Source organism: Misgurnus anguillicaudatus, unplaced genomic scaffold, assembly GCF_027580225.2.
Source record: "Misgurnus anguillicaudatus unplaced genomic scaffold, ASM2758022v2 HiC_scaffold_27, whole genome shotgun sequence".
Taxonomy (NCBI): domain Eukaryota; kingdom Metazoa; phylum Chordata; class Actinopteri; order Cypriniformes; family Cobitidae; genus Misgurnus; species Misgurnus anguillicaudatus.
The window spans coordinates 2,518,109-2,586,203 of NW_027395277.1; the positions used below are offsets into that span (position 1 = coordinate 2,518,109).

At 35.7% G+C, this 68,095-nt stretch overlaps 1 protein-coding gene and 1 long non-coding RNA gene across 4 annotated transcripts; one reads left to right on the top strand and one right to left on the bottom strand.

Annotated features, from left to right (window-relative positions):
* The first annotated feature begins 1,410 nt into the window (after window positions 1–1,410).
* LOC129433862 (uncharacterized) lies at window positions 1,411–10,353 on the top strand. Its single transcript, XR_012368261.1, has 5 exons — window positions 1,411–1,592; window positions 4,009–4,114; window positions 6,916–7,021; window positions 7,734–7,870; window positions 9,590–10,353. It is a non-coding gene; the product is annotated as an uncharacterized lncRNA (long non-coding RNA).
* A 10,483-nt stretch (window positions 10,354–20,836) lies between these two features.
* Window positions 20,837–57,467, bottom strand: LOC129434125 (SITS-binding protein). Of its 3 annotated transcripts, XR_008640587.2 has the most exons (11): window positions 56,496–57,465; window positions 55,177–55,348; window positions 44,736–44,943; window positions 42,076–42,226; window positions 35,855–36,049; window positions 35,496–35,764; window positions 32,782–32,918; window positions 31,277–31,398; window positions 26,440–26,619; window positions 23,028–23,280; window positions 20,837–22,923 (listed from the first exon to the last, which is right to left on the bottom strand). XR_008640587.2 is itself a non-coding variant. In XM_055192989.2 (10 exons), exons 1-10 carry the CDS (start codon window positions 57,162–57,164, stop codon window positions 23,104–23,106), a joined length of 2,280 nt encoding a protein of 759 aa, XP_055048964.2. In that variant the 5' UTR covers window positions 57,165–57,466; the 3' UTR covers window positions 20,837–23,103. The 3 variants fall into 3 exon arrangements, 2 of the variants coding, with proteins under 2 accessions (XP_055048964.2, XP_055048965.2); XM_055192989.2 differs by having other exon boundaries at window positions 20,837–23,280; window positions 56,496–57,466; XM_055192990.2 differs by lacking the exons at window positions 20,837–22,923; window positions 23,028–23,280; window positions 26,440–26,619 and adding an exon at window positions 26,626–26,763 and having other exon boundaries at window positions 56,496–57,467.
* Between the last annotated feature and the right edge of the window lie 10,628 nt (window positions 57,468–68,095).

Below are 68,095 nucleotides of genomic sequence, written 5' to 3' on the forward strand. Positions count from 1 at the left end.
TCTTAGTTTTTTGGTCTTAAAACTAGACTTATTTTTTCAAGAAAATACATCTTAATTAAATATATATTTTTAAAAATACAAATCTTACTGATAAATCCAGCTAAAACCAGCATAAGCTGGTAGCTGGTTTTAGCTGGTTGTAGATGGCAGTAGCTGGTTTAAGCTGGTCCTCCCCGTCTGGCAAAGCTGGTTTAAAAAGTGATCAAAGCACAGCTAGACCAGCTTGCTACACCAGCAAAACCAGCTAAAACCAAGCTGGGAGACCAGATACAACCAGCTCACCAGCTTATGCTGGTCTTAGCTGGAATTTTCAGTAGGGTAAGAAAATATTTTTTGCAGTATAATGACTGTATGTATGTAAGTAAAACAAATCCAAACATTTAACTGACCAGTCCAACATTAAATACACTGAAAAAAATTCAATTTACTACATTTTTTTTAAACTTAAGTTGTTGCAATCAATTTATTTAAGCTACATTTAACCAATTGTAAAATACAATAAAAAAAGTTTTGTTTAAATGTAGCTTAAATAAATTGATTGCAACCACTTACCTTTTTTCAGTGTAGTCTCAAACCAAACTTTTACTATTATTGCTGCGTTCCAGGCAGGCTTTTAAACTCGTGAGTTACGACTTCAAAACCACGACTCACGACCTTATGCGTTCCAGGCAGCCTGTAACTCGTGTTTTTACAACCTTCTACCGGTGAAAGTGCACTGGAACGGCAGTCAAACCCGTGACTTCCCACCCGTGAACTCGTACTAGATCGATGTACTCCCAGTTCAGAGTCGTGACTCGTGGTTTTGAACTCGTGAGTTACGGGTTACCGGTTGCCTGGAACGCAGCATAATTTCTCTCATTATATTGTAGTCCAACATATTAGTTTCCTAGCAATAATATTATAGGTAATTGTAAGAGAAAATAAATATCCAGCTATCTCCAACCCCCATTCCCCCCTATCGTGTTACAAGTCGTTTTTGTTCATGTTGTAAGATGTATTGACTATGTGCTTATGTTGCTGAGGTGTTTTTTCCCTGTTCCCAAACTGTACTCCTTTTGGAGCACAGTCTGGGGGTTTGTTTTTTTAACCTACCCTCCCTCATGTAATGCTGTACTTCTTCTCAATGCTCTGTCGATCTGTTCTGTCTACCCTCCCTTGTTTTTTTTATGTATTGTATGTATGGACAGGTTGATGGCTGTAATTTCGTTGTACTTGTACAATGACAAATAAAGCTTCATTCATTCAGTAGTGAAAAACTTTATTGAATTAAAGTAGGCTTCACACAAGTAATGACCCTGTGATTTGCTGTTTTATAAGATGGGTAACAGCGCCACCTACTGCATATACCATGTTACTGGCGGGGAAGCGTTGCCTCTTAATTGACTAGATAACTAGTCAGTGGCTGGTAAAGAGTTAATGTTTGTAACCTCTGAAGGCATTTCTGTTGTCAAGGTCACCCTGACACGACGCTTTAATATTGTGACATCATAAAGGGCACGCTCAAATCATCGCGTGTGGAACAGCACGAGTCGTTCATGCGTCACATCTGAAGTTCGCGCCTCCTGACAGCTGCTGGATTTATCCTCCAAAAGGTATTTGTCTTTTATTAAACTTTTATGATGTTTGCTTATAGTAGTCGTTTTAAATGCAGTATTGCTTACAGAAGTAACGAAATAGAGCAAATCAATCATATAAATCAAGTTTGTTATTGAGCTGTATCTCCAGCAAAAGAAGAAATTAAGTGATTTTAACTGCAGTCCGCGCGTTTTCCCCAACACTGAAGTGAATTATTTTAACTCTTCTATTTAAAATTAATATTATGTACGATTTCATATGATAGTAAAATCGCTTTTCGCTAAGTAATAATTACAGAAAAATCATTGTTAAACAATTTTCGTGTGTCGCTAGATGGCAGCACAAACACAAAAAACGACAGCAAAATGAACAACATTCATTATAAAAGCTCAGAAGCTAATTAAACACTGAAAAATACACTAATGGTTAGGGTTTATTGTTTATTGTTTGTATTGTACCATACATCCCTACTGAAAAATACTCCTAAAATCAGCATAAGCAGGTGGGCTGGTTTTAGCTGGTTTTGCTGGTGTAGCAAGCTGGTGTAGCTGTGTTTTGGTCACTTTTTAAGCTGGTCTAGCTGGACATAACTGGCCAGGCTGAGAGGACCAACTTAAACCAGCTACTGCCACCTTAAACCAGCTAAAACCAGCTAATGCTGGTCTTAGCTGGATTATTCAGTAGGGATAATAGGTAGATAGAAATGGATTACAGTTTTTCTCAGTCTTTTTGGAGCATTTCTCAGATCAGAAATTAATTTTTCAAAACAAGTTGTTAAACCTCAACATCATCAAGTCAGTTGTGCACAACATAAAAGCAAATTCTCATTGTTTTGGACACATTGTAAATGCTTTGGTACAATCATGCACTTGATCATGTAAACTTTTCTGCTGTTTGCTACATTTTTAATTACTAATGTAATTTTTCATCAAAATACATTATACTGGTTTCTGTTGAATAGTCTTACACCTCAAAACATTGAGAAATTAGTCCATCACATAAGTCATGAGATGCAGAATGGTTGACCTTTTTGTGATAATATGTTTTTTTGTGGACTGAATTGATAAATTGCTGAAGGGGAATGATTGTGTGAAGTGTAAAATGACTGTATTATGAGGGATTATTTGGTAAGCTGCGAGGAAAGATATCTGTTGTGATTGTGGATGAGATTCTGGCTTACAGCCTGGGACATCAGGAGAAAATTTTGAGTTGAGATTAGATTTTTTTCACATTATATAGTGAAGCTTTCATGTTTTGTTATGTTGAATTTGTACTGTAAAGTATGATATTTTGAGGAATATTTGTAACCAAACTTATCTGAGGCCCCATTGATTTCTAGTAGAATAAAGGAATACTATGGAAGTCAATGGGGCCTCTGATCAGTTTGGTTACAAACATTTCTCAAAATATCTTCCTTTGTGTTAATCTGAGCAAGGAAAATATACAGGTTTGTAACAACATAAAGTAAATGATAACAGGATTTAAATTTTTCTGAAAGCCCGCCTCTCTTACATTACGTAAGCAAAGCCATATGGCCAAAAATATATATTTTAAGATATGCAAAAATGGCCAAAAAATATTTTTGCTGAAATATTTTTTGGAATATATTTACAAAAATATTTTTTCACCATTTTATATATATATATATTATAGACGGTTTCAGCAGTAACAACATAAACAAGCGGCTGTCGTTGTCCGCACGTAACTTCCAGTAAACTCCGCTAAAAATAAATAACAACAAAGTACTTTAAACGTAGTTTATTTATATAACACGCAAAAAACAACACATAGATTACATAGGAATCCAAAACATTTGTTATTTTCGACAAGACATTTGTTCAATAGATCAGTTTAGCAACTAGTCAGACCATTAAAAAAACGAAACCTAAAGTAAAGTTTGGATCCAGACGTGTATCATGTGGGTCCGATGAAACCGTCTATAGAATTTATATTCACATTGCATAGGAGACAAGTTTTGAATATGTTAAAATTAATTTTATTTTCAACTGCATAAAAATACTTATAATTTTATATTGTAAACATACTTACACATTTTTTAAAAACTTTAATATTTTGGCCAGGAAAAATATATTTTTTGCTGTATAGGTTGTAAAATTGCCCCTGACATTTGGAAATATATGTTAATATGAAAATTAAAACTAAATATATTTTCAAATAAAAAATGTATTAAATTAAGGTTTACTTTTTACAAAATGCTGCGACTGTTGATTGCATTAAGTGTCTAGCGTTGCACACTTTGAGTGCATCATCCACAAAGTTAAAGTACACTTTATTTTTGGGTATTTTTAGTGTGAACAATACTTACAGTATTTAAAAATAAAAACTTCATCCTATTGACAATGAAAGCAGTGCTATAGTGAATTATGTTGTATTTTTATATTGTATATTGATGTTGAGTGTTTCTGCATTAAGTTCTAGATGAGAGTTGAGTTGCCGTGACAACCGTGACGCATCATCAGTCAACAAAGAGCAACACCAAACTCTCATCTCTCTCAACTCTTCTCCTTTATTGTAAAAGGTTAGTAAAAATTATTACATTTCAAAGAAAAAACATTGTAATTCACACGCTTTAATATAAAAGTAAAGTTTTTATCGAATATTTGGTAACATTTTAACATTAACATTAATAAATCCATCAACTAACATGAACAAACAATCAACTATATAGTTTTTCAGCATGTATTAATTCTTTTTAATGTTAGTTAATATCAATACAGTTATTCATGTTAGTTCCTGGTGCATTAATTACAGTTTTTCTCAGTTGCTTTGAAGCTTACAATCAGAAAAATCTGTATAAACATTATGGATGTCCTGCAAAAGCCTGTAACTTGTTCAAAATCCTTTTTTCATCTCTCAAAAGTAATTTTTACGTCAGTGAAGATGTCAGTGCCATCAAAATAGCAAATCCGTGTGTCATTATTCATGAACAAGACAGTCAAAATGTTTAGTCATGTTGTCAATATACCAAGTGTACCTACACAATTATAAGTGTCAGTATTTTCTGATGTAAACTGTGATGAATTCACCTTTTTACCATTTTTAATGCTAAATTGTATATTGGACCGCTGACCTTTTTGCTGCCCTGTTTGACTCTCATTATAAAGGTAAGTGTGCAGTTTTATAGTCTTATCAGTATTTTATAAATGTTAAAAAACATCACTGCAAACACACAAAGACGACTTAGTAAGACTGAAAAACTCCATTAATAGTTCAAGTTTATTGGTTAGTTAAATAGTCACTTTTGACAGTTTAGGCTAAAAAAAGTCCAATGAAGTTCAACGACAGCAGGAGTTCAAAATGCTTCAGCGTCACGTGATTCATGTTGACTTCAGATACTTCCAGAAAGTTGATAGCAGGCCAATCAAAAACACTGAATTAGAGGCAACAAGCTTTCATTTTTGGATCAAAAAATGCATCGATGTACAATATTTATATAACACACCGATATGTGTATGTACACAGCAAAACCCGCATTGTTAAATTAACACTCTTCAGACAAGGTTTAGCTAAAGCCAGAACTTAGTTAAATTAAATTGATGTCTTAGAAAAAGATGCTACTTGTGTGGGAGACAAATCAATGGCACTGGCATATTTTAAGATCTGTTATTTTTAGTTGCGATAACTCAAATAAATGTCTTAATCTAGGACTATCCTTTAAAGGTACCCCGATTATCCAGACTTGTATGCTTTAATACTTTATATTTGCCTTCAACTACTAAAATTCATTGATAGAAACACATTAAATATATGAATTACTTTAAAAACCCCAACATGTAATACTCATTTTAATCTATTTGGACTAATTTTGAATGGCCATCAGGCTGGTTTTGTTTCACGGATCTGGCAACCCTGTTTATAATCACATAATTTTATAATCTACTGATTGAAGACTTGTTTATCATGTAGTGGAAATTATTCATAAGCTCTGTCCCAAATGACATACTATACACTATGCACTTAAACTACGCACTATGTACTCACCCATCTAGTGTATGAATTTTAGAAGAGTCATATTATTTCAAATAAAATAACACTTAATGGTTTTGTACTAACCAGAAATGTAAGCGTTTCCCTGATGACATCAAATTCATACTGTAGTACAATGCAAGTCAATGAATATCAATTTGTACACTGTTCTTGTAATATCATTGTTATTTATTTTGTTCAACATGACTTCAGTAAGCATCAGACTGTCTTCGCCCCGCCTCTCTTTCGGAATGTAAGCAAACCCATACGGCAAAAATATATGTTAAAACATATTTCAAAATATACAGAAAATGGCAACAACAAAAAACATCGCTGAAATATATTTACAAAATTATTATTTTTTTATATATTTTAAAATGTAATTTAAAAATAAATGTATTTTTAAAGCATTTATATTCACATCGCATGGTAGAAAAGTTTTGAAAATGTTAAAATTAATTATATATTTAACTGCAAAAATATACTGATAATTTTATATAATTTAAACATATTTATACATTTTATAATTTTTTTTATATTTTGGCCAGGAACAATATATTTTTTTGCTGTATAGGTTGTAAAATTGCCCCTGAAATACATTTTAAAATATATGTTAATGTATGAAGGTTAAAACGAAATGTATTTTCAAATAAAAAAAAATTTGGTTTGTCTTTTTTCAGATTTCTTTCAGATATTTTGGGGTTAGGAAGAACCAATAAATATAAAAACCAAATATTTTTCTTTGATCACGAAGCAGTGTATTTGTCCATGTTTGTGTACAGGTTCCAGTTACACAGAATTAAGTATTATGGTGCAAACAACCAAAAAATGTGTTGTCCACGTATGTGGACATCCAGATCTTAGGAGTTTAAAACATATTTTTGGCCAGAGAAATGTATTTTTTTGTCGTATGGGAAGCCGCGACTGTTGATTGAATTAAGTGTAAAGTGTTGCACACTTGAAGTGGAGTGCACTTGAAGTGCATCATCCACATACTTAAAGTACACTTTATTTTTGGTTATTTTTAGTGTAAACACTACTTACAATATTCATACTAGAAAATGGCTTAGAATAGTGCATAAGTGTGTGATTTGAGACGCCCCTTTCAAGTCCTATTGGATAATCAAAATATTGTCAGTGTATTAAAACCTTCAGGAAAAATGTTTAAAAACATTTAAAAATAAAAACTTCATCCTATTGACAATGAAAGCAGTGCTATAGTGAATTATGTTGTAAAAATGTTAAAATCTTTCAAAATAAGAGACTTTATCCTATTTACAATGAAAGCAGTGCTATAGTGAATTATGTTGTATTTTTATATTGTATATTGATGTTGAGTGTTTCTGCATGAAGTTCTAGATGAGAGTTGAGTTGCCGTGACAACCGTGACGCATCATCAGTCAACAAAGAGCAAAACCAAACTCTCATCTCTCTCAACTCTTCTCTTTTATTGTAAAAGGTTAGTAAAAATTATTACATTTCAAAGAAAAAAACATTGTAATTCACACGCTTTAATATTAAAGTTTTTATCGAATATTTGGTAACATTTTAACATTAACATTAATAAATCCATCAACTAACATGAACAAACAATCAACTATATAGTTTTTCAGCATCTATTAATTCTTGTTAATGTTAGTTATTATCAATACAGTTATTCATGTTAGTTCCTGGTGCATTCATTATAGTTTTTCTCAGTTGTTTTGAAGCTTAAAATCAAAACAATCTGTATAAACATTATGGATGTCCTGCAAAAGCCTGTAACTTGTTCAAAATCCTTTTTTCATCTCTCAAAAGTAATTTTTACATCAGTGAACATGTCAGTGCCATCAAAATAGCAAATCCGTGTGTCATTGTTCATGAACAAGACAGTCAAAATGTTTAGTCATGTTGTCAATATACCAAGTGTACCTACACAATTATAAGTGTCAGTATTTTCTGATGTAAACTGTGATGAATTCACCTTTTTATCATTTTTAATGCTAAATTGTATATTGGACAATTATTATAATAATCTGCATGATAAAACTTTTATTTCTAATCTGAGAAATGCTCCAAAGAGACTGAGAAAAACTGTAATAAGTAAAAAATTTATTATATACAGTCATGTGACGAAGACAAATGCAATTTGTCATCTCCAGTTCATCTAACCTGCATGTTTTTACCTGTAGGAGGAGACGGGAATACCTGGAGTAAACCCACGCTGACACCGGAAGAACATGCAAACCCCACACAGAAAGCCCACCTGACCTAACTGGGGCTCGAACCCCTGACCTTTTTGCTGCCCTGTTTGACTCTCATTATAAAGGTAAGTGTGCAGTTTTATAGTCTTATCAGTGTTTTATACATGTAAAAAAATTACATTACAATCACTTCAAACACACACAGAAGAAAAATCCATTAATAGTTCAAGTTTATTGGTTAGTTAAGTGGTCACATTTGACAGTTAAGGTTATAAAAATTCTCTTAAAGGAGAGAGTTACGACAGCAGGAGTTCAAAATGCTTCAGCGTCACGTGATTCATGTTGACTTCAGATACTTTCAGAAAGTTGATAGCAGGCCAATCAAAAACACTGAATTAGAGGCAACAAGCTTTCATTTTTGGATAAAAAATGCATCGATGTACAATATTTATATAACACACCGATATGTGTATGTACACAGCAAAACCCGCATTGTTAAATTAACACTCTTCAGACAAAGCTTAGCTAAAGCCAGGACTAGACTTAGTTAAATTAAGATGTTAAAACATCTTTTATAATCATGCCTTAGAAAAAGATGCTACTGGTGTATATCTTGAGACAAATCAATGGCACTGGCATGTTTTAAGATCTGTATATTTTCAGTTGAGATAACTCAAAAAATGTCTTAGTCTTGGACTATCCTTAAAAGTTACCCCGACTATGAAGACTTGTATGCTTTAATACTTTATATTTGCCTTCAACTACTAAAATTAATTGATAGAAACACAATAATATATTAATTACTTCAAAAACCCCAACATGTAATACTCATTTTAATCTATTTGGACTAATTTTGAATGGCCATCAGGCTGGTTTGTTTCGCGGATCTGGCAACCATGTTGATAATCACATAATTTTATAATCTACTTATTGAAGACTTGTTTATCACGTTTATGGCCGAAAAGTGCAAATACAAAAAATTAATCAAAGTAATCAATACAACAAATTAAAAACACAAATGCAAATGTCCGGTTAACATGACTCATTCATTGACACGAGGTAAAAAAAAAAATTCTGTGACGCAGAATGATGGCTAAATTTGAACCCACAGTAAGGGCTATACAGGCCATGTTTACTTTAAAGCATCTGTTTTAAAAAGGCATTTTAAAATGAAAATGATCCTCGTCTATACTGGCATTTCAAAAAATATCTTCGTCCACACTATACACGACCATAAACATGAAACATGACCATTAACACACACTGAGCATGCGCATAAATCATGTGTAAAATAACTTATTACTCTAGTATATCGGCAAACATTCATATCTGGATTATTTTGACGGGAACGATACCAGACAATTTTTTGAAACCTTCAGAAATGTGTTTGTGAGTCTTATATTATTCTAGCACCCCCCCCACAACATATTTGTATTTGTAATACATCAATAAGTTGCACGGGGTTTCTTTTAATGTTCTTATTTATTTATATTCACAAAACTTTTCAACGAAACATTGATTAAAATTAAGAGACAAGTAATATGAAATGAAATTCGCAAACTAAACTTAAATTAAACGAAAAGATTATGTCTGACCCTCTCTATTTCTCTCATCATACTGACCTTCGATCCATTACAACTTGTTTAAAATTACAGTCTGTATTTCGTAATAGACTAATTGAATTGAAATAAAACATAAACAACATTACAACAACATTCAAACTCAACAATACTCAAACATAAATATAAAACAAACATTCTGTATTAGGATACATTTTAAAAACTGATAAAGCTTTTATTATAGTTGGGGGCACTAAGTTTATAAAAATCACTTTCAGACCGCAGACAAAATCAACGCATTTCAGAGAAGCATGACTTAAGGAGCAACAAGGTATGTGGAATATCTCTATCTATCTATCTATCTATCTATCTATCTATCTATCTATCTATCTATCTATCTATCTATCTATCTATCTATCTATCTATCTATCTATCTATCTATCTATCTATCTATCTATCTTTCTATCTATCTATCTATCTATCTATCTGGTGCAGTGTCGATAAGCCCCTGTGTCTCTCTGTAACCTAACACTTGTTAGATGAATCAAAGGCTTCGCTATGGTGAGTTCTCCACTAGGCTTGTACCGCTGAACTGACTCGAGTCTGTTCAGTCGGGGTGCTGTGGTAGTCCACTCTTTCTGCACCTTAGGCAGCAATATACAGTGTGGCCTCTGCCATCGGGCACTCCAATCGCTAACCATGCCAACTGACATAAGACCCTAGTGGCTGTGCCAGTTGGTGGGTGACACTTTTGAGTGCTGCCCGGTGTGTTAGAGGCGTGACTGTTGAGCAGTCGAGGTGGGGAGGGCAGACGGCCCAGCGCTCTTGGCTGCGTGCTCAGGGAAGCGCCTTTTCTATGGGTTCCACCTGGGTAGCCTTAAATAGTCAACAAGTGTAGTGAAAGAGATTCACTTTTCTCCCCTCTGTAGCCACTAGAGGCACCAGATGTAAGGTAGCATTCCCTATCCTTCAAAGGTCTATCTATCTATCTATCTATCTATCTATCTATCTATCTATCTATCTATCTATCTATCTATCTATCTATCTATCTATCTATCTATCTATCTATCTATCTCTTGCACAACTAACATGCACATTAAAGCAATACACAAAAAAGATGCTAGAGGCTCGGCCGCGGTGGTCCGGTTTGGCGCCGATGGTGATACAAGAGTCTCTAGCACAAAAAAAGATGCTAGAGGCTTGACCGCGGCTCTGCCGCGGTTAGTCGCTAGCACGACTAGCATGCAGATTAGAGTAATGCACAAAAAAGATGCTAGAGGCTAATATGCAGAATAAAGCAATACACAAAAAAGATGCTAGAGGCTCGGCCGCGGTGGTCCGGTTTGGCGCCGATGGTGATACAAGAGTCTCTAGCACAAAAAAAGATGCTAGAGGCTTGACCGCGGCTCTGCCGCAGTTAGTCGCTAGCACGACTAACATGCAGATTAGAGTAATGCACAAAAAAGATGCTAGAGGCTAACATGCAGAATAAAGCAATACACAAAAAAGATGCTAGAGGCTCGGCCGCGGTGGTCCGGTTTGGCGCCGATGGTGATACAAGAGTCTCTAGCACAAAAAAAGATGCTAGAGGCTTGACCGCGGCTCTGCCGCGGTTAGTCGCTAGCACGACTAGCATGCAGATTAGAGTAATGCACAAAAAAGATGCTAGAGGCTAATATGCAGAATAAAGCAATACACAAAAAAGATGCTAGAGGCTCGGCCGCGGTGGTCCGGTTTGGCGCCGATGGTGATACAAGAGTCTCTAGCACAAAAAAAGATGCTAGAGGCTTGACCGCGGCTCTGCAGCGGTTAGTCGCTAGCACGACTAACATGCAGATTAGAGTAATGCACAAAAAAGATGCTAGAGGCTAACATGCAGAATAAAGCAATACACAAAAAAGATGCTAGAGGCTCGGCCGCGGTGGTCCGGTTTGGCGCCGATGGTGATACAAGAGTCTCTAGCACAAAAAAAGATGCTAGAGGCTTGACCGCGGCTTTGCAGCGGTTAGTTGCTAGCACGACTAGCATGCAGATTAGAGTAATGCACAAAAAAGATGCTAGAGGCTAATATGCAGAATAAAGCAATACACAAAAAAGATGCTAGAGGCTCGGCCGCGGTGGTCCGGTTTGGCGCCGATGGTGATACAAGAGTCTCTAGCACAAAAAAAGATGCTAGAGGCTTGACCGCGGCTCTGCCGCGGTTAGTCGCTAGCACGACTAGCATGCAGATTAGAGTAATGCACAAAAAAGATGCTAGAGGCTAACATGCAGAATAAAGCAATACACAAAAAAGATGCTAGAGGCTCGGCCGCGGTGGTCCGGTTTGGCGCCGATGGTGATACAAGAGTCTCTAGCACAAAAAAAGATGCTAGAGGCTTGACCGCGGCTCTGCCGCGGTTAGTCGCTAGCACGACTAGCATGCAGATTAGAGTAATGCACAAAAAAGATGCTAGAGGCTAATATGCAGAATAAAGCAATACACAAAAAAGATGCTAGAGGCTCGGCCGCGGTGGTCCGGTTTGGCGCCGATGGTGATACAAGAGTCTCTAGCACAAAAAAGATGCTAGAGGCTTGACCGCGGCTCTGCCGCGGTTAGTCGCTAGCACGACTAGCATGCAGATTAGAGTAATGCACAAAAAAGATGCTAGAGGCTAACATGCAGAATAAAGCAATACACAAAAAAGATGCTAGAGGCTCGGCCGCGGTGGTCTGGTTTGGCGCCAACGGTGATACAAGAGTCTCCAGCACAAAAAAAGATGCTAGAGGCTTGGCCGCGGCTCTGCCTCGGTTAGTCGCTAGCATGAGTAACATGCAGATTAAAGCAATACACAAAAAAGATGCTAGAGGCTCGGCCATGGTACTCCAAGACGGCGGCCATGATGGCGGCCACTGTGGCAAGAGTCTCTAGCACAGCTGAAATACAGACTAAACAAATCTGCAAAGAAGACGCTACAGACTCGGCCGTGGTACTCCATGACGGTGACCACGGTGACTTGAGTCTCTAGCATGACTGACATACTGACTAAAAAGATCTGCAAAGAAGACGCTACAGACTCGGCCGTGGTACTCCATGACGGTGACCACGGTGACTTGAGTCTCTAGCATGACTGACATACTGACTAAAAAGATCTGCCAAGAAGACGCTACAGGCTCGGCCGTGGTACCCCATGACGGTGACCACGGTGACTTGAGTCTCTAGCATGACTGACATACTGACTAAAAAGATCTGCCAAGAAGAAGCTACAGGCTCGGCCGTGGTACCCCATGACGGTGACCACGGTGACTTGAGTCTCTAGCATGACTGACATACTGACTAAAAAGATCTGCCAAGAAGACGCTACAGGCTCGGCCGTGGTACCCCATGACGGTGACCACGGTGACTTGAGTCTCTAGCATGACTGACATACTGACTAAAAAGATCTGCCAAGAAGACGTTACAGGCTCGGCCGTGGTACCCCATGACGGTGACCACGGTGACTTGAGTCTCTAGCATGACTGACATACTGACTAAAAAGATCTGCCAAGAAGACGCTACAGGCTCGGCCGTGGTACCCCATGACGGTGACCACGGTGACTTGAGTCTCTAGCATGACTGACATACTGACTAAAAAGATCTGCCAAGAAGACGCTTCAGGCTCAGCCGTGGTAGTCCATCACGGCGAACACGGTGACTTGAGTCTCTAGCATGACTGACATACTGACTAAAAAGATCTGCCAAGAAGACGCTACAGGCTCGGCCGTGGTACTCCATGACGGTGACCACGGTGACTTGAGTCTCTAGCATGACTGACATACTGACTAAAAAGATCTGCCAAGAAGACGCTACAGGCTCGGCCGTGGTACCCCATGACGGTGACCACGGTGACTTGAGTCTCTAGCACGACTGACATACTGACTAAAAAGATCTGCCAAGAAGACGCTACAGGCTCGGCCGTGGTACTCCATGACGGTGACCACGGTGACTTGAGTCTCTAGCATGACTGACATACTGACTAAAAAGATCTGCCAAGAAGACGCTACAGACTCGGCCGTGGTACTCCATGACGGTGACCACGGTGACTTGAGTCTCTAGCATGACTGACATACTGACTAAAAAGATCTGCCAAGAAGACGCTACAGGCTCGGCCGTGGTACTCCATGACGGTGACCACGGTGACTTGAGTCTCTAGCATGACTGACATACTGACTAAAAAGATCTGCCAAGAAGACGCTACAGGCTCGGCCGTGGTACCCCATGACGGTGACCACGGTGACTTGAGTCTCTAGCACGACTGACATACTGACTAAAAAGATCTGCGAAGAAGACGCTACAGACTCGGCCGTGGTACCCCATGAGGGTGACCACGGTGACTTGAGTCTCTAGCACGACTGACATACTGACTAAAAAGATCTGCCAAGAAGACGCTACAGACTCGGCCGTGGTACTCCATGACGGCGACCACAGTGACTTGAGTCTCTAGCACGACTGACATACTGACTAAAAAGATCTGCGAAGAAGACGCTACAGACTCGGCCGTGGTACCCCATGAGGGTGACCACGGTGACTTGAGTCTCTAGCACGACTGACATACTGACTAAAAAGATCTGCCAAGAAGACGCTACAGACTCGGCCGTGGTACCCCATGACGGTGACCACGGTGACTTGAGTCTCTAGCATGACTGACATACTGACTAAAAAGATCTGCGAAGAAGACGCTACAGGATCGACAGTGGGTGACCACAGCTGTTGGAGCCTCTGGTGCAACAATAATGAACGGTATGTGAAAAATCTGTCTATCTGTCTGTCCGTCTATCTGTCTGTCTGTCTGTCTGTCTATCTATCTATCTATCTTTATGTCTGTCTGTCTGTCTATCTATTTATCCGTCTGTCCATCTACCTATCTATCTATCCATCTGTCTGTCTGTCTGTCTGTCTGTCTTTCTTTCTGTCTGTCCATCTATCTGTCTGTCTGTCTGTCTATCTTTATGTCTGTCCGTCTTTATGTCTGTCTGTCTGTCTGTCTGTCTATCTGTCTGTCTGTCTATCTGTCTTTATGTCTGTCTGTCTGTCTGTCTGTCTTTCTTTCTTTCTTTCTTTCTTTCTTTCTTTCTTTCTTTCTGTCTGTCTGTCTGTCTATCTATCTATCTGTCTGTCTGTCTATCTATCTGTCTTTATGTCTGTCTGTCTGTCTGTCTGTCTTTCTTTCTTTCTGTCTGTCTGTCTATCTATCTATCTGTCTGTCTGTCTATCTATCTGTCTTTATGTCTGTCTGTCTGTCTGTCTTTCTTTCTGTCTATCTATCTATCCGTCTGTCCATCTATCTATCTGTCTGTCTGTCTGTCTGTCTGTCTATCTTCATGTCTGTCTGTCTGTCTGTCTGTCTGTCTATCTATCCATCTGTCCATCTATCTATCTATCTATCTATCTATCTATCTATCTGTCTGTCTGTCTGTCTGTCTGTCTGTCTGTCTGTCTGTCTGTCTGTCTGTCTGTCTGTCTGTCTGTCTGTCTGTCTGTCTGTCTGTCTGTCTATCTTTATGTCTGTCTGTCTGTCCGTCCGTCTGTCTGTCTGTCTATCTGTCTGTCTGTCTGTCTGTCTGTCTATCTATCCATCTGTCCATCTCTCTATCTGTCTGTCTTTCTTTCTGTCTGTCTGTCTGTTTGTCTAAACCAGTATCCAAACCAGTCAAAGACCGCGATGTGAGGACATCAACAGGAAATAAAGTAAGATTAAGAATATTATGTTTATTATTCATCTTTGTGCAATTTGATTTGAATGGCATTATTAAATGTATCTAACTTGGTAAGTCTTGTAAATTGTGTCATTTTTTTTTGTTTCGAAGAAGAACACAAGAAGTAAAGCGCTCTCAATGTGAATCAAACAACTGCTCGACTGAGGAGATGAAGAGAAAAGGGCAGCTGCACAATCCTAAAATTTTGGTAAGCTCAAATGAATGAACTAACCCATGCTTTAATTTGACTGAATCTGTTTTGTAACTTAGTATTTTTACTTGTGTTTTGTAGAAGGTCGTCTGTCGGCTACACAACTCGGAGGCAAATTGTAGGCAGTATCACCAGGAGCAAAGGTATGGATGAAAGATAAAGCCTAAAATGCATTCTTTTGTTTCCGAAGCAAATAAACACATTTGTTTTAATCTAATACATTTTGCTTCTATAGATTAAGTTCAACACATAATAATAAGGTCACCTCAGTTTTAGTGGGAGCACTGGCTACAAACTTGGAATTGAAGGCTTTGATAAAAATGACTTTGGTAAGTCATTTTCATTGTTATTTCTATTTTGGCTATTTCTGTATAGTCGCTGTATGTTGTGTCTATTTTTGCTTTTAACAAACCCAATCACTTGTTTCTAGTGGCCTGCAAGACATTACCAGAGCTAACCGGTGTGACGGCAGCACGAAGTGACCAGAAGAGGAAGAGGGTAAGATAGATTAGTATTAGTTTCTGTTTTATATATTTCTGTTGCATTAGTATAAACTGTAATGTTGTACATGTTTCTTTTGTTTTCAGCTCTTGGAGTCAAACCCGGTGTACTGGCTGTGGACAAAGTGTGTTTCTGAAGGGGGATCACCGCTAACATGATGTCAGATGAAGAAGACAATGCTGTTGAATCCCTTCAACGTGATGCCCAGCTGATGCATGACCAACAACCACCGGCAGAACCCGCTTTACCTCCGCCTAATCTCCTTAATCGTTTCAATGTATATATAAATATATCTCCCAAGGGTTTTTCCCTCCTAGGACTTTTTTTTTTACTTCCCCGGCTAAGCCTGGGGTTTTTTTCTCCTAGGGGGTTTTTCAACCCGGGGAGGCAGCCTTCTTGGGCTTAACTTAGCACCCTCTTCTTTACGTTACATTAGCAATACGCACGCTTATAATGTTGATTCATAGCCGCAGCAAATTTAGCTGTATTATGTTGTGCTATCTGGCGTTTTTCTGTGCTTTCCACTGCTTCTGTTAATGTAAAGCTGCTTTGAAACAATCACCAATTGTGAAAAGCGCTATATAAATAAAATTGAATTGAACTGAACTGTTGATGAAGTGTCGGGTGGATTGTGAGACCTTCATCGTTCTTCAGCCAGGCGCTCCGCAATCTGTGTGCTAAGCTGCAGCTGCGACTGTGTGTGTTCGAGTTATGCAGCGTTGAATTGCTGTCTAACAGAATGCCATCGCTTACCTACAACCCCGAGACAGCAAAATAAACACATTTGATGCCAAATGTGATCCCAAGAACATAATGTCTGGCTATTTTTAACTTTTGTGTAATAAAACTCTTACAAACCTCGCATTACATATTCTTATTTTTATTGTATTTTTTTATTTACTTATAAACATGCATTTGTGCCTCAAGTATATATTATGATATTCACAATCAGATTTTCATTATGCTAAATTAGGTGAGAGTGAAAGTGTTGGATGTGTTTCAGTCCTGTAATGGACTGACCATCTGTCCAGGGTGTTTCCCTTACTTTAGTCTAAGTTGGGATAGGAGGCACCAACACTCCACACGACCCCAATAACCAGAAAAGAAAACAGAGGTTGTGATTCATCATTTTCAAATTAAATGTCATTCACCGTATAAATCAGGCAGCCATTGCATGCTAACAAATATCTCAAAAGGACAAAATTGGAAGCACACACATGAGATTTCTCTGTGGGTACTCCTGGTGAAGGCAAAAGTTCATTCACCCATTTCTTCTGGCCAGCTTATGTTTCAGGGCTGCATTCTTGTCTGTCAAGATCCCCCATCAACTCTTAACTTAAAGATGTTCACATTTATATAGGTATCAGGACATATAATTAGAACGTTAAATGACAACACTTGCATGGTATTAGAAAAATTGATGCTATTTTGCATTGAATAACAGATGCAGATGCTAAATTTGGTATAGCGGGTGCCGTGCTATTTTTGCTGTGTTTGTATAGGCTAATGTGAGCAGTATGCAAATTGCCTGTATGGACTGTACTGCATACATCGCATGTGCATAGTATCAAATTCCCACAATGCAACTCACTTGACTTGCTCTTCCTTTTCATTGCAGCCATGATTTTATTGGCTCATTTTTGTCAGTCTACCCAGAATGCAAAGTGAAATGGTTTCTTCTAGACAAGTAGACACCACTGCTTTAAACATTTAATGCAATGTGATAAAGTTTTGTGTTAAAGGGACTGTAAGTAGGATTTTAAGTGTTTTATTAATCAAAATCAATGTCTTTTTCCATGAATATGTCCTCGTTGGTGTCAATTGACCTCTGCCAGTTATCTGACTTTTCTTTGTAAGCTTAGAATCTCTTCTCTTTACTTACATTGAACGGGTAAGTCCAAGAAGGCTTCCATGTCGTTCCGCCGTATTGATAAACTATAATAGCAGAGAGGGACAAAAAGCACTAGCCTACCCCCACTGTATTGGATAAACAGCTGTGACAATAGTCTTTGATCACTATAAGCACGGGGTTGTGACCAAGTAATAAATTCCTATATTTTTAATCTTACAAAACAATAATAATAATAATAATATTAATAATATAAATAATAATAACAATAATAATAATAACACAAATACCCAACACATACCACCAATCCAAACTTCTGTGCCAAATTACTACTTATATGTAAATATGCCTAAGCTAAGGTGGTGCATTAAAAGAAGGGTGCGGTGCATATCTGAAGGATTTTTTATCAAATAAATCCAGGCTTGATATCAGTATTCTTCAAAAAAAAAAGAAAAAAAGTATTACCTTGCATTCATGACCAAACTAAATGTTTATTTATTTTTGTATGATATAGTTTATATAATTTTCCAAATAATTCCCGTAAATTCCCATAAACTTCTTTTAAATTTCCATTGTAGAATATTAAAAAATTTTAATTTTAACGGAAACGTTTTGCCCCTCTTCAAACCTACTTCTCCATGTGTTGAGTATTATTGGTTCTGGTTTGTGCCTTTTAATTCACAAAATTCATGTTATCTCCCAAAAACTTTTTTGTCACATCCATAACGCATGCATGTTTACCTCACACACATTTATTATATACATTAGATACTGTATAATATAATAAATGAATAATATATACTAATAAATACATTTCCATTTGTATGTGTGTATGGTTCCAGGAAAGTTTGTAATCGAATATGTCCAGCGTAAGGTGAGCAGGAGGGGTCCCTTAATGTGTTTCCCATCTGATTCCCTTTGCATGCTCTCCGCTACTATAAATAATTCTGATTAGGTTTAAGTGGAATTAATGCGCTTTATCGTCAGAACAGTCACTGTTATTGTGAGAGAATAGACATCAATTAGGGGAGAGCGGGGTATGTTGTCACACTTTTCACACTGTCTAACATTTACTGAGCACCATACATCAAAATGGTATAAATCTCATACCAAATGAAAGAAGGAAGTCTTGGGCACATATGTTGTATTCATAACATCTTTATATCTTATCTCATTACAGAGTTGTAGACTGTTGAATAGTGACTGTGCACTTGTGACAATTTGCCCCATCGGAGGGTAAGTTGTCACACTAGGGCGGGTAAGTTGTCACACTAGATTATCTAAAAATAAGAACACAACTACTTAATTGTGAATATTGATTTTAATTTTTAAACTCAAACCAAACTGGAAATATAAACATCCGTGCCTGGAGAATCTGGAAAAACAATTATTTCAATCCAAATAATGCACATTTCAATTAAGTGGCAAGACCACTTTACTTTGAACTTTGGTTCAAATGTTCTATGGCTTTCACATAAAACCAGATAACTGAATGGAACGCTGCAGATAACTTGCTTAACTTAACATGTTTAACCTCTGAACAAAACAGATGCCCTGTATGACTAATAGGACTCATCTCCAGAATCACAATTCTGACACACATAAATTGCCTGGCCTGAGGTGCAAGCATCATGGGCCCAATTGTTGCATTTTACACATTTTACCCAGGTCTCCTTTGGACGACTCTTTGAAAATGGCTCTACACAGACGAGGCAGAAGCACTCTTCATCATCTGATGATGACTCTTGCATGATTTTTCTTCTTTTAGCTGCCTTGTTTTTCATAGGTCCAGATTTCTGCTTCCCTTTCTTTTGAAACAGCTTTTTGCTAGATTGAGGCTTATTCTTTTCTATATCATGTTTTCTGAGCATGTTCGATGTGTTTGTTTGTACAGGGGCAAGTTGTCAGATGTGACGACTTGCCCCAAAGTCATTGAGACAACTTGCCCCATACTTACTTGTGTGCTAATGTTGTCTAAATCTCAAGTTTAGCTCATCATATCACTTTAGCTAAAGTATCAAAAGACACTTTACGGTCTCCTCTATTTTGTGCAAAATAATCATTTTAAACATTCACACCTAACAAAGTTGTATTGCATAAAATGTAAAGTGATTTTTTTTTACTTTTTAAGCAGAAAAATAAGAAAATTGTGCTAACCTCAGATTACAGTGATCTTGACCACATGTGAACAGGAAGTTGACTATAGAAGAAGAAGTCACATAAAGTGGCTATTTGATTTTTGACATAGAGCCTCTAGTGTTGCAGTTATGAACAGTGTGACAACTTACCCGTGTGACAACTTACCCCGCTCTCCCCTACTACACATGTCTTGATTTTAAATATAAATATCTAAGACTTCTTAAATTGAGATACATTTACTTGATAAGCAAAGTGACCTAAGATTTTAAGTCTTGTTTACTGAAAAATATTAAAGGGGCCATGGCATGAAAATCTGACTTGTTCCATGTTTAAGTGCTATGATTGGGTCCCCAGTGCTTCTATCAACCTAGAAAATGTGAAAAAGATCAACCCAGTAACTTAGTTTTGGTAAACCATTCTCTACAAGCACATGAAAAAGATTTATTTGACATCTTCAAAAAGTCTTGTGCCATGGCCCCTTTAAACAGGTTTATGCACTGTAAAAAATCATTGTAGTTATGCAGCTGTTTGCCAACTTACTGTAGATTTAAATGTATGTCATTTACTGGCAACAGTTTGTTCAAAGTTAAATAAACATTACAAAATAAAATTATAAATTAACATCTAAAGCATTCTGGGAACCAGCATTTTCTGTTTTTTTCCTACAGATTTTGCTACCCAGAATGCTTTGCATGAGGCTGTTATTTTATAGTTTTATTCTGTAGAAATAAAGACATGTTCATGTTTAATCTTCATTTAACCTTAAACAAACTGTTCAAAAATAACACAAATGTATATCTACATAAGTAACTGGCAACCCGATAATACTGTAATTTAAATGTAAAACTAAAAATATCTGCCATTGGGAAAAATCAATTTAATTCTAGTTTTATTTCAATATATCCAATTTAAGTTTATTTTTCTTACCCCATTGGCAGATCTTTTTTTTTTTAAACTTGTTTTAAGCATTAACCTCTTGATTTTCATAATTTATTTAAATAAATATCTTAAGCCACTTTGCTTACCAAGTAAATGTCTCTATCTCAATTTAATTGATATTTTTACTAAAAAAACAGACAATACTACGTAAGACATTTATTTTGTAACTACACAGAAAAAAACAAAGGCTGGATTTACTTAAAAATATAGCATCATTTTTGCATCCATTTTTTAAAGTATGCATTACATGGAATTGTAAGCAATTTATGCAATTACTTAAAATTTCAATCAAAACTTACTTAAAAAGTGGATGCAAAAATCATGCACTATATTTTTAAGTAAATCCAGCGTATTATTATTTTTTACAGTGTATTTCTGCGGACACAAGCTAACACGCAGTATAGACATATGATCATTGGATAGTCCATAGATGCTGCCTACCTCTACAAATGTCTTTTTAAAATAACACAGGATGGAAATTTCAACACGCTATCAGATAGTTTACCGAGAATCTCCCTTCAAACACCACGGGGATCTTATGTCTCTGATGTATCTGTTTGCATTTAACACATTAGTACATGTGTTCATCTCATGCCTATGCCACTTCAAAATTTAAAGAAAAAGAATTACATTTTACCAAGTTCTCTTAATCAATACGTCAATATTTAAATTTTGTAATTATTTCTTCTTAATATTGATTTTGGGTGTAATGTAACCTTGACAAGTTTCCGAGACTCATCCACATACAAGTACAGTCGAAACAGTGGATTCCTACGGTAACAAAATGTAAACTTTATTACAGATTGACATATCTATTTTTCAGATTTACAGAAGATAAAAAGTTGAACGGCACTGATGTATGCATACTGATGATTGGCTTGAGACACCTGAAGTCTAAGGTAAAAAAACGATGTAAAGTTGCTCAGCAGGGGACATTTCAGCATATCCGTCATAGCATGATTTTAAATATAAAATACAAGCAAACGATGCTCCAAAACTCTATCACCAATTGTCTCCAAAAATGAAAAGAGCATCAAAAATCCAATAGATTAAGACATTGTGCTGGGGAGTAAGACATATTTTCTTTCAGATTTGATATGTTTGACCTGAGAAACCTGCAGTTACAGTAAACATTCACAATCACAGTGAGGATTAAGAGGACATTCCCAGTAGGCCACAAGTATCAGGTTATACCGATCGAGTTCTCTCGCTGCACTGTTGAGTCATGCGGTCTCAATTGTGATTTGGTGTTTTACACACGGACTGACAATTCGAGGTTTCTTGTCAAGGCACAAGAGATTCAATAGTGAATGAAAGTCGCAGCACTATTGTACTATTATAATTCGACATTACAAGATTCATTTGAATGTTATCCAATGCTTCATAAACCAGAACACAACGTAGTTTTACGATGTCCTCCTTTGGGAAAAAATCTGGAAGCATTATCCCAAATGATTTAGTAATGGTAAGATTCAGCTTAATAAAAACTACCAACAATATAATTTGTTAAAAATGTGAGCTCAAAATACACAAATGTCCACAGTATTCAAAGTATATGTAATGTTGTCATATTGTCTGAATGATCACGTTTAGTCTGAATCAAAATTGATATAAAATGCTAATTCTACTTTGACACATTGTAATTTGATCGCTACTTATGATATATAAATACTGGTATTATGTGATAATTGTAGAAAGCTAAACAAATCAACATAATATCAAAAAATCATTATGAAACAATTCTTTTAAATTAGTGTGTGGCATTAAAGCTAAGACTGTACAGATATGATTTGTTTGCAAATGGCTCAACTTTTTCATTGCCAAAAATGATTGTGCTGTATTTGCTAAAAACCCTTCATTTCAGTTTCCATCAGTAAGTGCTTCTTGTAATTTCACACATTTTTTACATAAAAAACACCATGAAAAGTTGAGGTACAATTAAAACATTACAAAGCTATACCAAATATTCATTAAAGTTCAAGTAAAAACCCGTCCGAGTTGAGTTTTTTGTCTCTTGATTCAACTGTAGCGCAACGGTTTTTCCTTGCTGTCTATATTTGCTGATACGATTTAGCATTTTTTCCGATTGTTTGGTCGTCTTCATCATAAAATTCCACTGATTGCGTTAAGAAAAAAAGTGTTCGAGTTCCAGCTCCAGGTCATGAGAGTTGGAAACCGTGAAAGTGTGGGAGGCCGTAAGAATTGATCAAGTGTAAACCACAGCGTTCCAAGGATAAAGCCAAGAAGCTCATGATTAACAAAACAAAACTGGAGAGAAAAACAGGAGAGATGTAAAAATCGTGAGAAAATATAAATCACTTTGATTTTTAAAGTGCAAATGTAAAATCATCTTCTATCTACTCTCAATTCACCTTGAGACACAGATAATGGTCTTTGTGGAAAGTGCAATTGCAGAAGTGAAATGGTACGAAAATGTGATAATAATCCTCAGGATCTCCGTTGTACGAAAACCGGCACGTCCCCGAGGCCAACTGGGTAACTTTCCAGAAACGTCCCTCCGTCAAACACTTGAGCATTTTTTGTGTCCTGCCACTGAAAATCACTTACGGGCAGGTAAATATCTCTTCGTAAAGCTGTTTTTTCAGTCACCGGTGCAACAAGAACCTGGAAAAGCAGGAGAACTATCATTAATTTGGGTATAAATCCATGGAGAGGATTCTTAAAGCAGTGGTCTCCAATAGGGTGCCCGTGGAGTCTGTGAGGTGCCTGCCAAAGCACATGCTATCAATTTTAATATTTATTTATTACATATTTTTCATATTAGCTTGGCTTATATGTTAACATTTTAAACAATGATAAAACATATCAACAAGTAAAATACAGTGTTGGGGGTAATGCATTACAAGTAACGTGCATTACGTAATAATATTACCTTTTTGAAGTGATGAGTAAAGTAACGCATTACTTTTTAAATGTACACATTAATATTTGAGTTACTTTTTCAAACAAGTAATGCAAGTTACTTTATTAGTTTAATTACTTTGATTAAAAAAATATGTACTGAATTAAACTAGTCACGTTATGCACTATGCGTACACGCCTGTGTGGGAACCGTTTGAGTCAGAAACTGAGATGGCAGGCCAAAGCTCGACATTTTTGTGATGAAATATGCAATTTCTGAATGCTGAACTTTTCAGTCATAAAAAACACCTGCAAGACCTGAAAGACATCAAACCTCAGCCAAAAAAGTAACGCAAAAGTAACTAAAAAGTACCGTAAGTATTACTTTCCATGAAAAGTAACTAATTAGTTTGGGAGTAACTTAATATTGTAATGCATTACTTTTAAAAGTAACTTTCCCCAGCACTTGTAAAATAAAATAAAATCAAGTAAAAAAAGTTTTGAGTAGACTATATAAAAAAGTAGCCCTCCAAATTGTTTTATCCATTGTGGTAGCCCTTGGAGGTTGGAGACCCCTGATGGATATTATTTGATTTTAAGTCTATAACAAAGCAAAGATTTAGATGTAGTAACTGAGGGACAACCTTCCAAACTCTCTGATGAAGCCAATACAGAAGTGACTTAAACTGCAATTCATCGACGGGCCACTAGAGGCTCCAAAAGGGAGTCAATACCCGATAGACCTCCATGTTAAAATGACCAACTTTACAGCAAAAAATCTTATTTTTTCAGCCTGGTATGAAAAGTGTTTTTGGTCTATATAGCTAATTTTGCTCTTCATGACAACTGTGAGGGGGTTGAATTTTTTTGTAACTCATCCGTTTAAATTATACTAAGCCTTAAAGTTCTGCGTAATTAAGGGCGTGGTCACTTGAGTGACGGGTAAACTGCCACTGCTGTCACTATCATCGAGCTAGGCGGGTGTGGTTTTAGCAACCAGCCACCGAAGCTCCACCCACATCCCGCCTCTTTACCCATTTTCCTTTATCCGCAAGTGACCCGTTGCTAAGATGGTGACGGCAAGCCCTGCAAACTATTGGCTTCTAAAAACCTCTGGTGACGTCACGGACACTAAGTCCACATTTTTTACAGTCTATGGGGGTAGTAAACAAAAGGTTGTAGGTTTGAACTCTTTGCCAGAGGTTAACATCTTATTCAACAACAATCCCCATCTTATTATAGGTAGTAAGGAATACAGTTAGGACCTCCAGATTAGGAAAGGGTTAGGATACTTCAGAAACATGTTCTGGGGTGTGTTTCGATTAGAAACGGTACGAAGTAACTCGTTGCTGAACGACCATAGTACGATGCATCGTTGGAGAAACAAACTACCTTGTCATGACTGTTTCCCGAAAGCATGGTAACTTTGTTGCACATTCGTCGCTTGAACCATGTTGGTTTAACAACATAGTTGATGATGTCACATGAGAGGTGAAGTACAAATTAATCTGTGCAAATCGATTTAATGTCAGATTATTGCTGTAAATCACATAAATTGCATCGGAAGACTGATTTAGTTATCTGTTGTTTATTTTCAAGATATTTAATTCACGCGCAAGTTCCCTCTTACGTCACTCCTCCCAGGGATTCCCCAGGGTCTTAAAGCTCGTAGGCACGCACATGCGCAGTTTTCAAATGCAGCACTTTCATTCTGTTTACAAATTTAAAGACGTAAAATAAAATTGTAATATATTTAGAATGATGGATATAGACTGTACTACATGTTTTTTGCTTATTTTGTTCAAAAGCATGATCAACGTAAGTCTACATAATGATAATAGCCTCTTTCACACAGTAATTCTGGTAAATTACCATGAATTTACCAGAATGAATTTACCAGTAAATACAAAAATGTGCTGTTCACACACGCAGTGGCGTTCCGTTATTTTACCAGTAAGACATCATTCACACCTCAGTATCAAAATACCGGTAAATTCGTTGAGAAAGCGGAAGTACCTGTAGCACGCGGCCAGCTCAGTGTTGTATTTGTAAACAATCCACGTCGTTCATATCCACGGTCCGTATTTTGATGTTTTCACGTCGGTGGTAAACAGTCGCGAAGCTGCTCATGACCAAACAACATTGAATGAGATGACGTCAAACCGAAAATGCGTTTTTAACAACAGTACTGTTTGCACTTTAGGCTTCACAGAGGGCGTGCTAAGGACGTCGGCAATTCGGCGGTAAGCTGTTTTAAACAACTTTGGTGAAGAAATGTGGATGTAAACTTCAGGTGTGCTCAACTTTCAAGCAGCATGTGTGTGTGGAAACGTCCGTAAACAGTGCGGGGGTAAACGCGTCATCTGTATTAAAACGCTATGATTGGCCCGAAGCTGTCAGCACGGTCTGACGTCGTCCGTTCTAAATGCCGGTAATCCTATAATTTTCTTTCACACATAGCGCTTACCGGTAAATTACTGGTAATCTTACAACCTCTCTTACTGGTAAATTGGGAGCACTGATTTACCAGAAAGGTTCTGTTCACACATGATCTGTTAACTGCAATTTACCAGTAAATTACCAGTAAAGACTGTATGTGTGAAAGGGACTATAAACAAGGAACGATGCTTCCAACGACAGGTGAAGAGCTGTCGTTCCAACGAAACAAGTTAGCAATGCAGTTTGCGAGTGTTTGTTTGAACGATGGTTTCAGGAAACACCAAATCGTTGTACGATGTTAGTAACGATGGAACTTAAGATGTTCATTGGCTAAAGATGCTTTTGGGAAACGCACCCCTGTTTAGTGAAAAGGTAACTAAGTATTTTCAATCATCAATCATGGTAACCCTTGCCATAGGTTACTCCATACGTTTGTAAAATTATTACATTACTTATGTCATACCTTTCCTTGAAGTAGCTTACCTCATCTCCTATAAGGAACTCATCATCAATGGTGAATGTAATTGGGTCGTCTGGGTTAATCCACCATAGTGGTCTGTAGATGGGGGTTCCATTAGTTTGCCATTCGTCTGCATATTTCAGTATCAGAGGAACTACAAAGTCATGGTGCTTGGAAATGTAGAATCTGGTGATGTTTAGGACCTAGGCGAAAGTCAGAACGATTAGAAATGCTTAATAAAAGTTCTATGAAAAGAGCCATGTGAGGTTTTGGCGTTATTGTTCAACACTGTTCTCATCTAACATTCCTTGAGAGGTCACATCCTTCAGTTAACATCCGACCAGTCTCTGGTGATGGAAACAAAGCAAAACCACATTCATAAAAATGTATCCTCTAGATGAAAAAAAGAAACATTTCATGAGATCAATTTTGAAAAACTGCCCGAGTTCAACCTAATTTCGAATGAAGAAAACAGGCTTGTGGCTTCCATTCTTATTTTCCTCCTATTTAGACTCAACATAGTCATTGATTTAACAGTCTCTAATGGGTTGCGGATAATCACACACACATACTGCCTGCTTCAGATGCCAAAAACTTATCAAGAGTGGAAAATAAAGGCCAGTAAAGCCTTTGAACGGGATCGACACATTTATTCTTAATGCTAATATTATTTGATTTGAGAGGATTAAGAGTTTTCAGGTAATCGCAAGATCAAAACCAGGAATGTTCTTATAACGTTAATTGTTTCAATACAAGTAGTACAGCTATGGATTTATGCTAAATTGGATGGAACTTGCACGTATACTTATAGTACTTGTGTTTATAAACTTAAAACTGACCACTACCTATTTTAGACTATAAATTCAACCATATTTCAACCTTTCTGAAGAAAATGTGAGTTGTGCTTGACTTTGCAAATCTATCTCACCACCACTATGCTAAAAACTTCATCTTACAACGTATTTACTGGTTAGACGTAATTTCTGGAGTGTGATTTCTTGGGTGTTGCTAGTGTTTTTGGAGGTTGATAAGGTGTTGTGAAGCAGTGCCAGATAAATAGTCCAAGTCACTATGATGATCTGAACCTTTGTATACTTTTATGGCCCCTTTTCAATGTATTTTTTCCATTCATTAACAAACAATTGTATAGCTTGGAGAGGTAATAGCACACCCACTCAATCACACAATTATTATTCATGGTTGTAGCATTGGGAGTTTTGCACCAAAATTATGGGTGGAAAATATAACAACTTTGACCGCTAGTAATAGCGGTGTTTGCTTTACCAAGCACCGCTAATTATAAACGAAACCTTTAATTGTCTCTGGAAATGTTCTTTTCCTCTTATTTGGTGATTCATTATAATTTCTGCTGCAGTGGTTTTCATTATTATTGAGAGTCATAAATTTGAAGGAGACGCTAATGCAGACCAGATGGACCCTTAACCACAGGTGACGTTGGGGAAAAGCCAAGCAATTACACCCTGAAACGCAAGAAAAATAACCACCTGAGGACTCTAAGGGCTTAAACATATCAATCCATGAGACAAGATATTTCGTTGTTTATTTAGAAAGTATTTCGAAGAGGGCATTCCCATGATGCTCCATGGTGTGAATGAATATTATATTTCTAATGTTATGTTTCTTTGCAATCCATGTTTTAACAAGGTCTGAGTTGTTTAAAATACAGGTTTACATCAGTTTAGTGCAGTGTTTCTCAAACTTTTTCACCACTTTATCTTCCAATTTTTTTCTGAGGACCACTTAACAGAATCCCACTCTAACACGCCCCCAAAAAAACAACAAAATAGGAAGGATAAGCAAAATTTAAATTTAATATGCACTAATAACTATTTTTGCAATGCTATGTTCAGAAATTGTTCTATGAATTTTATTTCATTTGAAAAAGTCAATGTGAAATGAGTTGCAGCTTAATATGAAAAATCTACTTAAATAAGTGACGAGTGTATAAACACCTAGTTTAGGTCATCTTTTGGCGGACCACTGGGGGGGTTTGGCGGACCACTAGTGGTCCGCGGACCACACTTTAAGAATTACTGGTTTAGTGGGACACATACATTGGGTCGTGTACTGGAAGCCCATTGCAAGCCATGCCAATCTACATACAGTACATAAATGTCACATGGAGCTTTTTGGCTTGATACCCAATGCAGAGGGCAAGAATATAACAAAAAATGTATTTACTAAACAAGGCAAATTAGCGTAAAAGTGATATTCCCAAAAGCAGACGAAACATTTCTGCGAGTGATTTACTGACAAGGCGCAGTTTAAAGAACACGCACTGTAAAAAATATGCAACAATTTTGTAAAATCAATTAAATCTTTAAATTAAAAAAAATAAGTTAAATTATTTCAACTTGATTTTATAAGTTATGTCAACTTTTCACAAGCCAAAACTTAAAATAGTAGGTTGAATTTATTTGCAATTTTTTTTTTTAACTTTGCTGCATTTATTTTACAGTGCAGGCGCAACATCTCATTTCCATAAAAAAACAGCAATTTAAGACATGCAAAAAACCTTAGTAAATAATTGCAATGCGCGATTTATTGTTAATATTTTCCTCCCATTACTTTTGCGCCTAAAGGGAAACTCTTACAAATGCATATAAAATATGGGCAGTCGCAAAAACAAGGCGTCCATGCATTTTTATTTGCGTGTCCTATATCCTGACAGTATAGTTTTTAACAGCAAAATGGTAATTTGCACTGGTGCAAGTTGTTAATAAATCTTGCTTTTAGACCTAAATGCGTGCTGCAGTTTCAGCAGAATAATGTTTATATTTGTTAAATGTTTTACACTGCAAAAAAATGATTTTCAAGAAAAAAATCTTAGTATTTTTGTCTTGTTTTCAGTAAAAATATCAAAAGATTCTTAAATTAAGATGCTTTAACGACCAAAGGAAATAAGTGTAGTTTTTAGACCAAAAATATCAAATTTAAGTGATTTTGTGCTTTAAACAAGCAGAAAAAAATCTGCCAATGGGGTAAGAAAATAAATCTTGAAAATTTTTCTTAAACACCAAATTCAAGAAAAATTCAAGAAAAATTTGCTTACCCCATTGGCAGATTTTTTGCTTTTTTTGCTTTTTTGGTCTAAAAACTAGACTAATTTTCTTGGGTCGTTTTGCTCATCAAGAAAAAGCATCTTAATATAAGAATGTTTGGATATTTTTACTGAAAACAAGACAAAAATACTAAGAATTTTTTTTCTTGAAAATCATTTTTTGCAGTGTAAATGCAAAATGCTTTGTCTCCAGTTACTTATAATCTTGATAGTTAGACTTGGAAAATTATTCTTTGTTGTAATGTACAATACATATCATAACAATTAATCGCAACTAATCATTTGCAGAATAAATACGTTTTTGTTTACATCATATATGTGTGTGTGTACTGTGTATAATAATTATAAAGACATAGACATTTATGTATAATTTTAAGAATTTTTTTTATATATATATTATGTATTTCTGTTTTTATATAATATAAATTAAATATTTAAAAAAAGTGTATATACACATAAATATATTCATGGATGTGTGTATTTAAATATACACAATTATTATACACATACTGTACACTGTAAAAAAATTCTGTAGAAATTACAGTATTACTAGGTATTACTGGCAACTAGCTGGCAGTAACTTACTCTAGATATTACATTTATGTTATTTACTGGCAACGGTTTGTTCAAAGTTAAATGAACTTGAAAAATGTTCAATCTTCTACAGTAAGTTACAGACAACCAGCTGCAAAATTACAGCAATTTTTTACAGTGCATGCAATGCTATATCACGAGAATTCATACATATTTTGCGAGTTTGCTAATTCATATTAATTCATACACTGTAAAAAAAATCCGTAGAAATTACAATGTTATTTCAGCTGGGTTGCCGGTAATTTACCGTAGATTTAAATTTATGTTATTTACTGGCAAGAGTTTGTTCAAAGTTAAATACATTTTAAATATTAACAAGTCTTTATCTTTACAGAATAAAACTATACAATAACAGCCTCATGCAAAGCATTCTGGGAACCAGAAATCATCATCAACCTTTTTCTGTTTTTTGCTTCAGATTTTGTTTCCCAGAATGTTTTGCTTGATGCCGTTTTTTTAGTTTTACTCTGTAAAGACAAAGACTTGTAAATGTTAAATGTTCATTTAACTTTGAACAAAATGTTGGCGGTAAATAACATAAATTTAAGTCTACGGTAAATTACCGGCAACCCAGCTGCAATTTCTACGGATTTTTTTTACAGTGTACCACCACATTCGTATGTTTTTGTACGATTTGCCTTGACTTGCCTTATGTGCGGGGTTCGGTTTCGTTGGTGTTTTTTCATGAGAATCAATGATTCAATGATTTTGCATGATTAACTTCGTATGAATTGATACAAATTAGCCAACTCTTGAATATGTACAATTTCTTGTGAGATCAGGCTGGTGTATGATGTAAACAAAGACTTTTATTTTGCAAATGATTAGTTGTGATTAATTCCCCTTTCGTAATAAATTGTGAACTTCCATTTGTCAAGCATTGATTTGGCTTGTATTTCTTAGTTAATAAAATGTAAAAAATTATAGAGTCTATGTTCATGTAAAATTGTGACACTTCCTGTAAAAACAGAGCTAAAGTCTATTTTTTATATTTTTAAAAATCATCCTACATAATGTAAAGTGTAAAAATGTAACCTTAATATCTTCAATAGTGACTTTGATGTTCCACGTTTTTGCACGATTAACTTGGTATGAATTCATACGAATTAGCCAACTCGTAAAATATGTATGAATTCTCGTGAGATCAGACTGGCTAAACTGGTATCTGCTCTGGTGTCACTCACCCATTCCTTCTCAAAGGCCCATGGAGGTGTCTGGAAGCTGATGACAGGAAGGAAAGCCACAATCCCCAGCCAGCGGACAAAAAGCTCTTCGTCTTCAACCGCTTCGACAGAGAGTGATCCTCCTGTGTGACAGCGGTGTTACTGGCTTTGTGCAATCCATAACAGTGTATATTGTGTAAAGCTGTTTATTGCTGAGTACCACATTGTTTTGTAATATCATTTTCATGAACATGAACCCTATTTCCCCCAGTTGTCATAACCACAATGGGTTTGCATGTTTACTTTTTGAGTATTACAATATTACAATACAATATACAGTAAAATACATTAAATGTTATAATTATAGTATTGCAGTAATTAAACAATGATTTTTTTTTGCATTACAATAAATCAACTAAGATTTAAAATGTATTAGTAAATGCTGTAGTATTGTAAATTGTTATTTTATGTTAGCTAATGCATTAACTAATGTTAAGAAATACCAACCCAGTCTCGCGGAGTTGCGTATAAATAGCACAAAGTGTGAAAATCGAGCAATACATACGCCAAATTCCATATGATACACCAGTCCTTCCCATTCACTTAAACGGCACATCTTTTTTATTTATTGGTTTCTCAATTTTTTTTTTGCTTTTTTTACCATTTTCGCTTGAGTTGAGGGTTGGAACAACTTTTTGTTAGATAAAAATGACATATTAACCCAAACCAAAATAAAACAATAAATAAAACAACAAAAAGATGCGCCGTTTAAGTGAATGGGAAGGACTGGTGTATCATATGCACGCCAAAGTGGAATTTGGCGTATGTATTGCACGATTTTCACACTTTGTGATATTTATGCGCATCTACATGAGACTGGGTAGGAAAAACAAGGGGCCATGGCATGAAAATCTGACTTTTCTAAGTGCTATGATTTGGTCCCCAGTGCTTCTATCAACACACAGAAAATGTGAAAAAGATCAACCCAGTAACTTAGTTTTGGTAAACCATTCTCTACAAGCACATGAAAAATTCGGTCATTGAAATGTGGCTCTCCTTATGATGTCATAAGGAGCTCTTATTATCATAATACCGCCCCTTAATCTGCACTATCCAATCACAGCACTGCCATTTAGTGCAGAGAAAAAGAGAGATAGAAAATAATTGACAGCACAATTGAGTTTGAAGTGCAGCAAACCACCATCATTGTGATCAGTGTTTGCACTTCATCCGCTCATTTGCATTTTTACAAAGTATCAATTTTAACATGTTGTAATAAATTATCTATATGCTATTTTGAGCTAATAATTCACATGTGTACTCTGGGGACACCAAAGATTTAAAAAAAATATTGTGACATATCCCCTTGAAATAAATGCATTGTAAATAGCAGAAAGCGTCTCTGTTATTGAAAGGGATTAAAGGAGACAGTGGAGTGAATTATATCATGTTATCTATGTTATGCATCTTTGCAAAAGATTAAAGAAGTGCGTATAAGTGTGTGCATGTGTGTTGGCAGGTATTACCTACTGCATCAGGAATGAAGAAATTATATCCCAAAAGACTGTGATGCAGTAGGGATGGAATGATGCCCTTGAGGCCCGAGTAACTCCAGTCGGACTGCAGTGCACTCATATGGATGAACAGCGGCTTGTGGCTGGACCTGTGTAATGGAAATAGTGCGGTTCAAATGCAGTTCAGATCACCTTCAACATGTCTGTGATGGAGACGATTCCCATCATTGTAAATGGACACTTTGGCTTTGTTTACACCGTACACAATTCTGATTCGATGAAATCGGATCTGTTTGTTTTGACAAAAATCATTATCTGCTTTACGTCAGTTGCTGTAATGATGGGATAGCATTCGGTGAGAACCAAATGTACTTTTAGGACTAAATACAGTAGCTGTCTGTGTGGATGGAAGAACTGGAAATTTGTTGCTTGTTCAGTATTTTTTAGTGAGTTATTTAATTTACTATGCGCATATTGTATCGTGATGCAGACAAGATCATTTCTTGAGCCATACAAATTTGTGTTTGTGTTCATTACATATGGCAAAGATCAAATTTATGTTCCACGTCCGTCCAAAGTATTTTAATTGCTCCCAAAATAGTAATAGTAATAGTGTTGCAATTGGTGGCTGTGATTTTGACAAGTAGGATATGCACCTGGAACGAAAGCGTTGCCAAATAGTTGTCAAATTGTTGTCAAGTCCTAACCCTAACACTATCCATTAACTAAAATTAGAGAGAAGTGAGAGGTTGGTAAGTAGAGCTGTCACAGTAAACGTTATAGTGTAATACTGAGCTATTGAAGAGACAGCTGATGACAAGCAACCACATCGACCGTAATTCAAGTTTTTAATTTTTTCATGATGACGCTATGCCCATACACTTCATGCATGTGTGTTAACTGTTTCATAAGAAAAATGGAAAAAGTAATTTTATTATTCTGCACTTTTTTCCACACATTGTAGTTTTAGAGAGAATGAAAAGCAAGACATAATGTAAGCTGGCTGTACAATCTAATATTAGCTCGTTCCAAAATAGTGATAAAATCTTTATAAATAAAATAATTATAATAATCATTCTCAAACGTAATTTATTCAATATGAGGTTTTATGAAATATTTGAATACTATATTACTAAAAACTTATTTTTAATTTATGAATAATACAATTCAGTTGATATTTGGGGTTTTTATACTGTTAGTCGATTAACCCAAAAAATAATCGTCAGATTAATTGAAAAAAAATCAGTCATCCAATAAATAAATAAATAAATAAATAAATAAATAAATAAATAAATAAATAAATAAATGAATAAATAAATAAATAAATAAATAAATAAATAAATAAATAAAAACTTTAAAACTTTAACTTAAAAACGTAAAAATAATACCGAAAACAATCGTCCGAATAAAAATACAATAATAATAATAATAATAAAAATCGTCCAATTAATTGAAAAAAAAGAAAAAAGAAAGTAATAATAATAAAAAAACTGTGAAATTAATAGAAAAATAAGAATCATACTATTCATTGAAATAAATAAATAATAACCGTTGTCCGATTAATCGTTTTTGTATTTAAATAATAAAATAAAAATGTATCTGCTTAAAGGATTAGTCCATTTTCTTAAAAAAAAATCCAGATAATTTACCCACCACCACGTCATCCAAAATGTTAATGTCTTTCTTTGTTTAGTCGAGAAGAAATTATGTTTTTTCAGGAAAACATTCCAGGATTTTTCTCATTTTAAAAGACTTTAATGGACCCCAACACTTAACAGTTTTAATGCAGTTTAAAATTGCAGTTTCAAAGGACTCTAAATGATCTCAAACGAATCTAGCGAAACGATTGTCATTTTTGGCATGAAGAAAAAGCACTTTTAAACCACAAGTTCTCACCTTCCTCCGGTCCTGTGATGCGACAATGCGACCTCACGCAAATGTCATCACGTCAAGAGGTCACGGATGACGTATCGAAACAACGTCCCAGTGTTTACAAGTGTAGAGAAAGAGGACCGTTCCAATGTTGTATGTGGAATGATACTAATTAATGTCTTTGTGTCAGTTTATTGTTTAAAATGGTCCGCAAATGTGCGTTTCATATATGTAACACGTGACCTTTCCACGTCATTACGCAATTACGTGAGGTCGCGCTGGCTCGTCACAGGACCAGAGGAAGACGAGAAGTTGTGGTTTAATAGTGCATATTTTTTATTTTTCTTGCCAAAAATGACAATCGTTTCGCTAGTTAAGACCCTCGAATGGGATCGTTTAGAGTCCTTTGAAACTGCATTAAAACTGTTAAGTGTTGGGGTCCATTAAAGTCCATTAAAATGAGAAAAATCATGGAATGTTTTCCTCAAAAAACATAATTTTTTCTCGACTGAACAAAGAAAGACATCAACATTTTGGATGACATGGTGGTGAGTAAATTATCTGGATTTTATTTTTTTAAGAAAATGGACTAATCCTTAAATTGATTATGAAAAAACAATAATGATAGCCCACCCATAACCCTCCTGCTAAACCCAATATTACAGGGGTGTAAGCAATTATACAAAAAAGTACAATTTTGTCATTAGCCATCTCGTAAAATACATGCAGATATAGCAGTGCTGCACCATGGAGCCACCCAAAATCAAAATTCCTGACTGTGTCAGCACCGCTGTCATTCTTTGCAAATCGCAAGAGGGATTTACAGTAACACGATACGGCATTCAATCCAATACCTTGTTCCTGAGGTCACAATAGTATTGTCCCCTATCCTTTCTGCCAGTTGAGCAAGGAGCCCAATGTACTCGTCCCCGACCAGCGCCAGAGGGGAGCGTAGTGCCTGTTCCTCAAAAGGGTTTCCCTCGCCGCCTTCCAGTATGACGTACTCCATACCCAAATGGCTATGCAAGATGTCTACATTGTCCAGAAACCAATGAGTGGCTTTTGGGTTGGTGATGTTGAGCTTCACACTGTATTTTCCTTTCCACTGGGTCAACAGAGGCACCTGAAAGACAAACAAATGAAAGATACTATTGCAGATGATTCGTGAAAAACATTTCAAGAGCAGACTGAGAAAAAATGAGGTTTTTTTTACCAGTCGACCCTGTGGACCCGACGGCAGGCTCAGCCAGTAATCTTCAATACCTTCTTGCATGGATGTTTGGAACTGCTGGGAGTCTACGCTCAGGTACGGGGAGAGGGTTATGGAAATGTTCAGAAGCTTTACAAAAGGGATGTCCCTGGTATGTCTCTCAGACGTCCTTTTCTTGCTATTGAGGTAGCTGTGGTCCTGAATAAAGACATTATGGGGCAAAAAGTTCATTTTTTATCTGATAAAGAGAGATTATTAAAGTATGTAATATAATATGGTATGAAACAGTCATGAATTTGTATGCATTATTTGTCAAGTAAATGTAAAATCTACACTGACACAATCATGAACGAGTTTTTAAAGGGCACCTATTATGACCTTTTTACAAGATGTAGGGTGAGCCCAGAATGTGTCTGTGAAGTTTTAGCTCAAAATAACGCACAGATCATTTATTATAGCACGTCCAAAATGCCCTTATTTGGGTGGGAGCAAAAACGTTGTTTTAATGTCTGTACCTTTAAATGCAAATGAGCTACAGCTCCACACTTCCTTACAAACAGACAGCGAGCGCTTTCAGATCTGATTAATACAGTATGAGACAATAGTATCTAGTGGACAGAGTACAACTTGCTGAGGGTGGAAACTATGGTAATGCAGGACTGTAAGTGGGCGGGGCTTTATCAATATGACCTCACATTGATAAGAGAATCAAAACGGCATGTATAATGAGACCGCTTTATTAAAAAACAAGGAGCGGGTGGATTTTGTTCATCGTGGGGTGGTTGTGTTTACACATTGCCAACACACATTATGTACAAACACCTTGTAAATAGGTGCCCACATTTCATTTAAAAATTAATTAATTCATTATTATTTGTTTATTTTCAACTTAAAAGAGGCATTGGGTTAAATTATCCAAGTTAAATTATGTTTTTATTTGACCCAACAAATTTTAAACAACCCGGCACGTTAAATTAACTCTTTCACCACCATTGCCGATTAAGAAAAATTAAGAAAAAACAATTAAGAAAAAGTGTTCCCGTTGAATTTTTATGTTAATCTGCAATACCGCGATTATCCACTTCCCCAATTTATAAAAAAACTGAAGCCAAAACGTTTACTAATTTTAAACTGTTTTGATAATCGTTCTGAATCTGATCTCTAACAAAATTCCTTCACAAAAATGCAATTATTTCAGCTTTTTGCTAAAAAAACATTTGTAAAGTTTATAAGAGTTTATAAGCAGAGAAAAATATAGATCGGATGAGACATGTTTTTCCCGTTGTTTTCCCGTTTGTTTCATTTGATATATTTGTATGTTTATATATTTTTAAAAGAAAATGTTCCTGGAAGGCATTTTGTGAAAATCACAAAAAAATGCAGGCGGGCAACTTTAAAAAAAATGGCTGTCGGGGAATGAGTTAATATAGCCCAACAGCTATATCGGTTCTTTTCTTTTTGACCCAACGCTGGGTTGAAAATAACAACCGAGGACGTAGGATCAAGAAAATGTTTGAATGTTTGAAAAGTGTGATACATGTGCAGACTTGGCGTTCATGCCAACCGAGGTAGAGGCAGCAAGTGTGAGTGATTTACATGTTAAGTCAAGGCAAAAAACTGTATTGTATATTACAGCATTGACATTCATGTTCTGATAAGCCTTTTAAGTACTTAAGACATTGAGAACATTCTCTTCCTGGCAAAAAGGACCCAGCTTTATCCCTGTTTTTCTTTTTCACTTGCCTCTAATCTTTCTGGGGGAATTCAGATGTGGATAATAAAACCACCCGTAAAACGTTGTAAGTTCAGACATGCATACACATGCTTAGAAAAAAATCTGATTTTAATCCATCAGGTGTGTCAAAATGAATCAATAGAAAAAAGCTGTCTGGAAAAACTAAAATAAAAAATGTGCAAAAACTGTGACTAATACTATAGGTGGCCAATATATATATATATATATATATATATATATATATATATATATATATATATATATATATATATATATATATATATATATATATATATATATATATATATATATATATATATATATATATATTGTTATATTGTTATAATATAATGATTTACATGTTAAGTCAATGCAAAGATGCGAATAGGCATCCTGCGGCACGGTACGTGTTAACGGCGCGGATGGTGCGTTGCGCGCGAATCTTTGCATAAATATTTTGGAATTCCAAATTTCTGTGACTGTATGAGAATAACAAATAAACATAAATTATACATCAAAACTACATCATGTTCTCTTCATTTTGTTAATCTACAGTAGCACTGAACAAGCTGTCTGCTGCTGTCACAACTTTAAACAAGTTTCATTCTGGAACACGCCCACATTTTGGGAATTTAGCTTATTCACCGTATCCCCCAGAGTTAGATAAGTCCATACATACCTTTCTCATCTCCGTGCGTGCTGTAATTCTGTCTGACGCAGCCCTCGCTAGCTTAGCACAAAGACTGGAAGTGAATGGCTCCAGCTAGCATACTGCTCACAATAAGTGCTAAAATAACGCGAACATTTTCCTATTTATGTTTTGTGATTTGTATAGTCACACTGTCTACAAATAACAAGGTCATATGAGACACAGCCATCTTTTAACTGTATACATACTGGGAACTATATTCTCAGAAGGCGAAGCACTGCTACTTGGGTGGAGTGATTTGCTCGCTGCACCCGAGAAACCCAGTGGTGAGGAGCAGAGAGTTCAGTCAAATCACTTCGCCCAAATAGGAAAATGTTCGTGTTATTTTGTCACTTATTGGGAGCAGAATGCTAGCTGGAGCCATTCACTTCCAGTCTTTGTGCTAAGCTAAGCTAGCGGGGGCTGCGTAAAGCTGAAAGTATACTAGGGACGTCCGTGTATGCGCGCCGTCCGCATTACGTCATTTACGTCATCGTACAGCCCAAAATTTGAGACCGCGCATGCAGTCCGCGTACAACAGCGCATGCGCGTGAAAATATTTAACAAAATGTTTGATTCCTGTTCTTTGTTGTCTTGTTGTTTGTTCTAAACTGTGTTTGCAATGGAGGATCAGTACTTTTCTTCACCTATCATAATGTTTTAATGTACTGTAAATTTCGTCAAATCAGTGCTGCCCTGATGGCCTGTTAGACTAACAATTTGAATAAGAAATCATTTGTATTGCGCCGTATAGTGTCAAACGCGACCATCCGTGTGTAGCCGCGGGGAGTATACTTGGAAAGCGGTGCGGACTTTGGATAAGCGTCTAACAAACGCACTAATTATTTCCAATTCTTATCGATTGAATACAGAAAAAAAACAATAAACATATTAAGCCACTTTCTAATGTCTCTTACCAAAAAAAGAAACCTATACCAAACATTTTACACATACATGGCCCACAATGGTTCCACCATATCAGTCTCCTAAACAAAGCAAGCATCACTTAACTAGAAAGTTTCCTGCTGGCATTTTAGTGAACTGAAAAAGTGTTTCTTTCTTCCAGGAGATCAGACCCCGCGCTCCCCTGACCTCTGCGAGGTCGTTTCAGATCCGCTTAAAAAATAAAGTCTTTCATGTCCTCAATGCGATCAGCTCGGACTGTTTTGTTTTGTCAGACTGAACTTAACAGCCCAGCTGGTGGCTTTTAACATGAGATGCTTCTGCTTGGACACAGTGTTCCTGTTTCCTGCGTCTGATATTCACCTCTACAGTCCACACAATACGAAATGTACTCTGCCTGTGTTACAGATTAGAAACTTCAGTAACGTCAGAACCGCTCAATGGTTATAAGTGAAAGAATACATGCAAAAGGGCAACACTGATAGTCCACTGGTTGACACATCAAACATTCAAAGATATGCATTTACTGGTTTCAAGGAAACTAACCTACAAAAGTCTTGTTTATACTGTAAACTGAGATATAGTAAAATATAGTATAATATTTTGACGAAACTGTTTGCATTTCTTTGATTAAAATGAGCTCTACCCAGCAAACACCATCATTTCACTGTCTAGGTTAAAGGATTAGTCCATTTTCTTAAAAAATCCAGATAATTTACTCACCACCATGTCATCCAAAATGTTGATGTCTTTCTTTGTTCAGTCGAGAAGAAATTATGTTTTTTGAGGAAAACATTCCAGGATTTTTCTCATTTTAATGGACTTTAATGGACCCCAACACTTAATGCAGTTTAAAATTGCAGTTTCAAAGGACTCTAAACGATCCCAAACGATAAGGGTCTTTTCTAGTGAAACAATTGTCAAGAAAAATAAAAAATATGCCTAGTGGCCAAAAAGTTCCGTGGTGTGCCTTTAAGCTACATTTAAACAAAAGTTTTTTGTTTTGTTTTTCAATTTTTTTTGTAAAAATGTAGCTTAGATAAATTATTTGCGACCACTACCTTAAAAAATTGAGTAAATTGAATGAATCATTTTTTTTTTCAGTGTGGGATCAAAAGCTTCAAGGTAAACGAACAACCTAAATATAAATAAATGAACAAAATAAAGTAAAAAATAAAAGTAATTGAAGGATTATATTTGGATGAATATAGTTCAAATTTTCCACCCAAATAATAACTTTTAACATTACTATTTATGATACTTGAAATCAGTTTGAATCTGAAATATCAGTGGTTGCATATGAGTTACAAATTATTTTTATTTATGTTTTTGTAAATATTTTATTCATCTAAATTAATAAAAACATGTAGAATTTTTGTCAAATCAACATATATTTTATGTTAATTTAATTTAACTTAACAATTTAACAATGTCAACTTTTTAAAGTCAAAACTTAAAATAGTAGGTGGAATTGACTTGCAAAACTAAGTTGTTTTAACTACATGTTGCATTTTCTTTACAGTGTATTTAAATAAATTATGTATGATAATGTTAAATACATTTTTTTATGTTTGAGTGTTTACAATATAAGACTGCAGAAGCACATCTTTACATTTTTCAGTCTAATGGAATTAATTCAAAATGTTCATTGCATAAAAAATAGTTTTAGTAAGAAAGTTTTTCTTCTTTTTTTGTTTAAATGTAGCTTAAATAAATTGATTGTGATCACTTACCTTAAAAAATTGAGTAAATTGAATTCATTATTTTTTTCAGTGTTTAATTTCAATTTACATTTTTGTAATGTACAAATAATTTTTTTTTAGAAGCGTTTAATTAGAAATAAACATCTGGGTCAATGACGTTTATCCTTTTTCCTTATCTCACAATTAACTCTTTCCCCGCCAGCGTTTTTAAAAAAAGTTGCCAGCCAGCGCCAGCATTTTTCATGATTTTCACAAAAGTTGAATGCCTTCCAGAAAATGTTCTTCTTTAAATATATAAACAAACAATATATCAGATGAAAGAACAGACCCTCTGCTTTCAAAAAAAAAAAAAAAAACGTTTCATCCTACCTTCATTAGTTCTCTTGTAATCACCTCTCAAACATGGGTAGGTTTCTTCAAAAACACCCAATTTTTAGCAAAATGCTGAGATAAATCAATTTTTGCGAAGGACTTTTGATAGAGATCAGATGACGAGCGATCTTTAAAACATAAACGGAGTTCTTTCTCTTTCACGTGAGCCGCTACTTCCGGGTTGTATAAGTTGTGGAAGTGCACCACCTGGTGGATAATAGCGGTATTGCGGAAAGACGGAAAATCTCGTCATTGGCGGGGAAGTATTTTCTCTTAATTGACGAGATATCTCGTCAATGGCGGCGAAAGAGTTAAAGGTCATTGTGGGCCAACTTTGGCCCTAGTTTGGGCACCTCTGTTCTATATGCCAACAGCTTTTAACACTCCAAAGATTAAGAAAAACATGAAATCACATCACATGACCTCTTTAAATCTTAATAGTATTGATTTGCATAATCGATATACAAAATAAAATTCATTACTAACTAAATAGATTCATAATTATTTTCAATATTCACAGAAATGCAGTTAATGTCAAATAAAACAAATGCAGGTTGCTCTCCTGGCCATGCGATCCAGATGGCAGCTCAAGCGGAAATTAAAGGCCCATAGCAACAACAGGTGCAGTCCCTGATGGCCAAATATTAAACAACTCAGAGCACAGCAGACTAAAGGTCAGTGGACGGGGAATATAATCACAGCTATGATGAGGCCATTTACCTTATTCGAAACATGTATTCATTTAAAGTATTGTAGTTGTTTATTCTTTGGCTTAAGCAGAATAAGAAAGCGAGAAGATTGGTGAAAGAAAGTGGAAACTCACCATGTTGGAGAGGAGAGCAGTGGAATGTTCATCGAGTCTGATAACTCCCTCACTGAGGCGATGCCTCTTCAGACGGTTTGAGAAGAGTCTCAGCTCTTTCTCGAGCTTGGCCCCAGAATCCACATTTTCTAGAAGCTTCCAGAAGGGCAACCTTAACAGAAACGGTGTGCGTGTAAGGGTGGAGGTCTTACTGTACATCAAACTGAATCGAACACTAACACTGGTCAGTTGGGACAGTTTAGATGATTTCTGGGTACGTTTTAGCTGGCCAGGTTGGGAGACAACTAACTAGAACACTAACTAAATCAAGTAAGTAGAGGAGAGTGAGGCACAACCTAACCTAATGCTTTTTGGTTTTGGCTCAAACATTAAAAAATATTTGAGTTTAATTAATTATATTTTTACACAGACAACACACACATCTCTGCTACAAATGAACATTTAAAGTTTGTTTCTATTGCTTACCATTCTTGAACAATTACACCAAACGTGACAGAAGTGCAAACGTTACAACTAACCCCATAGGTGGGGTTAATTGTAACAGGCAAGGGGTTAGTTGTAACACTTGCTAAAAATTAAGTTTGCAGGCAAATGTTTCAATACTATTTTTGATAAGACAGGCACATTTATTTTGGCAGCCAGCAATCATTTGTGTGTAGCCTATTTAAAACAATTTAAAGCAAGAATTACACTAACGTTAACGTTAGTTTTCATATCGTAAGTGCTGAAGGGTTTGTTGTAACACAGCGTTACAATTAACCCCGCTGGGTCAAAATATCTTCAAGCCCACCAAAAAAGTTGAGAGCTGCAGACATATTTCAAAACGATGCTATGGTTTAGTCAACAAGACACTGATTAATATGACATATAGCATTGGATTTGGTATCTTATAAAACATATGATGAAAAAATGTACTTAAAGGTGCAATTTGTAAGATATTTGCAGTAAAATGTCCAAAAACCACTAGGCCAGTGTTATATATTTTGTCCAGCTGATTACTATCAATATCTGTAATGTTTTCAACTACTTGTAAATCGTGAGAAAATTTCCATTCAAAACATTGACACGGGGCAGTGCAGTCTCCTGTCAATGACGTTAATATCCATGTGACCCCTTGTCACCGCCTTTACTGACGTAAAACCCACATGACAAAAAAACCCACGAGTTCGAAAAAATAAAATGGCGGCCAAGGAAGCGACTGAAGCACAAATTTAGTGTAAGTAAACGTATATTTTCACTTTTTACACATTTTAATTGCATTTCTAATATATATATTCTTATATTTCAAACACGCTGCCTTTGAAGTGCGTCGGAAAGCCTTTCTCTGAGCTGCCTTCATGCCTCCGAAGTCATTTCCTCATGAGGCAGCGAGGCAACAAGTCACTGCCTTGAGTTTTCGGACGCAGTCAGTGTCGTGGACAAATGCGGAACTATGCGTTAGCGCCTGTCGAGCTACGCGCTAGCTTATGGACTTATGGATTACTCTTTACCGTCTGCCGCTGGATGTGTCAGCAAAGACAGCTCCCGTAAGCGTACGGGCCAACCAAACGACCCAAGAAGAGTTTGGAACAAAACGAGAGAGGATAAATTTGGTGTTGCATTATCTAGATGGAGAGAGCTTCGCGACAACATTTAACTAGACAGAGAAGCGATGGGTGAGTTGCTTTGATTCGTAACCCTTCAAAAAACGTATGCTATTATATTGATCACAACATTAGTGTGTAGATTGTAATCAGCGCGTCTTCCCACGGACGATATAATGCACATCAAAAGGTATTGTACAGCAATATAAATGGTCATTTTAAGACACTTCACAAAAAGATTTGAACTGTCAATACATATGTGAAAAATCATTGTAGATTGTAAGTTGAAAACTTAATTCTGTGCTGTGTTAACCATCGAATTTGGACTAATACTGTAACATCAATGACTAACAATGTCGTTTTGAACATCACATATAAACTTACATAATGAAATAAACGATGTCATCAAACGCAACATTTATAAGACTTGATTACCTTATCCGTCAACGTGATTTCTCGTTCTCGTCTGATTGATGGCCATCAGCGGATGAGTTAAAGACTACAAATCCCATAATTCCACGTTGCTTCAGTGTGTCACTAAACAACTTCATTTGATGTTATTGTGTTTTGGCGCCCTCTAGTGGTAAAAATTCTACGTATTCCACCTTTAAATGCCACCAAAACACTCGTTCATGCCACTTACTCGTGTAACTAATCATGTAACAGTCTTTAAATAGGGAAAACATGGAAGTGTTGGGTGGCTTCTAAATTCATCCCTGTTTGGATCCTAAGGAATGAAGGGGGCTAGGCTAAATGCTAACACATTCATGACGCGCTGTACAAAGATTAAGTGCACGCATTGATAAAAGATAGGTATGTATTAATTTGTCTAAGTTGAGGTCAGAACATAGTAAAATATTGAAAAACTGTGGTGTTTTCCTTTAAAACTGTCTGTCTCAATGTCAATCAAACAATAAAAGAAAGAATATATATTTTTCCTATAGTAATGCTTTTGTGTCTAAATCTATTAGTTTAGGTATGGATGATTTTAGGTATGAATGCATTGATTTTGTTATTAAACCTTCAAAAATCTTTAACTTGATTTTTCTCAAATTTGACAAATGTGTTTGTCTGTACCTTAAGACATCCATGTTCGGCATTTGTCGAGTGGCTGTGGAGAGCTGCCGCATTGACTCTTGATGGACGGCTTTAACGTTGTGTCCGACGCACACGGTGTACTGCAGGGGCGTTCGGTCCATACTCGCGGGGGTTTGCAAACAGAACTGCTGTCTGCTTTCCATGCCCACATGTAGAGGGATGTTCGGAGCCACTAGAACAGACACACCTTTAAAAGAAAAACAAAATTTTTTATTATTTGTTCATGGAGCTCAATTGGCAAAGCATTGCATTAGCAACACAAAAGTTGCTTTGGATAAAATGCATAAATGTTAATATGGATGCACATTTAAAGTGCATAGTATAACCGTTCTTAAAATAAAAGAAAGATGCACCAGTTTAAATGCACCAGTTTAAAGGATTAGTCAATTTTCTTAAAAAAAAATCCAGATAATTTACTCACCACCATGTCATCCAAAATGTTGATGTCTTTCTTCGTTCAGTCAAGAAGAAATTATGTTTTTTCAGGAAAACATTCCAGGATTTTTCTCATTTTAATGGACTTTAATGGACCCCAACACTTAACACTTAAACAGTTTTTTTCAACTGAGTTTCAAAAGAATCTAAACGATCCCAAACGAGGCATAAGGGTCTTATCTAGCTAAACGATTGTCATTTTTGGCAATAAAAATAAAAATATGCACTTTTAAACCACAACTTTTGTCTATCTTTGGTCCTGTGATGCGCCAGCGCGTCCTCATGTAATTGCGTAGTGACGTAGAAATTAGTAATTAGTATCATTCGACATACAACAACGTCGGAACGGTCCACTTTCTCCACACTTGTAAACACTGGGGCGTAGTTTCGCATACATCATCCGTGACCTCTTGACGTGATGACGTTTTATGTGAGGTCACGCTGGCACATCACACGACCGAAGGGAAGATGAGAAGTTGTGGTTTATAAGTGCGTTTTTTTTTTCTTGTCAAAAATGACAATCGTTTCGCTAGAGTAGACCCTTATGCCTCGTTTGGGATCGTTTAGAGTCCTCTGAAACTCCGTTGAAAAAAACTGTTAAGTGTTGGGGTCCATTAAAGTCCATTAAAATGAAAAAAATCCTGGAATGTTTTCCTCAAAAAACATAATTTCTTCTCGACTGAGCAAAGAAAGACATCAACATTTTGGATGACATGGTGGTGAGTACATTATCTGGATTTTTTAAAGAAAATTGACTAATCCTTTAAGGGCAACAGTCTTCAGTTTTTGGCCAATGAAAAACTTTGATGTCCCTTCCCCTTAATGTAAACTACAATGTGTAAAAACTTGATAAAACATATCTATATGTCCTGCCACAACATGTCATTGCAGCTTATTTCACACGTTTGGAGTAATATGACTTGTTTTTTGATACATTATATACAGTATATCTATTTATTATCTTTAAACATGTTCCTGGTTATATTGTGCGCTCGATATTGTGCACCAGTGCATTTTAATCTAAAACAAATGCTTATCTTTGTAATCTAATACAACAATTTTGAATTAATAACATGAATGCAATAACTCTCAACTGACTTTCCTACTTGGAAAACCATCTTATTTGTCAACCACTTTATCACATTCATTTTCCAGTTCAAATAAAGCCCCGTCCTACATTTTAAATCATTGGATACTGAAATACATCACATAACGGAAGCAAAACGAGTTATGGCGTTTCACATTGCCAAAATTCTAATCTTCTCATCCGCTACCGAGAAGTCACGCGTCAGATCACACGATCACTCCATCCGTGACTCTGTGTGAATGGCAGAAACAGCATGATGGAAACCAAACACCATCTTTCGACCTGTCTCGGTAAAGCACACTTTACAGCCTGATGCATCAGGGAAATTCCAAGAAGCTTGAAAGAGGAACCACTGGGATACATACGGGAATCTTTGTATTTCAAAAAGCTCAGAGACGTGAGGAGTGTGGCACTGCTTCTGGCCTCTTTATGCACCTGAAAAGTTGAGATTATGTGAACTGGATAATTGTGTCCGCAGATGTAGCTGCCCTCGCTGGAATTCTTCCTGCTTCTCGGATTTCAACAAATTCAACCCTTGCAACTAACTCACAGTCTCATCCTAATTCTTCCTCTTTGAACTGTGAAACACATGACCGTCAAGACTTACAATCGCAACATATGTAATGCTAAAAATGGCCGATTTCAGCGTTATGAATGTGATATTAAATTTATATATTTTTTAACCCCGACACAAGTTTTTGGGAGACAACATACATTGTAGGAATTCTGGAAATGCACATACAAGAAGCAATAATAACCAATATATGGAGAAATTTCAATAACATTTTTGTATGCGCATTTATGAGGAAGAAGCAATGATATGCATGTGATATTTCTCCGTTATGGATGTGACGATTCTGAAATTTGCACTTACTTAAAGGAACAGTATGTAAGACATTTATATCAATTAATCATAAAATGGCCCTGATATGTCACTAGACATTAAGAAATTATTTTCATTTCAAATACTTATATCACTCACAACAGTGATCCGGCCAGGATATTGTCATTTAAAAAGTGGAGTTGCAGCCCTCGACTAATGCTTATGTTGTCATTTTGTTTATTGGCCACCAGTTGTGTGATTGCAGTACCAGTTTTAGCCACAAGTTTTGTGATTGCAATACCAGTTTTGGCCACAATCCTACATACTGTTCCTTTAACTATGGTAAAAAGTGAAAAAATGCTTTGACAGAGACTTTGAATGGATATTTAAACCACCAAATATTGATATAAGAGGTTTCAGTTAAAAACTTTAGGTAAAAACTGCTGAGGTTGACATTTGCACAGAATTGCCCAAATGTAAATTGTAAAAAAATGTAAACTTTTTCTTATAAGACATTCAAAAATGTTAATGCTGTTAATAGGTTGTATAATAATAATAATTACTTATACACTGAAAAAAATGATTCATTGAATTGAATCAATTTTTTTAAGGTAAGTGGTTGCAATCAATTTATTTAAGCTACATTTAAACAAAAAAGATTAGTAAAGTAAAATAAAATATAAAACTTTTGTTTAAATGTAGCTTAAATAAATTGATTGCAACCACTTACCTTAAAAAATTGATTCAATTCAATGAATCATTTTTTTCAGTGTAGCAATTTACAAGCAAATATTGAAATGTACAAGATTCTGTAAAAAAATATGTGATAAGTCATTGCAACATATGTTTTTACATTATTTTTACTCAATAAAATAAGCATCAAGCATTTTCAACTTTTTTTATAAGTTACAGTAACTTATCTAGTCAAGATTTAAATTAGTACATTTAAATTTGATTAATTAATTACATTTATTCAAATTACTCGATTAATTAATTTAAGGCAGTAATTATACAGTGTATGTAGACTGTTTCAAATAAACTTTGTTTTCATGTTTCGTCAAAATCTACACTGAAAAAAAATTATTCATTCAATTTACTACATTTTTTAAGGTAAGTGGTTGCAATCAATTTATTAAAGCTACATTTATACAAAAAGATTTATGAAATAAAATAAAAACTTTTGTTTAAATTGAGCTTAAATAAATTGATTGCAACCACTTACCTAAAAAAATTGAATCTTTTTTTTAGTGTAACATGAATTTTTTTGTTGGATGAGGTCACCAGCCCTGTTACTTTATAGCCCCGCCCCTTCAATCAGGCTTCATCTTAAAAAAAATCCAATCCTGCCCTATTATGATGTTCATACTACACTGAAAAAAAATGATTCATTGAATCTAATAAATTTTTTTAAGGTAAGTGGTTGCAATCAATTTATTTAAGCTACATTTAAACAAAAAAGATTAGTAACGTAAAATCAAACATAAAACTTTTGTTTAAATGTAGCTTAAATAAATTGATTGCAACCACTTACCTTAAAAATTTTTATTAAATTCAATGAATAATTTTTTTCAGTGTAACAAACCATCAAACTGTCCCCAATTACACAAGGTAAATTACATCACAATAATCAAAACACTAAACATTTAAATGTCCCTTAAGCCCTATCAACATGATCCCACGGACAGTCGTGTTATAGTCACACAAAATTTGATTATGATATTCGTGTCCATGGCACGAAATTCAGCTTGACCACGAATTACTTTTTCATGCACAAATTTCTATCAATATTTTTTCATGTCCGTGGCACAAATTTCTTTTCTTGTCATTTTATGTATTGTTTTCTCCATTTTTTCCTTGTTTTTAAATCATTGTCGCTTCACTCAAAAAAAAAATGATTCAAGCCCTTCTTAGAGATGACACATTAAAATTGTGTTCAATTAATTTAAAATACCTCATTATGAGCAATAAGTATATATATATATTTAATTAGTCTAACACAAAATGAATATGTACTATAATTTCTTGATTTCTTTTTAATTGCGTTAACACAATTAGTTTGAGTTTGGGTTCTGGAAAAAGAATTTCCCAGCATGCTTTACATGCAACTGCTTTTGGAGAGTAATTTTTTTAATGAAGTGTTATTTTATACATTTTTAGGTAAAGAGAAAGACTTAATAGTGTTTAATGTCCGTTTATCTTATTGATTTAGAAGAGTTTGTGTTATATTTTTTCAAATTGTTTGGTGCAGAAGAGTGGCGCTTGTGGTTAGGTTGTGGATGTGACGTATTTCTCTCAATGAGCACTAACTGTGTTAATGCCTGTTTGGGTCTCTTCTCACATGCTCATCCAAAGTACCATATGTTATTATTATTAGCATGCTAACATGTGCTTATGCTAATTAGTATGATATAAAAACGTTTTATAAAAAATAACAGAATTGAGTTATTCAGACTACACTACATTGAGTTATTCAAACTACGCTAAACCGAGTTATTCAGACTACGCTAAATTGAGTTGAGGCAACTAATTGAGTATTGCCATTTACTTTAAACTGAGTTGGACTAACTCAATATATTTTTATTGTGTAAAGCAGTTTTTTAAGAGTTAGGGGTACACATTCATATTGGGAAAAACTTATAGATTTTTTGAGTGTTGGGGTTGTGGTTAGATTTGGGGTTTGGGTAGTATGTACTTTTATGTATTGGTTTCTACATGTTTTTCTTCCACTTTTAAAACTATTCTCGCCTGGAGTTGGGGTTAGAGATGGGGTTTGGGTTATGATGTCTAAAAATGTAACAGAAAGTGATTCTAACCCCAACCCCAAGCGACACTGTTAAGAAAAGAGGAAAAAACAATAAGAAAACAATACATAAAATGTCAAAAAAAGTCGTGCAACTGACATGAAAAGAAATTAGAAATTTGTGTCACGAGTGTCAAGAAAAAGACATTGGTGCTCAAGACACGAAATAAAGCTAAATTTCGTACCATGGACACAAATAAATGAATCGAATTTTGCATGACAACAACACGACTTTCCGTTAGATCAGTCTGGCGCTGTAGATGCTAGTATCGCTTTCCATTAGCAACGAAAAAGTTCAAAATCAAAAGTGAACCACTTTTAGTGCTATTTAGCACCATTTGTTTTTAGAGTATAGATAAATGAAGTAGCTGCACATTATTCAGTCCTGTTTGTTGCACCATTTCACCTAAAAATGAAAATTTATTCACCTGCAAATTTCTTTGTTCTGCTGAACACAAAGGAAGATATTCTGAGCAATGTTTGTGACCAAACAGTTTTGGAGCACCATTGACTTCCATAGTGTTTTTTTTCCTACTATAGAAGCTTCAAAATTGCTTGAAAACATTGCTCAGGTTCAGGTTTGGAACAAATTAAGGGTGAGTACATGATGACAGAATCATTTTTATTTTTGGGTGAATCTTTGAATAATGTGATGAAACTACTCCGATGTGTTTTAAATTGGGCAGGCCAAATTGACAATTAGTTCATGACACAATTTATAACAATATAACATTAGATTTTTGTTTTGTTTCTCTTTTTATGTGAGCACACATTTTATAAGCTATGTTAGTTATTAAACTAACATAGATTTACATTTTAGAAAAAAATAAAACAATAATGTGATTTTTATGGAGTATAATGCTTCTGTGAGTTTTCCCATTGAGTTTTGAAAAGCTCAGAGGCCTCTTTGTTCAGGTGTGTATAACATACAGGAATCTGCAGAAGGGGAAATAAATAACTGTCGTTAGCTGACGTTTAAGAGACTTTGGCTTGAGTTATGAGCAAGGTGGACTCTACAGAAGTTTAAAGGGTGGGGGGACTCTTATTTTTAGAATCATTCCCCACAGTAACTACTACCAGCTTTCCTGAAATATTTTCCACTCTGTCTTTAAAGCAAAGATGAATAACAGTATCCATCTCATTCTTTTCACCTAATATGGGCTGGATAAGACCAACGAGTGGAATAATGTCTTAAGAATGAAGAATAGATTTTATAATGAATATAGCGTACATACGAGTATACACTATAAAAAGTGAAAAGTTGGATCAACTTAAAGAAATACTTTAATTGGTAACACCTAAAAAAAAAAAAAAAATTAAAAGTAATTTTTACCAATTAAAGTATTTTTTTAAGTTGATCCAACTATATAGTGACAATGAAAATTACGTAAAACAGTGCCAATCAGTGTTGGGGTAACGCATTACAAGTAACATGCATAATGTAATAATATAATTTTTTCTAAAGTAACGAGTAAAGTAACGCATTACTTTATAAATATACATATTAATATTTGAGTTACTTTTTTAAAAAAGTAATGCGAGTTACCTTTCAGTTTAATTAATTTTATGTAAAAAATGTACTGCATTAAACTGAACGTATTAACCTAGATTTACGTGTGCGCCTAACCTATTCAGTCAGAAAGGAAGATCGACATTTTTGCGATGGAAATATGCAATTTCTGAATGCAGAACTTCTCAGTCATAAAAGCCACATGCAGGGACTGAAAGAGATCAAGCCTCAGCCAAGTCAGAAAAAGTAACTTGAAAGTAACTTTAAAGTAACGTAAGCATTACTTTCCCTGAAAAGAAACTAAGTAACGCAATTAGTTACTTTTATGGGGGAATAACTTAATATTGTAATGCATTACTTTTAAAAGTAACTTTCCCCAACACTGGTAACAATGAATTGAAAAATGTATTTAGAAACAGCTGTTTTTTAAACAAAGTACTTTTTCATAGTTAAAAAAGGTGTAATGAGCATATCTCAGAACAATTCTGGCAATGTATGGTATAATTACATTTATATTAAAAATATATAATTTGTAAGTATATTTTAAATTTTAAATGTATTATTAACTCTATTAAAACTTTTATCTTAGCACATTTTTCATAGACTTCCAGGCAAGAAATGCTGACATGGTGTAAAATAGTAAAATAGGCTGGGTTTGATTTTAAGGTTGTAAATGATCGAATGGTGAAAAGATATCTTGCATACCAGACAAAGCCAAAGCAAGTTATTTAAAAAATGTATTACTTTGGATTAATGTGCACTGTTAAATGGTTAAATTTGGGGTCAGTTTGATTATGCACTGCTTAAATGTTTTAAAGGGGACATTTCACAAGACTAAATCTTTGGACGTATGTGAAGTTTTAGCTCAAAATACCATATAGATAATTTATTATAGCATGTTAAAATTGACACTTTGTAGGTCTGAGCAAAAATGTGCCGTTTGTGTGTGTCCTTTAAAATGCAAATGAGCCGATCTCTGCACTAAATAGCAGTGCCGTGGTTGGATAGTGCAGATTAAGGGGCGGTATTATCCCCTTCTGACATCACAAGGGGAGCCAAATTTCAATCACCAATTTTTTCAAATATGGTTTACAAAAACTAAGTTACTGGGTTGATCTTTTTCACATTTTCTAGAAGCACTAGGGACCCAATTATAGCACTTAAAGTTAGATTTTCATGATATGTCCCCTTTAAAAACAAAGATGAGAAAAATGAGTCGGAATTTTAATTGAGAATTTTTTACCAACTTTCCAAAATTCAAATAGAAAAGAAAGAAAAATCAAGTACATTACTTTACAGTGAAATACTGTATTGTTTAATAATCCTTTTTCACAAGACAATATTCCACATTGACTATGTTGTATAAGTTTTACATTGTAGTTGGGCTTTGTATTATTATTTAACAAAGTATTAAAATGTGTTTTACCTATGCAACCTGTGCATCTTTTTACAGCTATGAATGCGTAGAAATGCGCACTGAATTTTTCTTTTTTCACCAAAAGAGCAAAAATTGCTGCGTGCAACTGCTGCAAATGTAAAATGTCTCTGTCTTTTTAAGAGACAATGCCATCATCATGGCGAACCCGGTAAAGGGCATAATATGTCCGGACACTTCAATAATGTCTCTCATCAACAAGTTATTTGACAGACATTGCATGACCAAAGCCACTATCTAATTTCAAGGCCTAAATGTAAATATACAGTGCTGAAAAGTTTAAGTTTGCCTTTGGGTCTCGTTTTACAGGCCGACTCATGAAAAACAATTACGTTGATTATCAACACACCGTCGACACGCTGCTGTGGTGGTCAGCTGCTGGGTTGCTTTACGAATCTGAGCCAACGTGGTTGTCATTGTTGTGCCACTGGTCATAATACAGTATACCATCATATGTCTGTGGTTACTTGGCAACACGAGACAGCTGCGTTGGCAGGAAACTCGACGTTTCTCTTTTTAAAGTGAGCCAATTAAAGAGGAGTTTAGAGGTCTCCGAAATCAAGGCCGTCCTCTAGCGAGGTGGAAAAGGGATTAAAATCATGGGTTATACTGCTCAGGACGTTACGTAAGGCTGTGGCGGGATCTTGTAAATCATAAAAGGCCATTGTTTATGTCACATGATGGATATTACGACCGTAACCCTTTTGCTTTAATCTAATTCTGTTCGGCTGTCTGGTACACAGATTACCGCTTTCACCTTCTGAAAGCTCTCGAACTGTTCGGACGCAGACACAAACGCAGACGTGGCCGACACAAACTCAAAAAGGAAGCGTGACTGTGTTGAGTAAATGTGGTTATTAATTGCTGGATTGTGTGTGGCTGGCGAGGTTTGCTCCGAGGGTCCGAATGGTAACCAAGTTTAGAGAGCAGCTGCCCACCCACACGAGCCTCTCATGGCACGCTTGGATAGCCCAAACAATGACCTCTCCAATGAACATATTAACTAATACAGAGCCTTTGCACACTGTAATGTTGCTTGATAATGTTTCACAAGCCTTTTTGGCCCTTGATAAGACAAGGAACCAAATCATAAATCAGAAAATTACTCACGTTTGAATTTGAGTCCCCAACCTGAGCCCACAGCACATGCATACACATCTCCATCCACACTTTGGACTTTTTTGCCATCGAATAACACACAATTCCAAAAAATGTGCATTTAAATGGGTCATATTATGAGATTTTTAAAAAAGGTAAAATAAATCTTTGGTGTCCTCAGAGTGCGTATGTAAAGTTTTAGCTCAAAATACCCCATAGATAATTTATTCAAATTGACACGCTTTTGGGTGTGTCCTTTAAAATGCAAATGAGCTGATGAAATGCAAACACTGATCGCAATGATGGTGGTTCAATTTCTCATTAATGCAATGGTGTAAAGGTGTGGGGAATGTTTTCTTGGCACACTTTAGTGCCAATTGGGGTTCGTTTAAATGCCAAGTTTCTGACCATGTACATCCCTTAATGACCGCCATGTACCCATCCTCTGATGGATACTTCCAGCAGGATAATGCACCATGTCACAAAGCTCGAATCATTTCAAATGGGTTTCTTGAACATGACAATGAGTTCACTGTACTAAAATGGCCCCCACAGTCACCAGATCTCAACCCAATAGAGCATCTTTTCGATTTGGTGGAACGGGAGCTTCGTGCCCTGGATGTGCATCCCACATATCTCCATAAACTGCAAGATGCTATCCTATCAATATGGGCAGTTCCGAAGGCGAAAGTAGGTCAAACACAGTATTAGTATGGTGTTCCTAATAATCCTTTAGGTGAGTGTATGTCCTTGCACTTGTTTTGAAATTAAAAATAGATATTTCTCTTATTATATCTCCAATTCATTACAGACAAAATGTCAGACAGTGTCCTTAATGATGTCTGAACTCATCATCTGTCCATGAACATCCTGTCTCTCCAAACCAGCAGTGAAACATAAACACACAGGTTATTTAAATCTGACCTTGTTTGTTTAATTACCCCTCGATAGAAACCCGAGGCAACTGCTGACAGATGCCAACGGCTTCGTTGAAGACACAGGGCTGATGTTCTTTGTTTTGCAATCTTTCACCACGCAGAAGTAACCGTCCGTATTGTGTTACGCTCTCTATGTACAGTAGGTCCCTGTGGTGCCGGGCCAGGGACGCTTTTGCATTGTGTACATAGTCACAAATGGATACATGTTTGGACTGGTCAACAGAGTGTGAAAGGACAGGGTGGCTAAATCTGTCTAGGCGGGGTGACGGTGAGATGGAGCTCCTCGTCGCTTACCTGAGGATCCCAGGAAGTAACGCTCTAAAACTGATCCGAAGCCAGAGGGGTTGTCCCTCAGGTCGCTGACTCTGAAGGATTGCATGGAAATGTTTGCGTCGTTTATTGGCCAGCTGGGCGCGTGGACGCTGGCGCCTCCGTACCACGAAACGTTCGCCATGGAGAAACAGTCCTGAAGGATGAAGAAAGACCATGACTTTGGTGCAGTGCTTTTTAGCCATGGGTTCGAATCCCAAATAACACATGTGTACGTTGAATGCACTGTATTGCGTTGAATTGAAATAGCGGCTATATGCATGAATGTACAGTAAGTATTAAAGAAGAGATCATTTGTATCTTGTTATGTTTAAATAATGCTAGTAAAAACAGTTTACTGTAAAGACTCTAAGAGCTTTTTTCAAAGGATTTAACTAAACAATGTCTTCTTACGTTTGAATCTGAAGTAACACATGAGGGATTTACTTGGGTAAGAAAATTTAGGGATTATATGACCAAAACCTCCGAAATGCATAAAGATTAGCAGAACAAAGACAGGTATTGTCTCATGGCATAACAGTGAAATGTATCTTGATCTATATGAGCACAGTGCTTAAACATTTTGGGAGGGAAAGAATGCATGCCCTTTATATTTTAAACATGACAATAACGCTATAAAAATAATAATGATAACCAAACATGTACTATTTGAAGTCACATAAAATTAAATGGTAAATTAAAGTTACATAATAAAGTTATGAAGCAAAGCATACAGATCAAATTTAAAATCTTACAAAAAAAATAATTTCATTCCACATCTTCTTAAAAAAATATTTATGGTCCTTTAAACCATCTACAGTTAAGCAAAGACCTTTTATATGACATATCAGGTTCTCAGATGTGATATATGATTCTTTGGAGACTAAACAAGTTATTGATGTTTCATTTAGATTATTGTATTGGTTTCCATTTTCTCCAAAGGACCAGTTTATGAAAGTTTTCTACAAAACTAAGATAGAAGCAGGTACACTCTTAAAAATAAAGGTGTTTCATGATGCCACAGAAGAACCATTTGTTGGCTAAATAATTCCATAAATCCTTTCAGTTTAAAAAAGTTTAGTTTTTTAGTAAAAAAAGATTTTAAATTATTAAAGGGTATAAAATGATTCTTCTAATGGATCTTTTAGCAACCAAAATGATTATTCTATGGAAGAACCTTTTAAGCACCTTTATTTTTAAAAGCAGGCTATACATTCTTTGGAGAACTTTAAATGGTTCACATATGGCAAAACACTTCAATGGACAGTTTAGTTTTAATACTGTAATTAAAATAAGATTTTTACCTTCAGGTCCACATGACAGTGAATTGGAGACCACGTTACGGTGTAGCATTCAGTTTCCGATGCCTCTTCTGTTTCCAAAGATATTTTCACCTCTGCAACAGAGTCCCATGTATAGCAGAACTCGGTTTTGTTAAGCCAGCACAAGTTCCTTACGAAGGGAACCTCAATGTCGGGGTTCCCCACGTTCCCGACGTCAATCTCGGCGAAAGTTTTGTCCTCGCTCAGTGTCTGGATGACCAGGGTTTGCGTCCGCCTCTCCCATATAAGCCCGCTGAAAGTCCCCTTCAGAATCCAGTTCTTGTTGGGCTGATCCACAACTTGCCAATAAATGATCCCAATTGTCATGACAAAAAAGATGGCAACCCCCAAGCAAGCAATAGCCCCCTTCCAGGTCTCGTTCATCTCTTTCAGTCCAGTGTCCCATGTCACCTCAGGGATTGGACTCGGGTTCCTGTTGCGCGCGTGAGGCATGATGAATTCAAAGCGAGAGAGATTTAATAGAAACGTATGATATAACGCAACAATCTGCCTGCTGAAATATGCAGAATCGTCATCGTGTGCCGAGTTCCTTTTAAGTTTCAATTTTTTTGATTTAAATGTTGAATTCCAATTAATTGCGCTTTTACGCGCACTGGATGGATGCGCAATGTCCCATTTCTCCAAGTGCATTCATTCCCAACGAAATAAAGAAATGCGGTGCATGCTGCTTCTAGTGTTATAGCGAGTTTAAAGCATTGATCGCATGAGGGTGAGCAGCCTTACCCGGCTTCAGCAGCAATGCCTACAAATAGCTCCTCAGCCGCTCATTTGCTTGGCCTGCACTTTTGGTGGTCTGACGTAACCTCATACTGCTTCTTCAGAAAGGTAGAAGAGAAAGTGATTAGCAGACCGAGAGATTTGCGAGTGCCGGGGCCCCCATTCAGGGGCCGCGCGCGGGGCGCAGCTAGTGCGCGGAGAGAAACCCATTACTAATGTCTGTAATGCGCGAGCGTCCCGAATGGTGGGAAGACATTAATAGTAAGCTAATTAATTTGCATGTGGACACGCATCTGCGCACGTTTAACATGCACGAATCCTCCAATTAGATTATTAATTTCATTTTGTGCAACTGAAGAAAAGTCAAACTTTTACAATGCGTGCGTGAAGAAGAATTGAGCTCGTGAAAAGTTTCATATTAAGTAAATTACTCAAAGGCAGAGTTCCCATGCATGAGCACTTGTTAGTCCTATAAAGAAATGGATAAGTAAACACAGTATATCAAGCACTGAAGACTTATCAAATATTTTTTGATCATCCAAACATTTGACTAGTATTGTAGATCTAGGCTGTGCAATTTAAGAGTGTGTGAATGCAGATGCATGAAACAAACGCTATTATAGAGCAGAGGGATATGAAGCACAAGCAGTGGGATTCCCCTCCTGAATCCGAAGATTAATGGCATGAGAACGTGGATGACTGGAGATGGCACCTTTGGAATTTTGTCTGTCAACAGCCATTGTGTTCAGGCGTATAATGTGCTCCTGTCCAGCTCTGAACAGAAGATCTCTGATAAGAAAAAGTATGTTAGCCTCATGATATAAAAATTGATTAAATTAAATGAGGAAAAATGCTGAGGAAAAACAAAATTTGAAAAGTTTAAACAAACATAAAGTAATTTATCTAGTTTATTATTTTGACTCTCTGACTTTGGTGGGTGAACTCAAAATGAGTTGCAATATGTTTCTCAAAGACAAATACAGTGATCATAATTGATTATAATATATATGTTTTATTACAGTACAAAGTCTACCCAAAATATATTTGGACCCTTTACTTAAATGTTTGAATTTAACTGCATTGGATACAATTTCAAACCCAAATTGCAACTGGACATTTAAGCATATTTTTCTTAAACATATTTTGAAATACTTTTAACCAAGGTCAGCGTAGTGGATGTTCAGAGTCCACACAGAGTTCACTATTAAGTACTTTGAGTAAATTTTCCAAGCATCTGTACTTTATCAGAGTGTTTGTTTTGGGAAAAAATTACTTTACTAAAAAAAATGTTCACTACATTCCAAAGCATAGAATAATACTGTGTATTCCTTTAATATTACATATTAAAATTGATTTAATACCTAATTACATAAAAATTGTGTACTTTTACTTGCAAGATATAGATGTTTAATGTGCTTAAATATTAAATATAAACCAAAAACTTGAAATTATGAAGTGTAGTGGAGTAAAATTATGATAATATGCTTTGGAATGTATGTTTTCCAAAGAAAAAGCCAGATAAAATACGAATACATGAAAATTTACTTTTATGTAGAAAGTAAAACTACTTAAAGGTGCAGTGTGTAAATTTTAGCGGCATCTAGTGGTGAGGTTGCGAATTGCACCCAACGGTTCAGTCCACTGTTCACCCCTCACTTTTGAGAAGCTATGGTAGCTGCCACCGGAAAAACATGTCATCGTCGGAGACAACTTAGTAAAAAAAAGTTTGTCCGTTAAGGGCTTCTGTAGAAACATGCCGACACAAAATGGCGACTTCCACGTAAGGGATCCGTAAGGGAAAAGTCTCATTCTAAGGTAATAAAAACATAATGGTTCGTTATAAAAAGGTCTCTATACACCCCTAATGATATAGTTTTGTATATTATTTTGCATTTCTGTCAAGAGATCCTCCTAAAAATTACACACTGCACCTTTAAGTAGTGTCCGCCTCTGCAAAGTTCACAGAGGAAACCACAAGTATAATTTGACATGAACAAACGTGTTCCAGAATGTCTGACAACCAGAAAATATCTTAAATTGTAAATATGAGTGTGACATTTTTTTATAAATTCCACTTGGTTTGCTATATACTGCAATGTAAAGACATCCATATAGACATATACATTTTTTCCCAGACAGGGATTAGATTAAAATAAATGTAAGAGCTGTCCAAATTGAAAACATCTTAAAATATATCAGTGCTACTTTTGTGTCCCATGATGCACACCAATGTTTTTAAGTCACATTTTTTATCAGAAAAGGCAGTCATAAAATGGTTCCTAGCCCTTTCAAAAACTACACCTTTGCACTTGAAGAGTCATTTTAGTACATCAGAGGTACATATTTGTACCAAATGTATACAGGGCCTTTTTTAAAGGGTAGTCTACTGCCCCAGTGACGAGATCTACCACGTCTCGCGAAGTTTCATGATATAGTCGCGTAATTTTTTTATTCTTTTTTTGTGATATTATCACAAATTTCCAAGTTTTTCGTGATCTTATAACGAATTCCTGTTTTCGTGTGATTATCACGTAGTCCTATTGGTTACTCAACTGCTGCTTTTTCCTATTTTTAAACCATTGTCTAAAATATTATTTATAAATACTATCGAGGTACATGAACGGGTACAATGAAAAAAATGATTCATTGAATTTAATACATTTTTTTAAGGTAAGTGGTTGCAATCAATATATTTAAGTTACATTTAAACAAAAGTTTTATATTTTATTTTACTTTACTAATCTTTTTTGTTTAAATGTTGCTTAAATAAATTGCTTGCAACCACTTACCTTAAAAAAATTGATTAAATTCAATGAAATTTTTTTTTTCAGTGTAAGCGAATTAAACTGCTATTTTTTATTTTACTTTACTAATCTTTTTTGTTTTAAATATTGCTTAAATAACTTGCTTGCAACCACTTACCTTAAAAAAATTTATTAAATTCAATGAATCATTTTTTTCAGTGTAAGCGAATTAAACTGGTATATATATATATATATATATATATATATATATATATATATATATATATATATATATATATATATATATATATATATATATATATATATATATATATATATATATATATATATATATATATATATATATATATATATATATATATAGGGCTGGGTATTGGCAAGTGCCTCCCGATATGATACGTATCACGATGTAATGCGTTGCGTGTTGCAATACATTGCAATACTTTTTCTTTTTTTAATCAAAAATGTAAAAAAAAGAGCTGAACACTGTTTTTAAATTTTCTGCAATTTTCTCACTCCCTTTAACTTCTGAGACATCGGCCGAATGGCGGTATATTGCAGACAACTGGACAGTGACAACTACAGCAGCGGCAGAGGAGGTCGTTTGACGCACACAGAGGAATTTGAAAATATCGATAGAGATCGAAATATTGATACACTATCGATACAGCTAACTATCGTGATATTGATATTTTTGCACAGCCCTATGTGTGTATCTCACTCAGGGGGTTTTCTCCTTCTAGAAGTTTTCCCCCTGGACTAGCCAGGGGGGGTTTTCTCCTACACTGAAAAAAATGATTCATTGAATTTAATAATTTTTTTTAAGGTAAGTGGTTGCAATCAATTTATTTAAGCTACATTTAAACAAAAGTTTTATATTTTATTTTACATTACTAATCTTTTTTGTTTAAATGTAGCTTAAATATATTGATTGCAACCACTTACCTTAAAAAATTGATTAAATTCAATGAATCATTTTTTTCAGTGTAGGGGGGGCTTTTTGTCCCCTGGAGAGTCATGGCTTAACTTACTACTTTACTGTATACGTCACATTACTACTACGCTCGCTTTTCTATACTTTTTCTATCTCTTAAAGGTGCAGTGTGTAAATTTTAGTGGCATCTAGTGGTGAGGTTGCGAATTGCAATTAACGGCATAGTCCACTGCTCACCCCTCGCTTTTGAAACACATAGAGAAGCTACGGTAGCTGCCACCGGACAAACATGTCATTGTCGAAGACAACTAAGTAAAAAAAATTGTCCGTTAAGGGCTTCTGTAGAAAAATGGCGGCACAAAATGGCGACTTCCATGTAAGGGGACCCTCTTTGTATGTAGATAAAAAGGTCTCGTTCTAAGGTAATAAACACATAACGGTTCATTATGAAAGGTCTTTATACACCACTGATAATATAGTTTTGTATATTATTTTGCATGTCTGTCAAGAGATCCTTCTAAAAATTACACACTGCACCTTTAATGTAAAGCTGCTTTGAAACAATTAACAATTGTGAAAAGCGCTAAATAAAATTGAATTTTCTTATATGTCGCCTGGCGTTAGGGTTAGAGTTGGGTTTGGGTAGGAATGTCATTTTATGTAAATCTAAACCGAAGCGACAAGAAAATAGGACAAAACAGTTGAGTAACCAATACGTGATAATGACACGAAAACAGGAATTCGTTATACGATCACAAAAAAAAACCGCAGAAATTCGTGATAATATCACGAAAAAAGAATAAAAAGATAACGTGACTTTATAAAATGAAATTTGGTGAGACTGGACGTACTTAAATATCACAATTTAACTAAGCCCTAATCGTGTCTGTCAAACCGTGCCAATGAGAATCAAAGTTCGATTTCAATCTTTGACATGACCTCACTCAGTCAATATTAAAGATATCTAGGTTATATTTCTTTATATGTACTTTACATCATGTATGAAAACAAAAAAATGACTTTAGCTGGGTTTTCACATATGCTCTATTACTGTGCGCTGTCTGTATTCAGTTCAGCGTGAAGTGATCCATACGATGATAATAAAGTTGAATGGACTCTAATCTAAAAGTAAACCAGCTTTCCCAGAAAACTCATCACGAAAGCCCCCGAGATAGTGAAGAGCTGATGCGTCGAAGCGGCCGGTAGCCCGAATGCCTTGAAGATTAGTTGCATTGCATCTGGCTCAGATTTTGTAAGTCAGCCCTTTTACGCCTCAGGATTCTGTTGGCAGGGCTGTGGTCACTGGATAAGGCTGTGGGAACCTCACCTTGGCCGCTCGCTCTCCTCCAATAATCACATAAACGCTAGACGGCTTCGGTTATCAGCTGACAACTCTCACTGAAGTTTTCCTTTGACTCATTTTACCACACATTTTGAAAATGGGTGGAGAAAGTCGGTGGAGATAGATGCATCATTTTTATTTGTTACCCTGTGTCTGTATTTTGATATGTGTGTGTCTATGTGTGTAATTCTGATGGTCAAAAGTTCTCAAGATCTCAAACATATTAGATATAACATAACCAAATTAAATATAAAGATGCATATAGCTGAAGCTTGCGTGAGGCTATATTTTGGCTTTATGTCAGGTTATAGTAAATATCATTATATACCGTGCCTTTATGAGAAGGTGATATAATTTTAAATGTCTGTGTGTGTTTTACATATGTAACTATAAGTCAAGTTCAACTTTACAGTGGCTCAGGGTCAGGGTTGAGCATGCTTTGGGGCCATGTACAGAGTAAGAGTTTCAATTTACACATCAACTACACAACTCCATAGAGAAGTGCTATAAATAACCGTCTGACTGATTGGTGGCCAGCTCTGCTTTCCATAGCATGGAACATGGAAAAACAAATGTGAATCAGGCATCAGTTAATTATACACTGAAGCATAAAAAAGTTGTGTATGTAAGTGCATGTAAAGAAAAACATACATATAGAGGTGGGTCTATGATCACATTTATCGATTTATGTATGCATTTGACTTGTGCATGCATTCACTGGGAGTTGAACCTATAGCCTTGTCCTGTATTAGGAAAGCTAACACAACATGACCACAATCCCAACTGTTGAATGAGCTTAAATTATTACTGACATATAATCTTCAAAATCGTAATGATTTCTTTGTTTTACTTCAAAGTCAGAAAAAAACCCACTCCCTAGCTGTTATTGGGGTGGCACACTTTCAAAAACCACACATTTGCACCTAAACAGTTCATATTAGTTTCTCAAAGGTACATACTGGTACCAAAGTGTGCATTTTAGTACATCAAGGTAACATATTGTACCTCAGACATACATATGGGTGACATATGTTTACTTAAATGGTACCTTTTAATAGGGTGACAGCTTGGGACCATTTTTGACCATTTTGTCTGAAAGTGTTTACAACATTCAAAACTCTTAAATTCACAGTTTAAAATCCAGAAGTTGATTTACATGTTAAGTCAATGCAAAGACGCGATTAGGCATCCTGCGGCGCGAATGGCGCGTCCCGCGTGAATTGAGCGTTTCCGCGTTCACCAATCAGGACCTTGCTGTAGCAATGATGTGATTACAGGAAGCGAGCAGAGTCTCAGCAGAGTCGCAGCCCCTCCCATGACGCGAATTTCCATGTAAATGTCTCGAATGACTAGAATTTCATGCGCGGCTTTCACACGCGAATGAAGCGAGTAAACTCAAATGTTCAAGCGTCCAACTATGTGCGAATAGCGCGTTTTTGCCGCCTCTACCGCGGCTGGTGTGAATGCACCATTACCGTGGGTTCACACAAGCCACGTTTGAGGCGTCAAATTCGCGTCTACTGCGTCTAGTTTGCCGCTTGAACATTTTGAGTTTACTCGCTTCATTGGCGCGTGAAAGCCGCGTGAAATTCTTGTCATCGAGACATTCACGTAGAAATTCACGTCATGGGAGGGGCTTCTGCAACTCTGCTCACTTCCTGTAATCACGTCACTACTAGAGCAAGCTCCTGATTGGTTAACATGGCGCGTTTTTTCGCCAAAGTTAAAATGTTTCAACTCACGCGTTTGCCGTGGCAACGCTGAATTCGCATCATTCCCACAAACTAGACGCGCGAATAAGACGGAATCGCGTCTACTACGCCGGGCTAAATGCCTCATTCGAGACCTCCAGACGCGCATCAACGCGTCTTTACATTGACTTAATCACTCGCGCTTGACGCCTCTATCGCGGCTGGTCTGAACGCAGCATTAGACATTTGGACCCCACAGTCACAAAGACGACTTTAAGAATGTAAAACTGTATTTACTACCCAATCTCACAGCAAGTCGTGTTATAGTCGCGAAATATTTGATTGATATATTCGTGTTCATGGCACAATATTCTGCTTTATTCGTGCCATTGAGCACAAATGTCTTTTTCGTGTCAGTCAATAAAAACAATACATAAAACATGACACGAAAAAGAAAGTCATGACGCGAACACGAAAAACGATTTAAAGAAATACGTGCTAAGTGACGTCAAAAAGTCAATTAATTACAATGTTGTTACAATGATAAAACAAATTTGTAAATGCTGAGTTAGCGGTATGTGCTAGTTAATGCTATATGCTAACGTTTAGGCTGAAGTTCTACTATTGACATTACCAGTGTTCAATCCTATAAGCATTGCTAGGGGATCCCCTATAATCTTTGACATAATTCGAACACTGGACTTTACAGTTGTGTTTTGCAGGTCCATAGTGAATAAAAACACAAACTTACCACTTAGAAAAGTCCATTAACAATCTCCTAACAATTGATTATTCCTCAAATTTTGTATATCTTTGTCTGATACAGACTCAAACATAAGATCTGTTTACACACACACAGAGCTACTGAAGGAGCTGCTCTGAGAAACAGCCAATCAGAGCAGAGCTCAACATTATTATTCATGACCTAAGGTCATAATAGATCATTTCATTCTAAAGGCGAATCCTAGGGTTGTAAATGGACATGTAAAACATGTCTGGATAATTTTGCACTTAATAAAGTCACATACCTTCTATGTAGATATCAGAGACCAATTTAACAAATGCATTCTTTGGCACCTTTAATAGTTGATAAAAGAGGATGCAATGAATAAAGGATCATTGTGTTAAAGTCATTGGACTGAATTGAATGCAATTTGTTCTGTTCTCATGGACCAAACCTTGTGGAATGTTAAGTACCATCTTGATTTTTAGTCACAGATATTTTTCGTTACTTTCATGTAATGTAATATCCCAGTCGATGCAATAACGGAAAATATGGCGCTCCCTTAAGGAAATAAAAAATGCTGTTTGACAAAAGTTATAAAAACCTGCCGAGTTTTACAAGCAAAAATATTCACTTTAAGTCAAAAGACTTTTCCATCTTCCTGTCTGGATCTTCAATTTACAGTTTCCTTTTGGATATTTAATATAACTCTAGCCGGGAAAGTTTCCATAGCTTTTCTCGTGGCTGCATTTCAGGCATCTTGGCTAAACACGATCTTTATTTTTTATTTATTTTTCTGCTTAACATTTTTGTCTAGATAAACAAAGTAATCATATTTCCCTTCTTGTCGTTATCTTGCTGATGGATTTTCCAGTCCGAAGAATAAGAAATTGTCTTTTTTCATCAAATCAAGGTCTGATTCGGAGTTGTGGTGATCCAAACTGAAGAGTTAATTTACTAGTAAGTTACTTACTAATAGTAATTTAACATTTGTTGGGTGTAAAGTGTTGGTCCGGAGGGACTAGCATACTATAATTTAACACAATTAATGGTTTTCGTATTTCATATTTTGCCCCACTGCACAACAGGCATCAGTTTCGCTCACAAACAAACTGCAGGATCTATAAATGGCAACACTGGAAAACAGTGTGTGAACAGACCTTTGCATGAAGGTTGAGAGGGGTCGAGTTGCACGAGTACGTCTCCTCTAGTCCATCCGAGCCCACCCGTTGCTAAACGTTGGCACCTTAACAAGGGGCTCTTGCACTGTGATTCCATTACAGGGCCTTTGCCAACTGCCCAGCACCCAAAAGCAGCCCTTTCTAATCTCATTTAGGTATTGTATAATATTAATTATGAGATGAATTATTTGTATTATATAAATATACGAATGTTTAATTAAATTCAGTTTCATAAGTTTCATTGTCAATGCTACAGCAAACTAGCAATGCAGTCAAGTAAAATGATTGGCTAAATAATTTTAGATGTTTAAAAGGTTTATGGGAGTAGCAAACATCCCACTCAGGTCATCACAATAGTCAATATAAAGTGGATAAACATTCCACCTATATTTAACCTGTTACTATCTGCAACCTAACTGTTGTAGTCTATAAATATGAAGTATACCTGTAGCATAAATGCAAAATATTATATTTGCAAATCTTTACATTTCACTGTGATAGTTGAGACATTCCTTTACAGGCCAAGAGTGAAAACAATCCTGTTATGAAAACAGTGAAGATATTGTGTGCACTTCCAGAAGAAAAGAATACAGATGACATGATTTTTTATGATTGAGTGGCTGTTTTGTGGGAAAGGTTTCCCTCTTCTGCTGAAAGAGATTTTTACATCATCGGTGCAAAAGAAGCTCACTGTAATCTATAGTGAAGAATATTGTGCTCAGGTGAAATTTGTAGCAATGTAAATATTATGAATCTAGTATCACAAATATCTTGAGATGTGAAACAGCATAACAAAATCTATGGGATGTAAAACAGTATAAAAATAGTACTATAGATCAGTGGTTCTCAAACTTTTTCAGCGTGCGGCCCCCTTTGTGTACGGTGACTTCCTTCGCGGCCCCCCCCAAAGAAATTTTATGACACAAAAACAGTTCTAAAACTTCACATTTTAATTAAACAAAACATTTAATTATACAAAGTAGTGCTGCCTTATTTTTTTAGGTTTAATTTCACAAAATTCCTGATAAATTAATGTATTTTATAAAATGTCATAAAACTGGGGCCCCCCTGGCACCATCTCGCGGCCCCCCTGGGGGCCCCGGACCCCAGTTTGAGAACCACTGCTATAGATTACACATTATATAGGCATGAAATATACTAACATCATATTTTTTATTTACTTAATTAAACTTATAATATAACATATGTATTGAAATTGGTTAGTAAAATGGCGTGAAGAATAATTAAAGATGTTTTATGTCCTCGCTGTATTTATATCGGTCTAACCAGCGGTTGGTGCTAGCGTGCAGCGTCCTGACTTCATAGCGCATGCGTACATTAAGTGATAATGACAAACATTTTGAGAAATGGTGTTTTATTATTATCCATTTATAATATCTGTTTATTGATGGAGTACTATTTTCTTTTTGTAATAATGCATTTGTAATTATTAATAAAATAATATTTTCTAATTGAAACAATATAATCATTTATAGCGAAATTAGTTATTCATTAGCTGTTGTTAAACATTTAGGCTTTAATTTTGGAAGATATAAAAAATAATTTACATTTAACCAAAATGTAAAAATATAAAAATTGACAAAACATAGATCACAAGTTGCAACACTTAACTTTTATGTGTAAAACTGATTAAACAGCTATTATATCCTAATCGCTGTTTTGGTCAAATAAACAAAATTAATTAAATCGAAGTTTTTAACGCATTTGTTTGTAGATCTGTAATGTATTATAACTTTATTTATTACTATATTATAACTTTAATTATAAAGCCGAAACTGAACTCGCGTGAAGCAACAAACAAACAGCGGGATCTGATCTGGCAACGTCTGATGACGTAATGACAATCACTATAAAAGTCCTTACATTTTATTTGATATTTAAACATTTTAAATTATATTAACATGTATAGTATTAATAACACATTGTTTGTTTTAAATTCCCCATCAATGCATCAATGTTTTATCAATTGCAGCATTTTACGTAAAGAACATATATACATACATTATAGTCACATATCGCCACATAAACAAGACACAAAAAATAACATACATTATACAAATTAATAAACAAAAGAACAAATGCAAGGGCTATCACCTGAACATGATCAGATCAAATGTGGAGGTAAAAGTGTCCTTATAGATTTGTATTAGTAGATATGAATTGCAGTGTTTAGCATTTAATTTACG

Coding starts and splice junctions, on each gene's coding strand:
- LOC129434125 (XM_055192989.2), bottom strand. CDS start 57,164: ATGCACTTGGAGAAATGGGACATTGCGCATCCATCCAGTGCGCGTAAA. Junction 35,765..35,854: donor CGGGTCCACAGGGTCGACTG/GTAAAAAAAACC, acceptor TTTGTCTTTCAG/GTGCCTCTGTTGACCCAGTG. Junction 31,399..32,781: donor CTTCATTCCTGATGCAGTAG/GTAATACCTGCC, acceptor GCTGTCACACAG/GAGGATCACTCTCTGTCGAA.